Raw genomic sequence first — 56,035 nt, 5'->3', positions numbered from 1 at the left:
TCTGAAGCTGTGGCAGGATCTGGCACACAGGCTTTCTTAATCCGCTGTGGCTTGTGCCACCATTCAAACTTTTACAAATCTGTAACAATCACTTTTTAGTGGCTGATAATTGCCATTTAAATCTGTAGCTGTGTGGCTGCAGCAACGGGCAGTTGCGTACCACATGGCATCCTGGTGAATCTCCACTTACATAACACTGTCCTGTAGGAGAATTAAAACATAACTCTAAAACTAACTTTTAAACTCCCAAAATGTTTTATTTTTATAGAGAACATTGGAGAATAGAATAGTGATTTTACTTGGTCCCCCCCAAAATGAGTCTATTTTAAATGTTTATATTTTGGTTCCCCCTATGACGTAAGAAAGTCTTATCTCAGAGCGCAGGAGCTCAGGACAAAAGGAAGATTTATTCCCCAGCGTGCAGAGCAAAGCAGTGCCGCAGACATGAGCTGCCATTTCTCCCACTGAGCACTTGACACAAAAAAAACAAAGGGTGTGCTGTAAATAAGTTGTTCTCCATGACAACATTTGTTTTATTAGTTTCAAGTTGTATTACCAAACAAAGGAGACAAAGTGAGATCATGAGGGTTAAAATGGCAACGTTTTTTAATTATTATTGTGCATTTGCGTTATAATGTACTATTTAGTAAATGTAATATCAGCACTTTCAATTATAATTGCTTTTAAAGGATTCAAAAGTAAAATTATTTTAATAAGAATCAACTTTATAAGGTTAAAAATTGCTTGCTTGGCATGCAGTTCCATTTTTAGGTTGCTTTGTAAAAATCACAGGTTTTTCCATCATAATTATCTTTTGTTATAGAAGATAATAAAGAACAAGAGAAATGCTTTTTCATACAAAATAGTTTTATTATTTGATCAAAAACTATAATTCAACAAAATAGAGGTCTGTGTGTGAAAAATAACAAATTTTTCATTCCTACAAACGTACTTACACTTTGACAAAAATAGTTACACGTTGACTTTAAGAATGCAACTAAGACCACAATGATTTTCTCAGAATCCATTTTACATTGCACAACATTTTAGGACCATATCAAAATAACTTAAAAATAATCCACCAAAATACAACATATAAAATACATTATTGCCTGTATCTTCAGTACAATCTAGTGGTCATCATAATGACACTACATTTTGACATTGCTATACTTTGAACAAAAAAAATGCTCAACATTGCTGGGTTTCCTTGCAAAAAGTGAAAAATAATGAAGAAGAAAAATAATGCAATACAAATGTATTTACTTTCTCCTGGACTGGAGGAGAAATATTCACATTGTCACTCACATCCAACAACATGACTGATTATCTACCACACGGCAGCAGTTTATGCGTGGACCTGATGGCCATCGAACTCATATGAGAACGACGAGTGGATGTAGTCCTGATCAGTGGGGGAGTCGTACCTCATGAGGCAGGGGTAGTTTTCAGGCTGCACGCAGTCAAACTGCAGGTCCAGCCACTGCCTGTGAGGAGCGTTGTGTCTCCTGGCGTCTGTCAGGATCCGGTTGAGGGCCAAGATGTAGCTGAGGGCCATCTGCAGGGTCTCATACTTGGACAGTTTTTTGTCCTCGCCCCACTGGGGGACCACTTTACGCAAGCAATCGAAGGCTGTGTTCAGACCCTCCATCCTCTTCCTCTCTCTGGCATTGGCAGCCATCCGTCGCCTCGTGACGGTCTCGTACTTCTCCGGGCTCTTGGAGTCTGGTTCCGAGGACTCTGATCCAGAGTCAGTGCAGCTGGGTCGCCGGGACTTCATGATATTTGATTGGAGAATGTAACCGCTGTATGTCCTCTGGTCAGAAAAAACTCAGCTACCAATTTGGGCCTCAGGGTTCCTCAGAGGTCTCCTCGGTGTTATCGCCTGGCTGATGTCCAAGACGTGTGTCCTTTGTGTCAGATATTTGTATCTCCAGATAGTGGACAGCCTGAAGAGTCCAAGGTGTCTGTGATCCCGCAGACAGTGAGGGAGCAGCTTTTATAAGACGGAGCAGATGAACAGGTGGCAGCAGGTGGAGTCCCTGCCCCCCCCCCCCCCAACCACACCCCCGATCTTCAATATTGCATATAGAGAAACACACGCATGCAGACTCATAAACACACACACACACACTCACACACACACACACACACACACACACACACACACACACACACACACACACACACACACACACACACACACACACACACACACACACAAACACACAGACAGTATATACACACACTCAGCACGCACACACACACACACACACACAAACAAAACCTTAATGAATTTCCAATTATCTTGGGCTGGGCTATCTGGCCGTGGCTTCACTCAGAGCCATGTGTCACAAACACCAAAAGTCCACCATCTGGTAGCACAACTCACCACAACTGATGGTGCAAACAAACTTTAAGAGATTGTGGATATTTACCAAGTCAATAGAAACTTGACAATTATCATTTAAGGTCTGAATTTTAATTGAGATATAAATACAAAAAACTAAATTTTGACAAATTATGGTTATTACTGTCAGGTAATGTCAGGTATCAGCAAATATATTTAACTACCCAAATGTTTCTAAAATGCAAATAAAAGCACCAGTGTAATTTTTATCTAATTAAAAATGTACTATACTTAAATTTTACTTTTACGTATATGCAAACATAGAGTACCTGAGCTCCTTGTATAAATAATAGTTTTCTAATTCTTACAGAATCAGTATTTTATAAGTTAAAATATTTTCTGCTTCTAAAATGTAAGATTTTTCTAAGTAAATGTTTAATTACTTTGTTACTAAATCATTGGTATATTTAGCTGCCATGTGTCTTTATTTATAAAACTAGATTTGGAAGCATCTGTGCCAGAAGTCCATCAGGTTTTAATAAGCCACCGATAAGTGCCCTTTCACTTCTCATGTAACTGGTGTGCATGTGATAATAACCATAATCTGAGATTAGCCCGAGGCAACAGAAGTGGAAGTGTGGCCCATAACCTGAGGGATTTTAACAGCACATCAGGGGATTATGGCTCCCAAACAATATGGGCCAAGATGGTGTACAGATTACTGCACCATCTGAGATTTAGAGAGCACTTTGGGAACAAGTAAAATACCAGAATGTTCTTCTACTTTATATATATAAAGGACATCAGTCAGAAAGTGTGTTTATCAGTGCTGTGCTCTTAATGAATCACAGTATGTGGGATGCATTAATGTTCCTTTAAAATTTGGGACCACATGTGAAATAAATAATTGATCTGTGTGATGGTCCGAGAGAAATTAGACAGACAGAATAATTTGTCTGTCTGTCCTTTCCCATCTGCCAACATTGAATTGTGTAATTCAGGAGGATGGATCTGAATATCTTCCTCTGTTCCACACACACAAACACACTGCTGACTGTCAGCACACACAATCACACAAAAAACACTTTAATCATACTCAGCTTTTATTGTACATTCAATTCTTATAACAATCTCTCAGTTTCGCTTTGAATCGCATTTATTTGTGTGTTTACCTGAGAGAAGGTGCATAGATTGTGCAGATTGTCTTTACTTATAAAATAATGAGCTAGTAGTTGTTATAAAATACACAACAATATAGAACTCGATTCCGATTAGTTTGATCTTTACCAACTACAACATTTATTTACACATTATTGCATCAATATTAGTAATATGTGACAATTTTGCGCTGTAAAAAGGAGACATTCTGCATGAGCACTTTTGATTCTAAATACATTTTGTAATATTTCTTTACTTGTAAGTAAGAGAAATGAAAAGGCAGGAATTTAACTTATAATGGAGTACTTAAACACCCTATTATTGGTACTTTTACTTAAGTAAAGGATCTGAATTCTGCTTTATTTTCTGGTGCCAGCCTTTGTGGGCTCCTGTCACTGTGCTGGCAAACTCAAAGCTTGGGTGTAGAGGCAGGTTATGAATGATTAATCACTGTCGGAGGCCTAGAATAATGCCTGTCTCTGGTATTGGGTCATGGACACAAGCTGATGCTGTCTGGTCATTTTGGGATGGACTGGTTAGCTGTGCAATTAGGCATATAATCCCATCTACCAGTTGGTTCATTGATTACAGATTGATGTAGTTTGCCAGCTGCTGCTTGTCTTGTCTGAGGGCCTCGTCTCAGACGTGGCCCGGCCCTTCCGTGTCTTCCACCCTTTTTTTTTTTTTTTTTTTTACAACCACTCACATGATTGGCTTGTCTGAGCACTGGTGGCTGAGCCATGCTCTCTGTCAAAAGCCATATGTCACAACTGAGGAGTGACCCGTCTGCTCTGACAGAAGCATGTACCCTCGTAAATCCAGCTCTCCTTATGGATAAATGGAGATTAAGGCACAAAGCTTATGTTTTAGTACAGGAGAAAGTGTAGGAAAGGATTCCCTCTGCATATGTGTGGTTTGACTTGATAAATCTCATTATCAGCACAGGATTAGCTGAAAAGAGCAGTGGTAATAAGCTCATGCTTCATTTTAAAGAGCAGAGAGAAACACATCGCAAGTGTGTCACTACTATTGGTTTCCAATGTGGGAACTTTTATTGCTGTTTTTTTAAACAAACTCAAAAGATAACTGTAATTATTGTGTCAAAACTGCAGTAATTGAGTGAGTTAATTTAGAAAAATGTATAACAGTATTTGAAACACCGGGCAAGGTTCAGTATAAGTGAGCTATGTAATTAATGAAATAAAATAAACCTAATTATTACGTTTTCAAAACCCAACTCATTCAAAGCCCAGAGATATTTACTCCTTAGCAACACACACAGCTCTCAGTTAACAAGTAGGCCTGGCAGCTGGTCGGATGAGGCTCGGGGTATAATTAGGTCACATAAGGTGAATGTAATTTTATGCCTATTTGAACTCTCTTCCCCTATAATTGGACTGATTAGCAATGCTTAATTGGCTTCAGAGCATTCCTATTTGTTTTGAATTTGGCATCAGTTTAAGCTAATAGTGCTCCGGTTGCCGCATAGTCATAACAAGCTCTCATTAAAGACAGCAGAAATTTTGATTTTAACCCACAGTAATGTCAGAGCAAACTATCCATTATACCAAGGGTGTAAATTACTGTGGAGGACACAGGGGGTATGTCCCCCCTACTTTTTCAGAAGGCAGTTTCGGACCCCTCCACTTAATACAGTCTGAGAAACCTAACGTTACATTAAAGAACAAGACAAACATACAATAGCACCAAGCAGAAACAGCTCAAGCTCCCCGTCCCCTCTCATGCCGTCATTCAAACCAATTCAAGCAACCAGCAGCTCAGCAGAAGTGTTATGTTAGCAATGTCCAAACCCTCCCAAGCTACAGAAGACAAAAGACATTTCTTTAAAAATATAAATGTGAGTGTGGTCTTCAGACAATCTATAATAGGTTAACTAACATAAAGTTATAAATATTCATAGTGGGATCATGTTGGAATATCAATATCACCCACTAAACGTCTTCAAATTAGCTAGCCATAGAAAAGGGCATTGTTGAATTGCTGTTATTGGAAACACTTTATTATGTATGTAACTCAGCAGAAAGAGTCCTAGGTAATAGCAAAGGTTCGTTTTTTGTGACAAAGCACCTCCTCCCCCATCTTTGAAATAAAAAATCTGTCCTTGCATTAACCTCTATCTAAAAGAAGAGACATTATAAACTTCTTTAGTTAATATTTCAGGTGCTGTCCAAGCAGCATGCATAATTATACCCACCTGTTCAAGCAAAGTAAACATATCAATCATTTGAATAAATATAACTTTATTCTGAGAGGGACAAAACTATTTTACAAAGTGCAACTTTACATCAGTTGAGTATGTGCTTTCCAGCTTTTCTTAAATTTATTTTTAAACTGACTTTTATCAAAGGTCAATGATAACCTCTGTTGACTTGTTGGTGTCGTTTCAAAGCAAAGCTAACAGTCTGTCTTACCACAAAACAAAGAGCTTTTAGTTTTATCTGACTCATTCCTCTGGTAATGCATCTTGAACTTTAGATATGATCGATATAAATCGTTGTCAATACAAAGATGAATTAAATCACCTGAAAGCAAAACATATTTGAAGAAATCTTTTGTGCTTCAACTAGTAACCATGAATGAGACCTAACAGCATATTATTATAACCATGACTGCAGACACAGCAGTCACGTGTCTTGCATCATCATAAAACCTTGGCATGCATGCACATGAAAACACATTGTGCAAAAATATGAACCAGTGATGAACGTCAAGAAATTCAAATGTCTATTAATATACTCTAAACAACCTGTGATTATAAATAAATAAGTTTATATTCATAGAAATTTCATCTAAAATTTAAAAGAACCTATTACTAGCAGTTCAATAAGCAGTGCTTGTTGCACTTTGAGAAGAGGACTAACAATTAAGAACCGATGATGTCACCAACATTCAGCAACACCCTCACAATCATAGCTAAATATGATATAAAAAAAACAAACGTGAGTCATTCAAACCTGTCAGAGAACACTGTTCAACCCCAATGAAGGCTCATGAGCTAAGACTTTGCAAAACTGTTTTTCTGCATGTGAAACACGTTTCATATGACTTGAGTAAATAGGAATGGTGACAAACCCACTATCAGTGCTGATAGCTTTAACACAATAATTCATTGCCATTCATTGTACCACATCAAATGCATCACACAAATCACATGGCAATCTGCTTGTCATTCTCCTTTTAGTCCTCCATGGTTTTGACCTCAGTGTGTGCTGGGAGAACTCTGAGGGTCGCCGGGCTGCAGTTTCACAGCTCCTCACTCTCCAGCATGGCCTCGGGGGGCGAGCTGGAGAACAGGATGGGGTAGTTCTCCGACGTATTGAAAGCTGACGTGATGTCGAGCCCCTGGCCCGTCAGAGCTGCGTAGCGGCTGCCCGTACGCGGAGCCTTTTTCATGGGTGCAGGGATGCTCTGATGCCACTGTGCTAAAGGCGCAGCAGACAGCTAGTATTACTACCAAATATAAGGCATATTTGTTAATAAAGCTGTTAGTCACACAGCTGTACAGAATATTCACCGTAGATATCAAGCCTGCAGGTGCAGGATACAATTCCCGCCTCGTTTTTTGCTGACACTGTGTACCAACCAGCATCGTCTTTTGTTGTTGGCTGGATGAGGAGACACACGTATCCGGTTGCATCCTGGGTCATGCTGAAATAAAACAGATCATGGAGAATTCATTCCAGTTCCAATAGAGATCTTTGAAACTATTACGTTGCAGTACACGGTATTAAAACAGCTACACAAAGAGGCTCAGAACTCCTACTGACCTGATCCTGTCCTTAGTTTTAGGAATGGTGTCATTGTCTTTCTTCCAGAAGATGACTGGAGGGGGCATGCCCACCACCCGACACTCCAACCTGACTGGAGTCCCATCAGGAATACCCATGTTCTGCAACTTCTCCACAAACTGGGGAGGGTGCTTCATCTCTTTCTCTGAAGTGGACATGACTTAGATTACATGAACTTCCAAACAGGGCATGGGACATCACACTATATTCAACTGATTTGTGTATGAACAATTCATTCCTTTTCATTGACCATGTCCAGTCCTTACCCACAACTTTAAGCTCTAGACTAAAGGAGCTCTGCCCGGCTTTGTTGCTGGCGATGCACGTGTATGTGCCGGCGTCATTCTGTGTCAGGGGATCAATGACCAGAGAATGGATGCCATTCTCCCGCACCAACATCTTGTGGTAAATGTCTGGATAGATTGGCCTCCCGTTGACCAACCACATGAGTTCTGGGTTGGGGAGGCCACTCACCTGTAGGAAAAAAACGTTGAAAATAAAGTGAGGCAAAAATTCAATATCTTTCTAGTGCTACACACCAAGACCTGCTGCCTACCTTACAGTCTAGTCTACATAGCCTTCCTTCATGAGCCAGCATGTCCCCCGGAGCCTGGAGGAAGTGAGGCCGAAAAAATTGTTCCTGGGTTTGCTCACTTTCGACTTCCTGTATGCGGGCTCGCACCCTGAAAAACATGAGCAGAGCATGTTTTGGGGCACAAAGGCACGCTTTGAGGTTAACCCACGTTGGTATTTATCGTGGTGTATGTTAGCATTTTAGTTTAGATACACATGCTCACAAAATATCACTATTGTCAGGGAGGATAATCAATAATTGGCTGGTTCCTCATGCTGCAGAGGGCTTCTTCTTACCTCTGCAGATCACACTGCACACTCAGTTCCTGCTCACCTCTGAGAGTGAATAGGTGTCATTCGGTTTCGGGGAGGTCCCGTTTGGACTATCAAATGACCCGAGCAGCTTATTCGTCCCTGATGGTCATTAAATATCAAATATTAAATTTTGCAGCTGCTGAGAAGACGTTGGCAGTATAAACAGGAAGTGTGAGGTATCACCTGTGGATTAGCTGCCATGATGGTGTAGTTGCCGTCGTCGTCATTGGTCGTTGACTCTATATGTAAAGCACAGGTCCCATCCCCCTCTCTGATCTTCTTGTATTGGGTGTTCTTCCTCAAGACCTGCTTACCGTCCTTGAACCAGTAAACCTGATGAGAGAACACATGTGGAGGATAAATAGATAGATAGATTACAGAATAACAGGTTGCTTCACCACACAAAACATTCTGCCTTTTCTCCAAGGCCTGGCAAATAAAATACAGCTGCAGTGGATCCACATCTCATCAAGTCACATTTGATTACAGAATAACAGGTTGCTTCACCACACAAAACATTCTGCCTTTTCTCCATCTGCTACAAAGAAGGTTCCTTTCCTGAAACACTACTCAAGTTTTTCATAGTCATCCAGCCAAAAGAATTCAACATAAATGGAAGTCATTTTACTAAAGAGGACATCCTTTATGTCCTCGTAGACAGGACAGTAAAACAAAAAGTGCATCTCATTCTCAATTTCCCCGAGCTCACGCAACAAACAGATTCTGTCCTCCTCTGGAGTGGAATGAAACCTACCGGTCTCTAGGGCTAATGGTAATGTTCCTGAGCGTAACTGTGCACATAAGGATCTTTGTCTTTTGTTTAAGTTGTACTTAAGATAAAGTTCTGCATTATAGTTATTCTTTATGAGACAATAACTTCGTAACCTTGGTTTACACCAAATGTCAACAGACCATATTTTCTTTATGCATAAGAAACAGTTTGGTCCTAATCTCCTGAATATTACAAAGTAACCTGTTCTGAAAAATGAAAGACAAGTCGGTCATATTAAACAGAGATTTCAAACCCTTAGCCCAGGGATGGCCATGCAAAATGTCCCAATGAAATATCTTTTTTGTAAGTCTCTGATCAGACATCTTCACCAGTCTATTCCAAAGTCGAAGCATTTGACATTTATGTCGGATGTTTGGTGGTTCCCAACCCATATCCCCAGGAATGGCCAAAACTGATGTTGATTTTTGAACTCCCAAGAATGATCTAATAGCTCTGTGGTGCACAGTGTTGCATCTTGTGTGCTCACGGAAACCCCAAACACCAGAAACATAGTCAGACACAGGACATACCCATGAGTTATATAGTTGTGTATAAGTATGAAATCCTAAATTACCACAATGTTTAACTTTGTTCAGTACAGATCCTATTGCTCTTCCCACTGACTGAGCTAGAACATTGACAGCTTCTTTAAATATCATGTGCTCGTCGAGGGTAATGCCAAGATATTTATACTGTTCAGTGTAAGATAGCACTGTTGAACCAAAGTTAAAAACAACGGAACTTCTCTGTAATGATTTGTGTCTAAAATGAACTATTCGTGTTTTGTCTTGATTTACCACTAGCCTCCATTTCCATGCCCACTGTCTGATCATCTGTTTTGACCCCCAAATTAGAAGCTTTAATTTGTAGAGCTAAATCATTAATATAAATGGAAAACAATGTTGGAGACAAAACATCTCCTTGCTTCACACCAAATTGTTGGAAAAACCATCCAGTTGTGCATTCATTCACTTGAACATGAGCAACAGGTGCTTGATAACGGGACTTTAAGGCAAAATAAAACTTCCCGTTTATACCAGAATTTAATAACCTATATTCAAGAAGTTCCCTATTAATCCAGTCAAATGCCTTCTGGAAATCAATAAAACAAACAAATGTAGACCCATTCTCCTTAATCCTTGCACGTATAATGGAAGTGACTATACATATATGATCAACACATGCTCTGGCTTTTCTAAATCCATTTTGCTCGTCTGCAAGAAAACCTGTCCTGTCAAGGTGATTTACAAGTCTGCCATGTAAAAGTGAAGAATATAATTTATATACACAACTGATAAGGCTTAAACCCCTATAGCTGAGAGGAAGCTTTGGGTCATTTTTTGAAGATTTAAGAATAGGTTTAATCACTGTGTAGGAATAATGCTACTGTCAAAACAATACGGAAACAGGATAAATGTAAGGGATAAAAGTGACAAGAGCATGCTGTCATTTGTGTGACATAGTTGATGACCTCTCACCTTTGGAAAAGGGATTCCCACTACTTTACATGACAAAGTGACAGGCACTCCTTCCATGGCTCTGAAGTTCTTCAGTTTCTTGTCAAATATGGGCGCGATGCATCTTCCTGTAGGGACGTCATCGTGCTGCACCTCATCATCGGACTCCTCCACCGGCGTCCGCTCCAAACGGAATTCGATCTCGCTCATTAGTCTCTGCTCGAAATTGGACACTTTGTACTCCTGGAAAAGGAAATCCACCACATAAAAGTAATCACCACGATCAACGTTTGCATTACATTTGTTTTGAGACAAGCAACAAATGCTCTCAGAAAGGCATGAAATAATCAGGAACATGAAACAACGTGCATCTATTTATCAGGTATCAATTGTGGTATTAAAGTAACAATCTATAACTCATGTCACTTTAAACCACTATTTGATGATTATCATGCAGTGGCATGGCATCTGTCAGGCGGTATCATTCCTGGTTGGTAAAACATTTTGCTCATCCAACCAAACAAAATTTCTGGGCTGAAGGTTAAACAGAGAACAGAGGAAGATGAAGTCTAGAGGTGAACTGCAGAGTTGAAAGACAAAACTAGCAGGATATTGTTAAAGAGTGTGAAATGAAACAGCAATATGCAGGTTTGTGAGTTGAGGTTGTTTTTTGGTTTCAGAAAAGTTGTGATGCCGGCCTTTTGGGAAAATCTGAAATGCAAACAGAAGAAACGGGCTGCAAGCTTCAGTGGGGAAAATGTAAAATTGGTTAACTGAAAACTGGAGAATACAGCACTACACAACAGTAGAGTGAAAGCAAAGCTTCACTCTAAAATAAGTTGAATTACAGCAAAGCTACCGGGTTTACTAAACCGGGACTAAGAAAAAGTAGTTAATAAAAAAGATCAAATTGACAGTGTACATATTTAATTATAACTAAATATTGTTAAAAAAATCACATGCAAGCACTTGTTCACAGGTCATACATAAATATTTAACCTTTTTTGAACATTTGACTGTCTTTAGCGCTGGTCTTAAAAAATGGCTTGTTGTCTTACTCGTCAGTTTAGTAACATCATACAACTAAAACGTCTTTCAAATTGCTGTAAATAATGAACGCTTGCACTTGCAGGCAGGCACTACACAGAGATGTAGTTCAATACTCCCCAACACTAAATGCAGGTTATATATTAGTACAAAAGCTGGAATGCTTGATTAGAGATATTAACCATGGTTTTTAGGCAATTAAGTTTTTTAAATCTCGTTCTGAAACATTCTAATAACCCATACGGCTCGAGCAAATCAGTGCTTTGGACGGGAAGATCCTTGTACCTCATCATAGTTAATGACAGTAGCAGGAATGTTTGGTCCAAGGGGTCTGCTCGCTGTTTTCCCCTCATTACTCAGCTTCTATGAGAGGATAGGGATGGATGAAGACACACATACTCTACACACAAACACATAGGCCTACTGATGGAATAACACACAAGCTAATTGTTAATAGCATGCGCATGTTGTTATGCTACAAGGACATACAACAATGAATAGCTGTGGAGGGAATGATGGCTGATGCTCTGCTGAATGGAGTTGTTCCTCATTGCCTCTGAGTCAATCTGAACGATTTACCATCCCTTTATCATTTTACGTTTTGAAATATCTGTCCTTTATTATCTTTTTTAATATATTATTCAAAATGAATTCATAACTAGAAACCTGGAGACAAGTGAGAATACAGCACAGTCATTGGTTAATAATCAGTAACTACATAACTTCATTCTTAAAAGCTTAAAACTGTTGCCCAGTTACAATGTTCCGATCACATACCTACATGTCAACAAACAGATCATTTATTGACATTTATGAGCAAGGATGTGATGAGGGTGAAATCCACTTTATATTCATAGAATTCAGTGATTTTTTTTTATTTTTTTTGTAGTAGTTTGCATTATAATACATATTCACCACCACATCACTGCAATTGAAGAAATCAAGCAGAGGTGGAAACTACTTTCTACCTGTTGATGGGGGAAATGATGAGCATCTTCTTTAAATCTAAGCTTTTTCTCAATATCGTGGAGAAGAATTTCCTTGCTTCCGTGAATGTCTTCAATCGACGGGAGGCGCACCTTTGGTACGTTCCTTTTCATCCTGAAAAGACAGAAGGGAAAAAGGTGTTGTGTACATGTGACAGTCCACCAATATCATGAGCATTGAAGTCCATCAGAAAGTGCGTACCCTAAAGGAGCTCCCTTGGGCAGGCCCATTGAGTTGGTGGGCTGACTCGGCGTCAGGGACGGCAGGACGGAGCTCAGGAACGCCACAGGGTTTTGAATGGGGCTGGGGGTGGAGCTGCTGGACGTGGGAGAGGAGGCCTGGGGAGGCGACTGGGCTCTTATGGCGTTCAGGAATGCCGCCGACACCGTTGTGGGTGACGACACGAGGGAGGGAGGGCTGTTGGGAGACCTGAGCACCCGTGTGGGGAAGATCCTTGGTGGCGGGGAGAATGGTGGGAGAGTAGGGGAGCTGGCTGCGGAGGAGTTGAGCTCAGCGGCCAATTCTTGCAGCAGAGGGACCGGGGATTCTGTCGGAGAAGGACTCCTGACTGGTGAGAAGGTCTGAGCAGCTATGAACTCTTTAGGCCGGGCGTAGTTGAAGGTGTGGGAGGTGGCGGTGAGGTTCATGAGGGAGGCGTGGGTGCTTCTCAACAGCGGAGCAGGAGATGTGATCTGCTGTAAGGCCGTGGTTGGACCTGTAAAGGCTGTACTTAGCTTTGGTGCAGGCGGAGGGTAAAATTGGGGTGAAGGGGCAGTTCTGGCAAGAGCTGCAGGGGACAGGTTTAGGTGGGAGGCATGGATGGTGTTCATCTGGGTTACAGGACCTATACTGAAAGGGGGAGCTGTTTTCAGCTGTGGAGGTGGAGGAAAGGTCACCAGGGAGGAAGTCTTTAGCTGAGGAATTGAAGGAGGGGTGCTCAAAGCAGAAGTGTTGAGAAGAGGTGAATAGGTGGTGTTGACTGTTGGAGCTGAGCTCAGAGAGGGAGCAGGGGGAGTGGTGGTCAGCGGAGGTGCAGAGTGGGGCGTCTGTTGGGGGGGCAGCGTGGTTTTAAGGAGGGGCTGGAAAGGTGGCGGATGCGGTTCACGGTGCATTCTGGGTGACCACAGCAGATCTTCATTGGGGCCTTGGACCTCGGGCTGGATCTGGATCTGTAATTGTCTCTGGGACTGAAGCTGGGTGTGGGTTGGGGTCTGAGGTTCGGTCTCCTGCTGTTGCTCCATGAGGACCTGGTTGTGCAGGAGCTGGAGTTGGACTGGGTCCCTGTTGATCAAAGAAAAAAGAAAAGAAAAAGAAAAGCCAATAAATGACACTATACATGGTGAAAATGAGAGCAGCTCAGTGCACTGCCTCATAAATTAAGTCCACGCTATAAACCCCAGCAGGAATGAGCCAAGGTCAGCATGAAGAATACTCTGCCCTTTTATGGGCTACCAACAAGTAGCCTACAAACAAAACACCGTGCAAGCTCGAGACACTTGCAGCTTTCATTCTAAACAGGGGGCTCTCATTTATGTGTCATCAAATCACTGCAAATATTGATTAACGAAACGATGCAGGACAAATTGTCATTTTGTATTTTAAGCCTACAATGTATAAAACAGCAGTAAACAGCTCATCATAGCATAAAATATTTCTATATATATCTTCTATCTATATCTATAGCATTATCAGAAATATGAGATGAACATAAATGCATAGAGGTTCACTTACAAATAGAAAATGCCATCCCTGGTTTTAGAAAGCTGGAAGGTCCACATTGGAAGTCTGCATGCATTCAGTTATGAATTGCAACTGAATGCAGCTGCTAGTTGAGCACGAGGGTGAGGAACCTCCCACCTCTCTAAACAGCCCATCTAATTCACTTTTAATAAAGTTTCAGCACAGTTGTGAAAGGAGACTCATGTGCTTCTATGTGTTTTTTTTATTTTATTTGCTCTACTCACAGTTTGGGTTTAGTCAGCACTGGTGGTGGTCCTTTGTTGACTGAATTGGTTGCGTCCTCATCCAACTGACTGGATGCATCACTTTGTTCATCCTCCTCATCCTCAGGCAGTTTGAAGTGTACACGCAGGCCAACTCTGGCGCCGGAGCGTGAGTCTTTGTGGTTTGTCTGGGCGCCTGTCTTTAGGCAGGAGTTAGGAGGGGGATCAGGGAGGGGCACCACAATGAGGCTCCCATTCTGATGGTTTGGGGTCCCCTTGACTTTGGGGCTCGTATCAGGCGATGTCACCGAAGGTGGGGACACTTCCTGCTCAGCTGAAGTCTCAACTGCAAACTGAGAAGTGAAGGGTTTTGGGTATGAGAGAACCTGTCTGCAGCTCTGTGGTTCTGGATGTGGTCCACTGGATCCAGGGAGGTTCTGGTGGATTGAGGAAGGATCTAGGTTTGGGGTGCTGGTGCTGCGAGAGGAGCAGGAGCCGCTGCTCAGGCTGGAGGGTTCCAGACTGGGTAGACTGGTACGGAAGGGGTCTGGACGCAACATGCTGAAGCCATGGGGGTCAAGACGGAGGGTGCTGGTGCTCAAGGGGTCCAGACGTATGGTGGTAGAGACCAACGGGTCTAGGCGAATGGTGCTGGAGTGGGGCTTGATGCTGTTGGTCACAGTAACCTCCGGTTGAGGGTTTACGGTGGGAGCTGATGATGGTTCTTGGATTTGATTGGACTTCACTGTCAAACTGCTGAAAGGTCTCACGTGGTTGCTGTTGCTGCCATTGCCTGATGAGAATCAGACAGACACATATCAGTATTTTCCATGCTCTTTTATAAGAATAAATCATAGCTGAAAGTAAAACAGGAGCGTTACCTTTGACCCTTAGTGTTGCAGCGCTGGACACGGTTCCATAGTTGTTGCTTGCTGTGCAAGTAAACATTCCCGAATCTTCAGGAAAGACCTCAGCAATGACCAGGGTGCATATTCCCTCTTGAGGAAAAAATGAAAAAGACATGATACTCACATACTCACGTTGGTTTGTATGACTGAATTATATTTACTTCTGAACTACATATCATGAGGAAAGATGCGCAGTGAGGTTTCTCTGTGTCACTGAGAGTCTATCTGCAGCTAAAGCAGGTTGAAGTGATCTGCCATGGTGGTTTGACACAGGATGAGAGACTACCTTATATGGTCCAGGGACAAGCAGCTCTGGCTTATGTACAGAAGAATAGCAGCAGCCTTTGCCAATGACTATAAACATCTGAGCAGATTAATATGTACACACTGCAGCATCATATACAGACCGCAGCTTCTATGTCGCAGTCAACACTTTAATTCAATATGTACCTGATTCGGCTGGAGATCTGGGCTCTGAAACGGAAAAAAGCACCAAAATCATTATGAAACTGTGATAAACGTTATGGTTTAAGAATATGTGGCACTTCTCTGAGAGTCATTATTATCACTCATCACATTCCACAATCAGTTGATGCAAGATGACCTTTATTTGTCAATTATTTACACTTCTCTGAGAAATATATTTAGTATATTTATGCTGCTGAATTCCAGACTTCAACACTGTATTATGAGATGTTATTATTATTATGTACACCACATTTCTGCATGTAAACACATTTGTAACCTGAAAATATTTTACAGTAATATCAATATTTTTCAGCATTTTAGGCTCATTAATAATATTCCTCAACCCGCATTGGACAGGACTTTATTTAAATTATTAAGGACTCTAGGTTTTTATGTCTCGCTACATTATGAATACTCAATGGACATACAGTACACTAACAAAGTGTAATTATTCAAAAGTTATTTATTTTACTTAATCAGGCAATTTGGAGACTTGTGTTTTTATTGTAGCATCATTGTTTCTTTTTCATTTTCTTGACGGCATGTCAAGGTTTCTAAGAAATACTAAACTGAGATTGCAGAAATATATTGAATTTAACTCAATTGCAAATCAGCAAGTCCAATATTACGGCAGTAGTGGAGCAGCAGCTTAACTTACTTTTCTCCAGGATCCTGAAGTCAGGAGAGTCCTCTATAATTTTCCCCTCTCTGTACCAGTCCACTTGAGGGGATGGTGCCCCTTTCACACGGCACTCCAGCACCACCAGCTGGCCTTCTGACGCAAGGAGGTCCTGCAGGCTCTGGTGGGACATGACAGTGAGTATGTTACGTCAATAAATGCATTACAGAATGCAGTGATGTAAATTCTGCTAAGAATGATTTTACCTTTGTGAATACAGGGGCAGCCATGATGGGATGGGCGTTCAACCCTTGTAGATAGTTGTGGTTGGAGGTTTGACTCTGAATATAAAAAAACACACGTGTTAAATAAAATATACAAAAACAATCAGTGGACAACAATTAAAAGAGGAAGGAATCGTTTAAGCTCTTCTACCTCAGGTTGGGGTGTTTGTGTTGGAGCCGATAGGACAGGCAGCGCAGGCGAGAACGTTGCGTTCAAAGGCAGTGATGTAGCTATCGATGCAGCCGTCTGGAATGGTGGCACTGTGGCTGTGACAGATGTTGACACCTCCTGGGCTCCTGAAAGTTCTGTATCACCAGGTGGCAAAGTAGGAAACACCTGCACAGGTGACACTGTTGCCTCCTCCGGAGCAGGGTGTGCTGTGGATGCCACAGATGGCTTAGAAGGCTCTGCGACTGGAAGTATGGTAGCCAATGTTCGGACTGGTAGAAGAGGTTCTGGGAGTATTGGGTTAGTTGGTGGAGAGGAGATCTGCTCCTCTGGCTCCTCAGTGGCTGCTGCAGGTTGGGATGATGGAGGGTCTTCCTCTTCTGCAGAGAGAGTTTGGCTCGATGAGGGAGGTGAAGACTTCTTCTGCAGCCTTTGAAAATCACAGAGGGAGGAAAGGAACAGTCTCATTTAGGAAAAATCCACATCAGTTATTTTTATCAGAGGGTCTCAATGACAATGTGGTTAAACTCACTGGGCTACATGTTCAAAGTGCTGCTCCCCCTCAGAGTCCGTAGAGGAGGCACCTGTAGGTTTTAACAAACAAGCGCACACAACTCTATCACAGACCGTGTTTAACTGAACCGTAAAAGTGTCAGTGACAAAGAACCATGAGAATCACCTTCGACATAGATCTCCGCCGACGTTGAGTCAGTGCCATAGAAATTAGATGCAAAGCAAGAGTAACGTCCAGTGTCTTCCTCGAAGGCCTCTGCGATGATCAGAGAGTGCAGCTCGCCGTCGGTGATGATCTGAATGTCAGGGCTGTTGTCCAGCTCCTTGCCCTCACAAAACCACCTGAAATTAAACATATACACCACAATGCTCAGTGCAATTCTACATTATTTTACTTCTTGTATTTTAGATATTTTTTATTTTTTTAAAGCATGTCGGATATGCAAATGTGTTGGAGAAAATCACCTTTGTGTAAATTGCATCCTACAATTAGCTTTAAAGGTACCCTTTGGAGTTTTTGTTAGTGTATCTCTCTTTTGTTTGATTTGTGCATGAGCGGCAGTGCAGAAGAAGACTGATAGATAAACATGGATGTAAAAAAAGTCAGCTTTGCAAATGTTTTATGAGGAAGGAATTGCTTGTTAGACCTCGAGGTTACACGCACCGTGTTTGGGTGAGAAACACTGAATGTAAACATTAAACTTTCACAGGTTGTCATTAATATGGTGATCAATATAACTTTAAATAGATATTGGAACCACTACATACATGTTGGTCAGAATTGACGTGAGTTGGTGGGTAGAGTATATTTTAATGAAATAGTTACTGACATGTTCACCTTGACTATATGTACAATCTGTAATGTAACTTTACTTGAGCTGTTTTCAACACGTAATCCACTTCTTTTCCACTTCAGTGATATTGTTATATGAATTAACTATTAATCCAGTAGGATATTCCTACTCTTGCTTTTCTATTTTAAAACCCTATCTTTACACAGTTCCCTTTTTCCTTCTGTTAACCCTCTGACACCATTTGGTGTCAGAGGGTGCAGTGTCTTTCCCAGTTCCCTAATAGTGCCCCTGGCTCTGTGCCATCCAGCAGAGTTATGCAGACCAAGAGCAAAATGTTTTGATGAGCAAGCTGTATCCCTTTCCCTGTAAGACAAGAAGCAGATTTAGAGGCTGCTTCAATGAACAAATGTTGATGTTATGAAGATGAGATGATTTAATGAAAGTTTAGGTAATTAATTGTCAAATCTTGTGTTTTCTTAAGTTTTATTTATTGCCTTTATTAATGTGGGGAGGGACAAAGGATGACATGAAACAAAAATCTCTGGCTGGACACAAGTTCAGGAGCTTATGTCAGGTCAGCGTCCTATAGCCAAAAATCAGTGTTGTAATCTATAATTTTATGCTTTCAAACATGAATAAATGGGTAGAAATTCTTATTACAAGAATAATATCGTTCTACATGGCTAACATTACGTACCAGTCATTAGTCCTACTAAGTAGAGTCCAGTACATTGGAGATGCAGTTGTCAATAGTCTATTTATTCATTGTAAAACTATAATAGTACATCTATAATTTCCCCAGTCCTGACCGGCAACATAATGCAACGGGCCTCTACGTCAAAGCACATCTATTTTGAGTAGATGAGGTCCTGGTGCTTTATAAAACCCAGCCAATAAACAAAGAGGAATGAGCTGATGTGTTACTCTCTGGCAAGATGTCATCGTACAATCATAAATCATATCCAGATCCTCACAGATCACATGCAGTATATGAAACCATTTTTTCAAATAACTATGCAGGCCATTACACAACTATACTAGACACCCTGGGGTGGTATGTCAATGTTCTGTCTGAGGCGAGCTATGTCATTTCTAATGAGTAAGGGACTAAATTGAAAGCATGAGTAGTAGAGGAGATGGCAGAGACCCCGTTTGCTGCACCTGTCGGGGCTATTTTCCCTCTGGACTTCAGAACCAGGGAGGAGATTCCCCGCTGGAGCCTGGGGGCTCTGACTGGCTGACCCAATCACATATGCATAATGCTAAACATAGACTCAGTAAACACACAATGCTATACCCTGACACACCAGAGAGAGTACACCACTGCAAACTGATGGGAAATATGAACCTGACAACTCTATTTGGAACTTGTTTAAGTCATAGTTACTAACCCAGCAGCTGCAGGGGGCAGGAGGAACAAGCACAAAGATCTTTATCTTAACAGAATATATCAAATAAGAGCCAAGCTTGAACACAATGCTAAGGACATAACAATTTGTAAAGTAAAAACCACTAAAACAGAACTCAAATCTTCAGACTTGTATCTTTGTAAGACACTGAAACCAAAAACAAACCGTATAAATATGTGGTTAAGCAATAACAGTATAAATCATCCTCTCACCAAACTCCTCATGCTTCTGTCAAGAGCTCAGACGTTCCATTATCAGACGTGACTACAGCTCGCAGTGCCAGCCCAGTCTAAAAATGGCAGAGAGCTACATTCTCCCTGGACACATATATGTTGGTGGCTCAACAATGTTCAGTACGACTAACAAGCCTTTGGCCCCTATATTCTGAAGCCTCAGCTTCACTTCAGTTGAAGGCTTTGTTTTCCTGGGAGTACAGGCCAAGCCAGGGTTTCTAAACATATCTGCCAAAACTGCCATAAAATAGCATATGACAAGCATTGACAAGAGTGTAAATTTGTGCATAACGTCATGTTAGTCTTCAAAATGTACTCTGCTTTACCCTACCATCTGAATACAATGAGAGCTGTAAATGTATCTCCTATTTTTCACATTCTCCTTGTCCCAGACATAACCCTGACCACCAACGAACACACACACAAACACACACTCACACCATTCAGCATCAGCTGTTGGTTATCGTCACACGTCACTTCGGTCTGGATCTCCCCCAAGAGAGAAACATCATTCATCTTTACTCACAGTTCACAAAACACTTTGTAATAGTAATTCAGCATTGTTGAGGACGCACACATTGCTCCATCTTTAACACAATGTAGACACTAGTCTGACTGATATATATATATAGATAGATAGATAGATACATATAGATATTTGAGAGTTAAAAACTCTGAACGCAATAAATTGACCATTACATTTTTAAAAACATAACTTCTTAATTCTTAAATAAACTGAGCATTTATCCCTTAAATGATTAACTCATCAATGGCAGCAATAAAGTAGCAATACTGGGTAAAAAAAACTATAGATGGAGTATATGTAAGTCCTCCATTATTATATTATTAGTTAAAGTCCTGTGTTTAAAATATTACTGAAGTAAAAGTATGTTAGTATTATTAGCAAAATTTACTTTAATGATCAAAAGAAAAATGGCCCCTGTGAGTGTTAAACTATTAGATATTATATGATTTAATTACTTTTATTGATGCATTAATGTATTAATATATTACTTGTTTACTCCTGAAGTTATGGATAGTTAGTTAACCTTTTATATACCTACGGTTGGAAAGTTAAAGCTATAATTATGCATGATATAGTTTTTTATGAAAAATGTTAATCACTAAAGTAACTAGAAACTTAAGTGATACATGTAGTGGAGTAAAAAGTTCATTAATTCTAGTACAAAGTAGCATTAAAAGAAATTACTTTTATACTGAAGTACAGTACTTAAAACTTATATCATGACACCTTACCCTGAACTCTTGTAACATCTTCTCCAGACAAAAAGGTAATTTAAACGATCCAGATCCTCTATGACAATGCGTCATCTCCAATGACACTTTTCAGTGAGACTCATTTTGAAAGAGCATGGAAGCAGAAAGTCTCACTGTATCGTCTGCTAACTGAGAAATAAACCAATATCATATAGTCATTGTTTGACTTACCGGACTTCAGGCACAGGGAGTCCTCTAACAATGCAGTCCAACTGGACCTTGCTGCCCTCGGGAACCTCCCTGCTTTTCAGTTTCTGGATGAAGAAGGGAGGCTCACATGCCGTCTCCTCTGCGTATGGACTTTCTGTCAGGACACAGTTTTTAGCCTCCTCCTCCACCTCCTGGGAAACATGGTCGTACTGCAGCTCCTCGGTAATCCTGCTATCCTGAAAGTCCACATGCCCGATCCTAGAGTCCAGCTGGGCCTCTGGTTGGTGGCTAACAGCGGGGCTGGGTCTCTCCTTCTCCACCTCCACGGGCATGACGGAGCGGTCCCTGATGTCAGGGCCGAGGGGATAGACTGTCCCGTCGTTCTGGCTCTTGTTCTGGTTCCTGCTCCTGTGGGATTTGCTCGCTCTCGGTCGTACCCGTTTGGAGCTATTGGCCTTGAAGAGCGAGGAGAGCTCCTCGATGAAATCTGCTGCCTTGTTGAGGAACTCCTTCTTGGACTGGGTCTCCGGACCATACGGGGCGTTCCTCCCCGCCCTGTCAAAGTCGTTGAATCCCTCACCGGTGTCCCTTGTGTTCCTGATCATGTTTTCCTGCTGTGCGGACGCTTTGTGCATCTTTCTGTCTGATGTGAATGTTGTGTGTGTTGCTGGCAGTTCTTTAGGTTCAGAGGCTGGCTGGGTGAAGGGCACAGCGGAGGGGGCAGGAGAGGCGTTAGCAACATGTAGGGGTTCAGAGAAAGAGGCTGAGGAGATGTTGGAGGGGGTCAATGGTGTGACAGAGGCCTTGACCTCTGCCCTCTCCTGACGGGGCTCATGTCCGATGGCCTGGCGGGCCAGGTTCACACTCTTATCCAGCTCCTCTTGGCTGAGGAAGGCTGAGAGGTCAGGTAATTGGGGATCATTGTGGCCCACAGAGTCCTCGGCCTTGCCTTTGAGTGACGCGTAGATCTGAAGGCGCGAGGAGGAAGCATCTGAGCGATTCATCTCACTGTGGCGCTGGTGGGTTCTGGCCTCCGCTAGGTAGCTCTCTCTTAAGAGCTGAGACAGCGAGGGTGGCTGGTCAATGTTGTTCTCCTCCATGCTGTGGAAATAATGAAAAAGATATTCAATTACATTCCACACACAATTCAAAGCACAACTTCTGTTGGAAAAATATTTATTTTCCAACACATACCGTAGGTTTAGTTATGAATGTAACTGACAAAAATGAAGTTAATTAAATGTTCACCATGATGGATGAATGGATGTCTACAAGTTCATTTAAATACTGCACCGAAAATGACTGAAACCATCAATCCACCAATCGACTACTGGATCAAATTCCACCTTCTTAAATGTGCTGCTTCTCTTTATTTGCTTTGATAGGAAACTAAAATATTTGGGGTTTGGACTGTTTATCAGACCAAGAAGCAAACAGGCAAAACGTCCACTTGGGCTCTGGGAGATAGTGATTGACGTTTTTCACTATGTTCTCTTATGTTATTGAACAAACAATTGATCAGTTATTTGAGAATCTAATTTGCAGACCAATTGCAAGTGGACGCCCTACTAAGCAGTAATGTAAAGTATATGCAAATTGCAGACAAAAGGATGATTTTTTTTTGCATTTTAATTGACTGACATGTCTACCAGCCATTTAAACGACTACAGTAACTTGAGGAGGAAGGGCTAATGGTCAGACGTCAGCTAAATAAATAACGATAAATAATGTATCTTATACATATAGTAGAGCGCTAATATGAACAAAGACTAATATGTACTGAAATATTATAACTCACATTAATATGACACTGAATTATTTGACTGCAGTTAAAAGCGGGGGATATATGGTAAAAATAGTTTTTTATTTTAGCCTAATTTCAGCCTTCCTCTTGCCTTGACAGAGTATCAGGTTCATGCACTGAAACCAGAACTGAAGGCATACAGGCAGGCTTCCACCTCAGGCCGACACTTATGTGAAGTTTAATCTTTGCACAACTTTTTGACACTAGGCATGAGCAAGTTATTGAATACAGACACAAGATAGGGTACACATATGCCACTGACACTCAAATCAGCGCAATCGGGAGAGGCAGCGATGCCCTTCCAACGGACCTGAAGCTGCAGCTGTTGTGTACATTCATCCTTTGCAAACAGGCTCCAAGCCCACAGAGTCATATCTAATAATAGTGTGGAGTCGGTTTACATGAAGAAAAATCAACACACAAAAAAAGCAATCCTACTCATCCCCGGTGTCCTTGTTAATCGTGATTTTGATCAGCCACAACAATCACTGATCAAATGACACAAACAGAACTATAATTATCATATATGGGACACTGCCGGATGAGATAGCACACAGTCACGGCCCACTCAGATGAGCGGGGCCCCTGGCTAAACATCCAGGCAGGTTCAGATAATTCAATTTACCATTCAAACAGAAATAGGCTCAAACCTGTCTGAGGCTCAATGTCAGAGATTTTCTGAGTCTAAACACAGCATATGAGGCTAATGCCAGAAGACAGTCCACAGCACACTGTGAACAATTTAATTAGGGGGTGGTGTGTTTTACCTTCAGAATGAACCCAGCTGGCCCCTGTGAAGGACTGGTAAATCCTCAGAGTGCACCTGTGCTCAAAGAGGGGAGATTCCGGTCTTCTTGCGTCCGCCACCTAAGGAAATCTTGGACACAAGCAGCTGCCCAGCCTTCCCGGCTTTCAACACACAGAGTTCACCTTGGAGTTTACGGGAAAGTATGGAGCTGAACAGCTACGGTAAACTGTTACCAGTACAAGTAGCAACATTTGTCAGTGCAGTAGTCGCAGGTTATTTTGGGGAGGCCTGGCCCATGTGTCGGGGTGGCGTCCCAGCTCATTGGCCGGGGGGGTAATGCTGTAAAGGGATTCCTCCTCCAGCAGTCCGTCACAGACCTCCATCCCACAGATTTAGAAGCCCCTTGTTGAGCCTCCCAGACACTAATGTTAACACAGCAGATTAACAGTCCATAAAGCACTAATGTTGCATATAAAAATGCAGACGGTAATGTGAGTCAGTCAAGTTTGACTGGATTCAAGAATTTCATGGGTTTTAGAGTAAAGATTTGGTTGCAACTTATTTCTCAAACTGCATTTCAGCCAAGTGGAAGTTTATTCACAGTTGTTCAGTTGGTTCAACATGGATATTTGTTGCAGCATGTTAGAGAGAAAGTGAATAAGTAACATAGTACATCAATAACAACAATGTTTGGCATCGGCAACGAGTCGGACTTTCTTCTATTTCTTATCATAATGTCTTCCTATTTATTAGAACATTTGTCAAGACCCAGATTTAAAATCTTGTACTGTGAAAAACAAAACCATCTGTGTACCAATCATTAATGAAATTAGTTTATTTGAAAGACAATGAGAACCATTGCCAAAACCCACAGACGGAAACCAAAAGCAAGCCTGAGCATCTATTTACACTTAAAACAGTGTAAGACCTTGTATCAAATATTTCCATTCAAGTGAATCATTTAACACAAATGCATGTGTGACAGAAGCTAGTTTACACTGACTACTATGCAAAGCACAAAAAATATTTACATCATGAACAGGCTATACATGTTAGGAACATTTAATGCACAAGCACGCCAGACTCGGGCCAAACAATATTTGCATATCATTATTTCTATAAATTCCATGCATCCGAGCAACAGGTTTGATATATTTACAGTTTAGGGACGATTTAGGCAAGTTGTCAAACAAACTGAAGTGAAATTAAAAAAATGTCAAACACCACTCTGTGGTTGTGTAAGCTGTCTGGCAAACAGTGTAATGTCCTACATGGCAATCCCTGCCAATCCTACATGCAAGGCTAAAACAGACAAGTGACATCTCAATTTGATATTTGATTCAAGTCTAACAAACAAACTGGTCAACCAAAGTCAAAACGTGCTAGTTTTTAAAAAAAATGATATGGCTCAGTGGCTCAGCATGAATTTAATGCTTTTTATATATATATATATAAAAGAAAACTGCAAATCCTCTTTGGCGTAACAGGAAAATACAATCCGGTTTACCAACACAGTAAAGGCATCATGAAGAAGAGAACCATAGTTCAGGGTCGATGACTTGACTTCCCCTTGTTCTTATGTCTCTTCACACTCTTTTGTGTATTGAGTGAATCCACTGGGTTACGGTCACAGTGGGTGAAACTGAGGGAGTTGTAGTATTATCACACGGACAGTATTGTTAGCAGCAATAGAACGTTTGATTAGCCCAGTATATCAAAAAGACACTTCCATGTTAAAGGTTAGGAATGAAATACCCATCACCAGTTTATCCAGCGTTAGGATATCCGATCAGAAGGCACCACGAAGGCACTCTTCAAACGAGGAGAACATGAAGACACCCATCTCAGCGCACACAGCAGCATCCCACAAATACTGAAGCTGGATGCATCAGGATCACAGAGGAAAGCACCACCATGGAAGTCTATGTGCTTTTTCTTCAGTGCAGTAAGATTAAGCTTCTGCCATACAACCCAACACCATGTTTTTTTTTTTTGGTTCACAGTGTTTTGTAGCCTTGAGTCGAGAGATGAAACTGACACATTGTCAACCTTGTAGCCAACTTGTGATAAAAGATGTAGGAGGCACAGTAAAAGTTCTGCAACAAATCTAGAGACGGCGGCTCTGCTATCAGGAGTCATCGCTGGCCCTTTTGCGAGACTGGTCACCTCTGGAAAACAAAAAAAAACACAGCACATCAGTGATTTAAAGCAAATTGCATTATCAAAAGCTGTGTTTTACATATAGACTGTAAAAGACTGACGCTTCAGAAAACAGACCGAGGAAATCCGTTCATGGAGAGCTCCAGCTGTAACTTCTGGTCATGAGCGGCGTAGTCCGGCAGCAGAGACTCTACAGCAGGAGGGTTTATTTGGGGGATGAACCCACAGAAGAGAGCCGGGGCTAACTGGGCCCAGTCTGAAAGAGAAACACCAAATGAAACAGAGGGACATGTAAAGTGGAGCTCATTCGAAAAGGTGGAAGAAATAAACCTATACGTCGGTTTGTCTTGCTCCGTCACAATGACCATAGCTCACCTGGTCGGAGGCTGTGGAGGCCTTTAACCACGCTGGCCATTGTAGATGGCTGCACTTGAAACGGCATGGAATGGGCTTTGATGAGGAGAGCTGAACAGGAAAAGAAGAAAGACATTGTTCCCAAGTCCTGAGTCAAAAATCCTGTGCTTTCCAGGATCAGAAACAACAGCACAATAGGCTGAGACAAATATCTGCCCTTGATTTAAAACAACCGTAGATGGTAAGATTAGTTCAACACACTCACGCATCAGTGTGTTCACGTGTATTTCTGCGACGTGATCGGCAAACAGCTTCATCAGATCTTCTCTTAGGTCTCTGTTCAGCTTGGACTCGATGTAGAACTTGTTCTGAAAACAATGAAGATGGAAAAACAATTGAGAAGAAGATTGATACCGTAGCACAGGGGTATACTTGGTTGCATGGAATGTGCCAGAAACTTCACTTGATAGTCCAAGTATTATGTTGTCTTTAGAACAGATATTTGACAGAAAAAATAGATGCCTACCAAGTACATAAATACAGGAACTATACATTGAAGAGACGCTGTGTATTGTGTCAACGCAACATTAAAGTTCTCAATGAAGTCCTCTGGTAGGCTGGCCTGGAAAACAATAATGAAAGTTTTAGTCAATATCTTAGTTTCTGGATGTGCTGATAATAATAAGTCTCTAGTATTTGGATTTTCTTACTTGTAGATGGGTGGAAACCTGTTGTAGATGATTTGTTATTTTCAATGTCAAATCGTTGTAGAGCAGCTCAGAGTGCTGCTGACACACACACTTGTAGACATAACTAGGAAACAAAACAAGGGGGGGGGGGGAACTCAGACCCAGCATTTCAGTTTTACCAATATTACCAGTGATGCTCATGGCAACTTTATGGGGTTCGTCGAGGCAACAGAAATCACATACTGTAGGGAAACCTTGCCCAGCTCAGGTGTGTGTGTGTGTGTGTGTGTGTGTGTGTGTGTGTGTGTGTGTGTACCTGTATTTGGCTTACCTGTATATCTGTGCATAAGAGACAGAGATGTGGTCTGTAGGATTTTGAATCAGCAGACGGTCAATAGCCTTCTCCAGGTTTGGCCAGTGGTTTTTGCGGTAGTCCTCTACAGCCATTGCATTAAGAACTGAGTGAAAGGAGGAGATCTGGTCAGGTGTGAAACGACCTGTTTATATCAGGCAAATGATTCTGGCCAAAGCCATCAGGCCTAACAGAGCAAATGATGTTGTGTGAGGAGCATCAGTCTGAACAGTAGTAACACTGCAGCAGGCCGAGCCGCTGACTGACCACAGGATCTCGGGCCCTGTTGGGACAGTGCCTGCTTCATGTGTACTTACGGAACTTGGAAGTAGAATCAAGGCTGAATTTCCCCTCAACAGCAGCTGGCGGAGCCGTGCAGTCAGTCTCGCTGACTTCGCTGCTCTCACTGCCTGAATCCGAGTCCATGAACTTTGACCCGGTGCTACCGGACCACAGTTTCCCTCGTCTGTTCCCAGGTTCTGCTCCCGGCACAGGCGGACAAGCGGACTGTGCGACCGTACTTACACCCGAGAGCTGGCTCCTCAGATACGTGCGGACTTTACTACTGCTGCTGCTTGCACAATAGTTGTGGTTATGGTCGTCTTTTGTGTCCAGACTGTCGTCTTCCATGGCCTCCATTTTAACCAAAACCGGCCCCAGTGTGCTGAAACCTGGCGCCACTACATGACCATTTTTAGATAACAATTAAAGGATAAAGACAAAACACTGTCAGTCGTCTTTGGCGGTGTCCATCTCGGTTTAGCTGTTAACAGGAGTTTTACGACATGTCGTAAAGCGGAGCAGCTGAGGGAAACAAAACTGGGAAATGTAGTTCCAAAGACTTGAAATCGAGTAAAGTTCTTAAGCTGTATTTATGGTAACGTGTATAAAGACTAAATATGTTAACATATTGACTAGCCAGATATTACAGGTTGAAATGACACTTCATATTACCATACCACGCATGCGCAAACTAGGAGTGTTTGACAATGGTATTCCACTAACTACACTTCAGCCCTCCTCTACTAAAGTTAAAACCTTGCATGTATTGCGCTGTAATGCTGTTATAGCAATGTTGAAATGTAACTCAGTCGTTGTCTCTTAGAACGCTGCATGAAGTGAAACCAGGAACTAGACGCTAGGTGGCGCACTTTCCTCGCCTGTGCCTTCAATTTGAAGATAATAATGTGAATTGATTGGAGTGTGTTGTGCACGAAATAACAAAGAAATTGTCAGTGTTTTTCATTCTTTTTTTTTTTTTACTGCGAACCCAAGAAGAGATAACCACTAAAAAAAAGTAAAAAAAAAAAACGTATTTCCTTATACTGTAAACAAAACATTACCTTGTAAATGGTATATTAGTTGTGTTGGTGTAGAGTATACCTTTATCCAATACATTGGCTCAAAATATGTCCATCTACCAACACTTTATCTTTACAGGCAGTAGGCTCCTCAGTATAACGAATGTTTTAACTTTATATTCTATGAAAATTGACATGGGCATTAAAACCACTTTTATGAGATTGAAAAAAAAGTGCCATTTTTCAATGTGGACTCATTGAATATATTCCTACAGTTTAATAATCCCACTTAGTATAACTTTGTACACATATAAACTAGCATATACTCTTGGATGAGTATGTCTCACATCAGAGTATAAAAATAAGAGGCTTGACCATAAAAAGTAGCTGCCACATGTCGGAAGGAACACCTTTTCAATAGTTGTATATTTTTTTCAACGATTTAAATGACAGGTTAAACATACAAAGCTTATGACAACGTAGGAGCAGGGTGATAAAGCGTTCTTTGGTCTAAAATGAAAAAGTACTGTTCTTAATTCTAGCATTTACCCTTGTGAAAGGGCAGTGCTGAACTTTCATATTGCAAGGTAGACAATGTGTTCAAGTAAACCATCTGAAGATTTATGCATGTGTCTGAAACTCATAGTACCCCCTATTTTGCAGGCAGTAGGCTAACATATTTACATGTTTTCCAATTGGAACATGAACAAACTTTAAATCACATCATTATACCACAGCTGAATTCACGCTATGGACTGAGACATTTGAAGCTTTTCCCTGTAATGACTGCAATTTAGGAATCAAAGCTTAATCTAGTGTTGCATTAGCGGCATGCTCAGAAGAATTTCTCAAAATATGAATGAAAATGAGATGAGCACATGAAAAGAAATCTGAACAAAAAACAAAGACTGCTGCATTCTATTCAGTAAGAAGTATACAGTATGATGTTTCAGACACAATGTTTGTGACCAAACTGGGCACAGAAGAAAAACTTGTCGTTGTCAACATAGTTGTCAAGCAATTTCAACTTTATGAAAAATAATAGTACGGTTGATGAGTCGAAAAATATACGAAACTATATATATATATATATATATATATATATATATATATATATATATATATATATATATATATAATATATATATATATAAAGACAATTAGTGCTTATCGACTGGGTACTTTACATTTAAAGGTGTGTGGTGCTTTGAGTCTTTTCAGAAGTACTGTCTGTCTGCACACTTGACGCGGCCTCGTTGGCTAAAGTAAGTTGTAATGTGTCTCTGAGACATGTCTCTCCATCCGCTGCTAGTGTGTCGGCATCTTCCAAGTCGCTGTCGTCTTCCAGCCCGTCTGCACTGCATTCAGACTCGTCACTGTCGCTGCCACAGGAGCTCGACGTCTCATCTTCAGAGTCAGAGTAAACCTCGGCCCCGTGGAAGATGTAGTGATTTGGTGCTTGGAACAGGTACTGGCCTGCTGTGGGACAAATACAAACAATGTACAGTGCTGAAATCAATATCAGGAGAAGATTTTAAAGAATATATGATTATTCGGGTTGACACATATTTTCCAGCTGCATGAAGGGGAAAAAAGCTCCAATTAATGGCATGACGGGTTAGCAACTGTTTTTGCTCATCGATGTCTCACTTTCAAATACATACAAATATATAATAGTCATAATGTATAAAAATCAAATAATATATACAGACACATTTTTTTTTTATTATAGTAAAGGGTGTTGTTTGCTCTACCATAGTCTAAAGCTTACTCTCAAGGCGTTTGCTGATTGGACTTCTGTTGATTCGACTCATCCAGCAGCGTCTACGAAACTCAAGGTTGGAGGTTTGGCTCTTCACTTCAGCGGCCTCCTCTTTTGGTGCGTCTTCTGCTGGTAACTCTGAAGGCTCAGCTGTCTCCTCACTGGGACACTGAGCATTTGGACAAGGCTCTGGAGGTGGAACATCATTACCAGCAGCGTCTGTGACATTCAGACTCTCCGTCTCCGTCTCCTCTGAAGGCTCAGTTACAGAGTCTGTGCTGTGCTGCTTCTGCTCCTCCTGAGCTGCATCAATGGCAGCAGGCAAGGCCTCACTTGGTGGCTGTTCTGGTAGCCGCGGGGGTTTCTCTGTGGTCTCGGTGAGTCTTACAAAGTTGTAGCAGAGCTGCTCAAAGTCTCCAGCCAACCGATGACAGAGCTCATTGACAATGACATCACAGTCGCCAAGTAGCTCCACGTCAAAGTTGAGATGAGGCAGCTGCTCCCTATTGATCAGGATCTGAGGCACTTCATGTGGAATGGAGTCTGAATGGGATGAAGGGGAACATTTTATGAATTGGATGTTTGGGTTAAATGCTAGAACAATAGAAACATACTGGTTATTGCGTAGATCTTACAGAACACATTTATCCATTTATCTGACAAACATACTTGGGATGAGGGCAACTGGTCGGACTTTAAGTGAAGAGCCGATGACAATCAAGAGGTCCACCTCATCTTTGTCCTGTTTCATGGCTCTGTGGAACATTTCTGGAAGATTCTCTCCGAAGAAGACGATGTCAGGTTTCATGATTGCCAGGGGAATATCTGGACAACGTGGACAACGAGGGACAACCTACAGAAGGATATCACGTTATTAGCATTATGACAAAATATTGTTAAAAGGCGTGCCCTGCCAAGTTATATCTTGCATTGATTCAACTTTTTGAGTCTCGATACTAATAGACACCTGGGCTTCGATTAACAGACAATACCCAGTACCGATCCAATACCGGTGTTAATTATTAAGCTGTACGCCTCACTGTGTGGAAGTGACTTGGATCAGTATTTAAGTCTAGGGCAACATCATCAAATCTGATCTCTCTCACATTTCAAAAGTTTAGTTTTTTTCTAATTTCATTAAAATATCTTGACAGCCTTGCCAATGGCTAGTAAAATTCAAAGGCCCTTTTGACTGCAGAGAATTGCAGATGGAGCTCATAACATTAATAATTTCTACTTTCAAGCAAATAATGCAACGCAATGCAGCAATTCCTGATGGTTATTTGTTGCACCGGTTTGACAAATAAGATGTCTGCGGTGAAAGGGATCCATTTATCTTATTTATTTATCCAAATTGCTGCTCCTGGTTTGCTCTTGTGGAGTTGGTACTGCTCCAGTTTTGTACCTAGTCCTGGCACAAAGTGTTCAAGATCTCGAACACTGCAAATGTAACAGCTTTCTTGGGCCCTGCAAGAGTCAACGCTGGAAGACGCTTGTTTCATGCAATAACCATGAAATAATTGTGGCGATTTGTGCATTTTTCATTTACATCCAATAGTGTCAAGCAGTGCATGTGAATGTGTTATCTTGGAACAGTTTGTAATGAATAATTACCTGGTTAAAGATGTCTTCCCTTATAGCTTCACAATCCACTTTGTGTTTACAGACGAGACAGGAAGCAGTTGCAAACGACCCTGAAATAAAATGTAATGATGAATTTCACAATCCCAATGGACTGAAATGCATAAAAAAAAAAAGCAAGATCCATCTATAGGCTGTATCACTCACCATGACACTGGATAATCCGCTTGACTCCAGACACTTGTTCTAATGTATCGATGTTTTGTGTGTAATTGCGCAGCAGCTTTCCCTGCTTATCCAGCATAGATATGAATTTGTGACAGGGTGAAGGCTGGAACTGACCGGGGTAAATCTCCTGTAACAAAAAGGATGCATTCAACTCTTGTGGACTGACTCCAAGGCTTGCTATGATCATGAATATCACCACTGTACTCTGCACCCTTCATCTGGAAAACTTGAACTTGTTTTAAGTCTTTGTTATTGTCTCACAAGCTGGATCTTTTAACATCAAATGAATACAAATGCATTCCAATGGCCTAAGGCAAAATAAATCCTCATGACTGCAGGTGACTGAGTTTAAAGAAGCCTCAAATATGTCGCCGCATTATTAAAAAGTCAAAGAGAGTCCTCTTTTAAAAACACAAAATAAACACCAAAGACATGTTCTGCACACAAGGGTCTTAGGATCATATTAGAGCAAAGGACATGCATCTCCTCTCTGTGCTCAAGGGTAAACAATTTATGATATTAATACTATCTGTGTGAAATACAAAAACAGAAGCAAAGGGATACAATGTAAAAGATATGATGTGCACTCTAAAGTGTATGTCTTTACAGTCATTTCCCCTGGCTTTTCTTCCCCGTGTGACCAAAACCATGTTAGATAACGTGGTTATGCAGATCCATGTGTGAAAAACTTTTGTATCTATGAATGTTATCATCAAACCTTGCTAAAGCATGTTGTTTTGAATACATCATTTTAATAAAATATATTATCTTATTACATCATACATCTGGGTCTAAGTTGGAGGGCGATTAAATCTGTCGTTTGTATATATTGTTATCAAATTTGATTTGAAGTGGACACAACGAACAAACCTTAGCAAACTTGAAAAAGGGTCTTGGGTCCCGTCTGAAGTACTCAATGTCGAACATAGCTTGAGGGTCTGGAAGATCAGGGAAATCTACAGCAAGCCGTGCATAAATTCCATCTCTGGAGCGAAAATCTGGTATTCCACATGAAACTGACACCTAAAAAAAGAAAATACAGGCATACTGAATTAATAGCATTAACATTGGTACTATGTATTCACTCAGAGACATAGAAATGTAAACAGTACCACTGTTTAACATTAAAGTAAATGCATACCCCAGCACCAGTCAGCACAAGGATCCTTTTACTTTCATGGAGTAGCCTGACGACATCTTCTAAGGTGTTGATATCCTTCCGCTTCTTTCTTTTTGGAGGTTCCGAGATGTTGATGATAATCTGCCACAATGTCATGTCGTCTAAATCTGGTGGGAGCACAGTCTCGGGCAGCAATTCCCTCAGAATGGTCCTCGGATCCGTCTCTCTGATGTGTTGCTGGATGAAACTGTAGGAGCCTGGCAGAGAACATTACATTACATTACATTACATTACAGTCATTTAGCAGACGCTTTTATCCAAAGCGACTTACAGGAAGTGTATTCAACATAGGTATTCAAGAGAACTACTAGTCACCAGAAGTCATAAGTGCATCTCCTTTCTTAAACAAGCATCTTAAAGCATAAACCAGAGCAAAAGTATAGTGCAGAGGCAAATTACTACGAAAACAATAATTGCAACAGACTAATACGAATATAGTAAGTGCAACAAACTAATACGAATAGGATAAGTGCAGTAAACAAATACAAATTCAATAAGTGCAGCGAACTGATACGAATACAGTAAGTGCAACAACTAATACGAGTGCAATAAGTGCTACGAGGAAGGCTCAGGGTAGTACTTCTTGAAGAGGTGAGAACAATTTAACTCAGTATTCTACAATGTACATGTTGTGCCACTGGATGCAATAAAAGCAGCTTCAGATGTTACCTATCTGCGGCTGTGGTGTCCAGTCGCTGGAGCTTGCATGTGAGGACCTGTCGTCGTCCTCGTCTATCTGGTCCGGCGTGACAGCCAGACCGTTGGAGGGAAGATCTTCATGTGCCAGGAAATCTGAGAACAGAGAAGTTTCTCAAATGAATAAGATAAGTGGAGCCTATCACTAATTATCACAATGCTCATTTACAACCGATATGCATGGTTATGGGAAAGAGATAATGCCAAGTGTCAATCAAAGTTTAGCTCCGTGAAGGAATGAAACAGCGTCGTTAAATCCCCACAAGATGCGTCACGGACAGTCTCGTCTTCCACGTTTAGCCTTCACTAAGGAACTAAGTTAAAGTTGCAGTCTTGAGTGGTAATGTTAACTCGGACACCCACACGTCTCCACTGTTTGACGTCAGCGAGGATAGATGTAAACTTAACTTACACACTGTTTCAAACTCGCCGGTTAAACAAGCATTGCCCACAATCAGTCGTGGGTCTCCTCGCATACCTGCGCTCTCCTCCGTTGCTCCCAGTACGGCGCTGTCGTCTAGTCTCACGACTGGTTTGTGCGGCTCAGAGACCAGCAGTCCCAGTCCATTGTTGTCTCCGCCTAGCGCCGCCGGGGCCTGCTCCACCGCCATCACCGGCGTCGCTTCCTTCCCCGCTGGTTGCGTACAATTCACCGCCGCCTCCCAGCTCTCTTTGGCCCCAGAGACACATGAGAGTTGATCTTCTTGAGCAACTTTGAATCCGTAGTTCGTCTCCGGACTGATTTTCGACCTTTTCGCGGCAGGTTCCTCCATGTCGGATGCGCCTGAATAGGCCATTCCGAGACTAGTCTCTCCGTCCGCCATCTTCAGCCCGCAGAGCCGCTGAGCAGAGCCTTCCTCTCGGACAGCTGTCTCATTTGCATATCACACGTGACTTATTCTCCTCCAATAGACGCGTCTGGAGCGTCCCCCTTTACGTCGATGACGTAAAACCATAACAAAATATTGCTGCCTTCAGGCACGGTCGGAGTCATTTTTATCAAAGTTAAAGTAGTCCTGACTGCAAACATTTGTGAATAAAACGTAGACGTCAGACGTACTGATGATAGCATATTAGCTATGTCTAAATATTTCATAGCTTTCCTGTTACAGAAATATGTTTATGTTTTAATAACAACCTCAACGCCTCCTGCAAACGTATCAATTTCATTTGGCCACGTACTTTATACCACATGATAAGTAGCCGAGTCGTCAAAAACTGAAAAAGATTTCATGACAGAGTTCAATGTTACGTTTTTTTTTCTAATTTTGAAGGCTACTTTTGCCGTAACTCCATGAATTGTCTAAACTCCGAGCTTTAGCTTGGACACCTGAAGGCAGCATACGTCATATTGTAAAAACGGACCGCTGGATTTTCTCCACAACCCAGGAGAGGTCTCCCTCGACAATTCTAACTATTAGGCAGTTTCCCCATTACTTACTCAAAGCTAGCTGGTAAAATAATGAAAAAAGACTTTAACTTTAAAAATCCAGTGTTAGTGAGTGAAGCACAGCTGCCTGTCAGCCGCCCTTGAACCGAACATCTGTGAACAGCAGATATTAAAGCCTCTCAGTGAGAAGAAACCATACACACTTCATAGAAGATTTTTTTATGGAGACTATTTTGAACTGCAAACCAGAGGACTTGGAGGATTACTACGGGTTATTAGGATGTGATGAACTGTCGTCGGTAAGTTATTGCCATTGGGTTGAGGATAAGCCTATTTGCTGGGTGAAATAGTTGTTGTTTGCATCTACAAACCAATACATAGGCTACTGATTGAATAACTCAGAAGTTAAAACGTAGAATGATGGATGTAAGTAACATATCAGCCACATGTAAACCAAAAGCTTATTGAATCATGCATGGTCCAGAGGTTAGTCTGATCCGACAGAGACCTGTTGGAGCTTCAGCAAAACATGTCAGAGGAACTAGTCGTGCGTCATAAAGTGTCTGTGTCGGTTGTGCCACAGGATTTGTCTTTAATAATCAATTCTTCAACATGGGGACATGATGGAAACATCAGAATTACCAGTCGAGGAGGCTGACTATAATGGAAACAGCACGTCACATATGAATAATGTCACCTTGCCCGTAGCAGCATGCGTCATACGAATGATAAGCTAATACATCTGACCGTTTCTAAACATGGATCCATATGATTTCCAAAGCAATATAAAAAATACAAGGGTCAGAAAATCAGTGTCTATATTCCCTGACATATATTGAATTGCATATGTCAGGGAAATCTAGAAACCTCACAGATATACAGATACACTTTAATGTGAGTGATGTCCCAAGAAAACAAAATAAGTGACTGATTCCTGAATTTCAAATATTTATTTTGGCAAAGGCAATTTTTATATGTTACCTTTTCCCTTGCAGACTGAACAGATTCTCAGTGAATACAAGATCCGAGCCTTAGCATGTCATCCAGACAAACACCTGAACAGTCCAAGAGCAGGTACATATGTGAACCATTGATGTGACAAGTTTGTATTTAAAAGGATTTTAAACAGTTAATGCCTCCTTCCGATATCTTGACTTCAAAGCAAATTATGTTAATGTAGAGCTTCAACTTCATGCAAATAATAGGACATTTATTTCTCCTAATTTGGGAAGCATAATGATCCATCTTACACCCTGATATGTTCTTTCATTTTGACAGTGGCAGATTTCCAAAAGCTGCAGGAAGCCAAAGAGGTTTTATGCAATGAAACCAAAAGAAAGAACTACGACCATTGGATAAGAAGTGGAGTTACTATTTCTTTTCATGACTGGCAAGCCTTGGAAGACTCCGTTAAAACTGTATGTAATGTCTTGACTTTGGTATTGATTGTGAAAACAAAAACTTGAAAATATTGTGTCATCTGTTAAAGTTAGATATCCTTCTGATGTATGTGGTCATCTGTTTTCAGTCAATGCACTGGGCTGTGAGAAATAAGAAGGAACCAATGTTGGAGGCTTCAAATGCAGGAGTCCCAGTCAATCCCCAAGCAGAGGACCTTCATTCTGACCAAGAAGCTCAGAGGATCCCTTCACATGATGCCATGCCTTCTGCAAGTAAGCAAATTACTAAATATTCTCAAAGGTGGGAAAGTACAGAGACTTGATTTATTTGCTTCTTAAGTGCAAACAAGTACAGGCATTTCCATAGTAACTCTTTATCTAACCAGTGCACTATGATTGTTTTTAAAAAGAACATTCTCACCTTGACATATGTAAAGCTGATCACCAACAAAATGCACTATAATGTTGCCTGCATCCAATGTGCAAAGTTAGAAATCAGTTGTTACCTCAGTGACAAGCAGGATAAGGTTTCTAACCATTTCAAACCGTTTCTATCCTATTCATTATTTACTGAGTACCACCCAGGAGTATGTATTGTTCTCACAGTATTAAATCCTATAAGACTAACTGACTTTTCTCTTCTTTGCTTAGGTGATTACTGCCATCGACGTTTCCGTTGGGCCGCTGATTCCCCGTCTAGTCTGCTGCAGAAATTTAGAAATTATGAAATATAAATATATCAACACTTTCATTTAGTTAAAATGTTTGTGTTTTGTTTGTTGTTGTCCTTAGTCAGTTGCAGCTCTGTTTATTATTGTATACATTTTTTGTGAATATGGTCTGGCTGTAACCCACTAAACTTGTTGTTATTGTGAGCTCTAAATGTGTCTGTTGCAAGTGTCAAATCCTTTATCAAGCTAAAATCAGCATATGAGATTATGTGAATAATTTATTTAGTCATTAGTTTAGCTCATTTGTTAATTGTGTTCACTAACACACACAATGTAGATATGATCATAGAACTGATACTGGAGCATCCTTAACTCTGTTATGGTTTTTTTTTGTGTTGCTGTCAAGTCTATAATGTTGAAAACATCAAACTGAAGCATTTTTATGTCTATTATTCAGTGTCTTTAACACCATTGTTGCTTAAGTGGGATGGGGTTTTATCAGGCGTTATTCAAAACGTTGTGCCAAAGATGTAATGTAAATGGTCTTAAATGTATTAAAGTGGGCTCCATACTTCAAATGTTACTCAGTCTCTTATCATTAGTCATCCATGTCTTTAAATATTAACTACAAGAGATAAGACAAGGACTGGATCAAAAACCATGAAAGAAAACAAGGGCAAATAAAAAAAAGTATATAAGTAGTTTAGATCTCAATTTTTTTTTCTCAATTAACCTAGTTAATCTGCATTTAAAGGTTAAAGTAATTCCAGTTCAGCTGTTTAATGAATAACAGAGCAGTACCTGCAGTAAAAGCCCTGCAACCAGTTTAAAGTATCAAAGGTAAATGTATTAATTAAGCAGAGGGATTTTTTCCTACACACTATAACATGTGGTATAGTTTAATCAATAAAAAGGTATAATATTTTATTCAGGGATCATAGAAATTAATTCAAATCTTAAAGGTCTTCTACAACCATCTGTTGTTTACTAGCATCTCTCTCACTCCATTTTATCCCTGTTGAGGCAATTCATCACCCTTAAAGCTCAGGGTTAGGTAAAAAAAAACAACACTCACTGGTAAAAAGCCACCTGTCAAGTTAACAATAAAAGGTCAAAAGTGCACTGTATTTCTCTATAAAGTAGTGTAAAGTAAATGTATATGTATATATATTTGAGTAAGGTAGCCTACAAATAGGCCTCAGACCGTTAAGTACAGTAACGTTCAGAGTTTGACTCACACTGTGCTTCTATCTGACGGCCCCAAAGGAACATTTACCCCTTAGTGAATGAACTTAAGGAACCTGTTCAAATACGACGCAGTTTTAGTGGTTTTAGCAGGTTTCCATGAATCGTTGTGGTACCTGGACCGTAGTCGTATCCTGCTGTGAGCCGACTGACACCCACTGCTACTTCAATTATTATTAATCACATTACTATCCCTATTTTCATGGCTATAATTCTACTGTAATAATTGCTGCTGTTATTATAAGTAGTCTTATTATATGAATCATTTATGTCATATACATTGAATGTGTTGTAACTCTGTTATGCTGTTCGTTCTGTACACATGACATCTATTGCATTCTGTCCATCCTGGGAGAAGGATCCCTCCTCTGTCGTTCTCCCAGAGGTTTCTTCCTTTTTTCTCCCTGTTAAAGGGGTTTTTTAGGGGAGTTTTTCCTGTGAATGTGAGGGAAGGACAGAGGATGTGAGGGTGTAAGGACAGAGGATGTGAGGGTGTAAGGACAGAGGATGTGAGGGTCTAAGGACAGAGGATGTGAGGGTCTAAGGACAGAGGATGTGAGGGTCTAAGGACATTTGAGGTCTGGTCTAAGGACAGAGGATGTGAGGGTCTAAGACAGAGGATGTGAGGGTGTAAGGACAGAGGATGTGAGGGTGTAAGGACAGAGGATGTGAGGGTCTAAGACAGAGGAGGTAGGGTGGACAGAGGATGTGAGGGAAGGACAGAGGATGAGGGAAGGACAGAGGATGTCTCATTGCACAGATGTAAACCGGGAGGCTGAGGCAAATTTGTAATTTGTGATTCTGGTATACAAAATAAACTGAGCCCGGGATTGAGGAATTGAATTGATACTGAATATAAACAAACAAACCCCCGCGTGAATAAACACAATAGTGCAGCATAACACTTATTGGTAAAACTCATTTTTCAACTCTTTACAGACTTCAGTTAGCAAACATTGTATTTGAGCATTTTAATCTGTAATAACAAAGTGAAAGAGCCATAACTCAACTACATGTTGGCAGCTTCACACTTTAAGCTTTTCATTTCAATAGTGTCTTGTTATTGAGCGTCAACAAAACATTCACAAACCACTTGTGTGAGCTGTTTGTCCCATAATTAAGAGAATAATCCACCTGGAGGAGAGGAGCAATGAGCATCAATCACAGCAGTCAGTGCAGCAGCACAGATACAGCAAACTAACGGGGGATTAGCTTGCTGTATATATGTGTATATGGGGATAATTGTAGGACATCAAGATGGAGAAACGTATACGCTGCCTCAGTTGCAACGCAGTCGAGTGTACACTCGATAAGTCGAACACAATCCCCGTGTTCATCGAAAAGAATCTCCCTGACGAGCTGTTATAGCCCACAGTGGTACTCACTACTGTGGACATTACACAGCTTATGTGCGGGAGGATGACAGGTAGTATCTTGCAGACGTGACCTGGGAGGATGTCAAGAGAACATACGAAGCAGGATCTAACATATATGATGGGGTAGCTTACATGCACATGTACCGCAGGAAACAGCTCTGATTGAATCCCTTGTGACATGAAGGCTCTGTACATATGTGATACTACTGTTGGTGTACCATGTGTTTCGTATTTCATATGTTTTCTGTCTGTCTGAAGTAATAAAGGCTTGAGACATGTACCATTGTATAGGCTCATTATTATCTCTTATAAGGATGATGAGTACATACATTCAGGTATAGGATTCCGGAGAAAAAGACAGAGAGAATCAAAGACATCTTGATACATGTACCGGTATTTCACGTGATTTTATTATGTCAAACAAGGATGAGTTCCAGGCAGTCACGCAGGGTGTAAAACATTTCGCTAAGTTAGATATCAAACTAAGCAATCCGTATCACTTCTTAACAAAATAACTATCCAGAGTATTAAGAACAACCTTCGGTTCCTCTGCTCTATAATCTAGATTGAAATACGTATATGACAGTACAACAGAGGAGCAAGGTTCTTCTAACTGAGACACACACACACACTGTTAGCCAGCCCCTCTAAATATCGGATCATACAAGCACTTTGGGGCCCAGGTACAGGCTGCTTCCTTTTCGCCACATGGGAAGACACGATAAGAGATCTCACATAGAAACAAGATACTCGTTCTCGCCAGAGTCCGTTTCAGGCTCGTTACAACCTGTCCTTTCAGGTCTGTTGTCTAGTCTATCATTAAAGTCCGATTCGAGATCGGAATCCTCCTCCTCGAACGATTCTGCAGCAGATGTAGGATCGGTAGGATAGTTCGAGTGACACTCTCTGTCTATCCGTTCCTCTTCACCGTCCCACTCCCCGTCTCCCTCTTGATCGGATGACTCTTGTTGAAGGGTGTCAGTAGGCCGTACAGCTTGATCGGTCAACTTCGCCACTTTTGCAGCCTCTCCACTTAACCTACGCCCCTGGGACTGTGAAACACCAGGACTCCGATGTGAAGATGTACCCCCGGGCTGGTTGTTGAGTTGTTGCTTTTCGAGCCTCCTGCTGCTCGAGGGACCTCCCGGGCTCTGTCTTTTCGAGTTTCTGACTGAGCGTATTGTCAGGCCTGTCCTTTTGAGTCTTCTTATTACGTGTTCCCTACTCCTGATCGGAATCGGTGTCACTGACGGGAGAGCGCCTTTATCTTCGAAGGAGTGACGGAGCAGATCAAAACCTCCGTGGCGCTCAGTGGTGGGATCAAACCTGTGAATAGACGAAACACGTTCTCACCCCCAACTCATCAAATACTGATGCTTGGTCAGCAGTCCTGAGCTTCAAACTATGACGCTCTAGGTTCCCCTCTAGCGTTAGCTTTGGACGTGGCTGGGACAGCGTGTCAGTGTCTACTCGTTACATGCATGGTGTTTTTTCAAAATAAAATTCCATCTTCACAGGAAGTCAGGATTAGGCAACAAAACCACTTGGTCAGGTTTAGAAAAATAGCCTGGTGAACGTTAACAACTCGCGTCACTACCAAGTGACTATCAACTCACATGACTAGCAGGACAAACCAGTCACATGACTAGTTAGTGTCTAATGTCTCATATAACTAATAGTAGTTAGTTTTACAACGAGTCATCAGGTCTGCAGATATGAATGTTAGTAGGACATTAAAGGGTTCTTCCACTGAAATCCTTCATCAAAGTAGGTTTGTATCTGCTCTCAATCCTCTTGTGATGTGATTTTACTTCAACTCTTCTCTCCCTGACATGTCTGGTACTGCTTACGCCCTCAGGTGGTGGAGGTCTGCTACGACGTCCTGAAGGAGCACAGCTTCTCCAAATAGTGTTCATAATGAGGGAAACAAGGGGAGGTGACCTTTGTTGACTGATTTAAATGTCATTAATACAGCAGGATTTCCTCTTTGCTCTATCTCTCTAAGATATCCAGTTTACAGATGTTCTCTGTCATAACATCTGTATGAAGCTCATGCAGTCAAATGAACCTGATGAGAGCAGGAGTTTACTGCTGGACTCCGACTCATGACCCCCTCTCCCCGTCCTCTCTGCAGGATTATGAACCCCATCAAGTACAGAGCACACAGTCCACTATACATGGTAGCTTCATCAGTCGCCCTCACATCAAGGAACCAACCAGGACTCCAGGACTAATCTGGCTCCAGGTCACTTTGATTACGAACAACTTTATTTAGAAATATGCACCAGGAGGCTGATAGAAACTCAAATAACAGAAATCATAAAACAGGGCTTTTCTAAAAGACAACAAAGTCCACAATATTAGGTATTAGTGGAGGGCCCGCTCAGGTGTTTTGCTCAATATTAATCAACCATCACATGCACGACATAACACTTTAAATCCATCCTTAGCATTATAAGAGTAAAGTGTAAAGACTTCAAGTTGAGTTACTGTGGGACACTTGTTTTGAATATGATTCATGAATATAAATGAATATCTGACTCCTGCATGATTATAGAGTGCTATGGGACTCATACAAGCTCCTATATTTAACTATGAGGATGCTTTAATTAGAATAATAAAGATTTCAGTCCGCATGTCAGATGCATGCAAAAAAATATATAATTATATTATATGATTAGCACTGCAGCCTCACAGAGACACCTCCACCTGTCTGTCTGTGTGGAGTTTGTATATTCTCCCTGTGTCTGCGTGGGTTTCCTCCTGGTGCTCAGGTTTCCTCCCACAATCCAAAGATATGCACTTTAGGCTAATTGGAAACTTTAAATTATCCAAAGAACAAACATTAATAAAATAATAGTCAAATTAAAAACAAGAATAATACAAATAGAAAGAAATAACAGAAATAAAGTAAATACAAATGAAATAAAACTCGTTCAAATAAAATAAACAGTCAAATAAAAATGAAATGTGTCTGCCTCTGAATAGATATATACATTATAAATAACACTGTATGACATTGTTCTAGCTATAACCTGTAAGTACTGGTATATTTTTTAAGTTATGATATTAACAATACATGCATGCAAAAAATGATCGATGCATTTATGGATTTTGCTGCTGTGTGATGACTACGAGTATTTAATGAACTTATAATTCAAATAAATAATATTAGGCTACATAATAATAGTGAACAGTGAAAAAATAGAACATCAATAGAAACACGGATTACAGACCCAGTGATGTGAATTTATTCTGACATGTTACACACTTTGATGAGCATTTTAATCTGTAATAGACGTGAATATGTTTTATTGCTGATGTCTGTGTGTTTGCGCGTCCGTCAGTTAAAGCTACAAACGAGCCGTCTGTAATAAAGGAGCTCGTCATTTCTTCCTAGTCAGATGTGGACTTGATCTCAGGGCTTTAGCAGGCTGAGTGGATGAAACTTTACATTACAGAGGTGAGATGTGACTGTAAGAACGCTCGTAACAAAATGGCCGTCAAGGATTCCATCGTTGCTATGGTTTCATCTTCAGGTGCAGCATTTACAGAAGTTCATCATTTGAACGAAAACAAAACCTCAGACGGTCCAGAAAAGTTTGTTCACGAGTTTCACTCAACGTTTCTCAAATATCATCTCCTCTACTGAAGACTTTTTGCTTCCCGACTAAACTAAAGACTCACAGAGACTGAAGAAAGAGACACAACTGACTTCCATCATGGAGAATGTGAGATTTGAACTCTTTAAAGTCCACCTTGTTTTCTCTGTGTTTCACCGTTGAGGCGTTCAGGGCCTCATAGTTCACTGATACTTTGTTAACAGACTCATGAACACTGAACCCACCCCGGGGTCACATGGAGCAGATATTAATATTAATATTGAAGCAGAAATCATGATTAGTTCATTGTTATAAACAATGTAGAAAGTCATTAGTTTACTGTCAGAACTGGACTGAACCGGATCAATTCATCTAATCACTAAAAAAGACCAAACTAATCATAATAATGGCTGCCTTACTGATATTAATGTTATCTTAATATATATATTATAACACAATTAATATCACAAATATGTATCAGCAGCTCCCAGCTGGGATACACAGTGATACTGTGAATTTAAGTGTAGTCACAAGTACTTCAACTATAGAGGCCTTTAATTCCCAGCAGATTTGTGACCTTATATTTCCAAACAAAACTTATTGTTTGGTGTTCATTGAATTGATTATTTTGTATGAATATGAAGCATTAAAACATAACACACACTGATATTATAAGGGCCTTAAGGTGGGTTCTGCTTTATGACCTGACTTTGTCCTGAAGACGACCCCTGTGTCTCTTTTTATTTCACTGACGTGTTGCATATTCCTAAATTAATATGTTGATTAGCTGATCTGAGTCCAGGTGATATTTCAGCACAAATAAACTGCACACATTGATCAGAGTGTGTGAGGATCAGGAGTTAATAGAGGACCAGTAGCATGTTTTTGTCTCCGGGCTACATGGTTGTAAAACTAATGTCATCTTTCAGGAGAAATTTTTAATTTTACTGCAGAACATTGTGTTATGAAGTTCACATTCTTCAGTGCTGTTTGTTGCGTTTCCTGTTCTTGTGAAGCCTCGTTCTAACATGTGAGTGTTTTGTAGCCGATCCACCTGCGAGACCACGACTACTGGAGACAAAGGAGAGTCAGTGCACGCCGGCCAGAGAGAGACAGGAAGCCTGCAGCCTGCAGACAGTGTCCATGCTGCAGGGACAACCAGGTCAGACATTTGACTTTCATATTCTGGATTTAAATAAAGTTTATGTCCCAGATTGTTCACAATGTGATCCTCAAGAACCAGAGAATTACAAAGTTAACATGGCAGAACATATTGAATATTTAGGGACACAGTCTACTGTTAACTGTTAGTAATCTGGAGCTTGACGTCCTCTCGTGTGTTGCTCACCTTCCCCAGGTGCTGAATTCAACCCCAAACCAGCAGCACTCTGCTCCCACTGCCAACCGTCCCCAGAAGAGGACGCGGACCTCCGCGGCTCGTCCTTCCAAACCTTCTGCTCAAACTCCAGAGGTGGTAAACAGTGTGTCTCCTCAGTCCTCCACTCCAGCTGCTGACATGCCGTTGTCTTTGTCCCCAAGGCCTCTGTCCACCATCCCACCTGCTGAGCTGCCAGTGGTCTCCAACGTGGCCCCCGGCCCCCAGTCCTCCTCTGCTCCACTGCACCACGACGGCCCTCTGACGATCCTCAACCACTCTGTGGAAGAGTACCGGCAGATCTACCATCATGTGGTGGATGATATGCTGACGTATGTTTGACTCTTTCATTCAGAATATTATTATATTATTCAATAATTGCTACTTAAAAATCTTTCACTGATTTATTTTCCAGTTTAAATGACTCATTATGATTTATTTCTGTTTCTTCCTCCTCTCACAGGTTCCAGACTGGCCGGGTTCGTCCGTACAGTTTGGAGCGTGGACGTTGTATCAAGCAGAAGCTGTGGGAGAGACTGGACCGTCCCTCGTTTACGTCATCAGCTGATGAAGACGGACGTGTCCACATGGAAGTCTCATACGGGGTTGGAGTCCATCCTCCGCTTTATCATGTCGACACTTCTGGAGAACCAAAGCCGACGACACCTCCATCAAAAAGAGCTAAGAGATAGAGTTCAGATGAAAACATCTGAATAGCTCAATAAGATGAAATGTGATAATAGTATTTGTAGTTTAAGTTAAGAATGATAAGTTTAAGTTAAGTATTATTAAGTTAAGTATTTGTAGTTTAAGTTAAGTTATTGTAGTATAAGTTAAGTATTTTTAGTTTAAGTTAAGTATTTGTAGTTTAAGTTAAGTATTATTATGTTAAGTATTTTTAGTTAAAGGTAAGTACTTCTATAGTTTAAGTTAAGTATTTCTATACTTTAAGTCTTCTTAATCAGTCACACAACTCAAATCAAAAGCAGGATTGATTCATAATTCTCCTTTTTGAATCAGTAAATGCAGCACACTCTTGTTCCATGCTCCACCTACAGCCTCCACCATCCACCTGAAAACATCCACCTTAAATGTACAGCCTCTGCCAACCTCCAACTATGGCCTTTTTCAGTAAGCTGCTGATCCAACCTCTGCCTCCAGCCTACAGACAGCACCTGCAACCTCCAAACCTCCACCTACAGCCTTTGCCAGCAATCTGCAGGTGCCGCCTCCACCTGCAGATTCTGGCAGACAGCTACATGCTGAACCTCCACCTACAGCCTCCACCAACAGCCTCTGCCAGTAGACTGCAGGTGCCGCCTCCACCTGCAGATTGTGGTAGACAGCTGCAAGTCCAACCTCCACCTAAAGCCTTCGCCAGCAACCTGAAACCACCGGAGGTTGCAGCCTTCTGACAGAATCGGCAGCCGCCGCCTCCACCTGCAGATTCTGGTAGAAAGCTGCAACCAGAACCTCCACCTACAGCCTTGCCAGCAACCTGAAGCCACTGCCTCCACTTGCAGATTCTGGCAGACAGCTGCATGCTGAGCCTCCGCCTACAGCCTCCACCTACAGCCTCTGCCAATAGACTGCAGGTGCCGCCTCGACCTGCAGATTTTGGTAGACAGCTGCAAGTCCAACCTCCACCTAAAGCCTTCGCCAGCAACCTGAAACCACCGCCTCCAACTACGGTTCAGGTTGCAGCCTTCTGACAGAATCGGCAGCTGCCGCCTCCACCTGCACATTCTGGTAGAAAGCTGCAACCAGAACCTCCACCTACAGCCTCTGCCAGCAACCTAAAGCCAATGCCTCCACCTGTAGATTGCTGGCAGACAGCTGCAAACCAGATCTCCACCTCCAGCATCCTCCAGCAACATGAAGCCACTGCCTCCACCTGCAGATTCTGGCAGTCAGCTGCATGCTCAACCTCCACCTACATCCTCTGCTAGTAAACTGCAGATGCTGCCTCCACCTGCCGATTGTGGCAGACAGCGGCAACCAGAACCTCCGCCTACAGCCTCTGCCAGCAACCTGCAGGTGCCGCCTCCACCTGCAGATTCTAGCATACCGCTGCAGCTCGGACCTCCACCAACAACCTCTGCCAGCAACCTAAAGCCAATGCCTCCACCTGTAGATTGCTGGCAGACAGCTACAAACCAGATCTCCACCTCCAGCAACATGAAGCCATGAACTGCCTCCAACTGCGGTTCAGGTTGCAGCCCTCTGCCAGACTCAAGAGCTTTGCCTCCACCTGCACATTCTGGCAAAAGGCTGCAGCTCGGATCTTGAACCACAGCCTCCTCCATCCTTACCCAGCAGTCTAAAGCCCTGGCCTCCACCTGTTGATTCTGGTAGACAGCTCCAGACTCCTGCTCCACCTCCAGCCTTTTCCAGTTCAAATATGCAGCCTTGCAACCTGCAGTTGCTGCCTCCACCTGCAGATTCTGGCAGTTTGCTGTAACCAGTATCTCCACCTACAGCCTCCACCAGCAACCTCCAGCCACTGTCCCACCTAGGGCTCAGGTTGCAGCCTTCTACCAGATTCTGCAGGCGCCTCCACCTGTCCTATTGCCATGTGAAGACCTCAGTGGAGGAGCAGAGGGACACACTCAGTCTGGTAAACAGAAGCTTCTAGAGAACAAACAGATCAGTGTGTAATAACAGTCTGCTGGGCTGATGGAGTAAAGCTCCCTCCATGTTTAGTGTTGGTGTCTCAGTGTCTTTCAATGTATTTTCAGTTCATCAGATGTTTTAATGTTAGAAATGATCAAGTCTGTAGAAGTCATGAAGAGAAAACATGATGTTTAACATATTTGTGATAGAACATCTTAGAATAATATCTGAGGTGTGAACTGTTTGAAGCTCTGATTCTCTTCTGAATGTAAATATTTGTAATAGAGGTTTGGTGCTGTATGATATATTCATACCAGACATGTTCTCTGTGGTTTTCTCCAGGCCCTGGTGGACTTCACAGACTTCCAGATCTACCGGGAGCTGATGGAGGGCGGCACAGTGGCTGAGTGATTAGCACTGCAGCCTCACAGAGACACCTCCACCTGTCTGTCTGTGTGGAGTTTGTATGTTCTCCCTGTGTCTGCGTGGGTTTTCTCCTGGTGCTCAGGTTTCCTCCCACAATCCAAAGATATGCACTTTAGGCTAATTGGAAACTTTAAATTATCCAAAGAAAAAACATTAATAAAATAATAGTCAAATTAAAAACAAGAATAATACAAATAGAAAGAAATAACAGAAATAAAGTAAATACAAATGAAATAAAACTCGTTCAAATAAAATAAACAGTCAAATAAAAATGAAATGTGTCTGCCTCTGAATAGATATATACATTATAAATAACACTGTATGACATTATTCTAGCTATAACCTTTATGTTATCTCATAAAAATGTTCCAAATTGTATCTAAAGGTGCTGGTTAACAACAGGAGCTGGTTCTGTAATAATCTATTTTATTCTATAGTAAAAAAAACATGTGACCTTCATCACTGAGGGGCTCATGATTATTTTAGATATTAGATATTAATATATTTTGACTTGATGAACCTTTTTGTGAATAACAAAATGAGTGATGTCTCACTGGGTCACTTGAACGCAACACAGCCATGTTGATGTTCTCAGTAACCACTCAACATGTCTGCTGTGAAAAAGCTCTTTGGCTCTTTAGAAAGTGAATTAAGTAGATCATTAAAAAGAATCACCAGTCTCTAGTTTTACAACGAGCCATCAGGTCTGCAGATATGAATGTTAGTAGGTCATTAAAGGGTTCTTCCACTGAAATCCTTCATCAAGGTAGGAATCCTTCTGCTCTCAATCCTCTTGTGATGTGATTTTACTTCAACTCTTCTCTCCCTGACATGTCTGGTACTGCTTACGCCCTCAGGTGGTGGAGGTCTGCTACGACGTCCTGAAGGAGGCCAGCTTCTTTAAATAGTGTTCATAATGAGGGAAACAAGGGGAGGTGACCTTTGTTGACTGATTTAAATGTCATTAATACAATAAGAGACTTCAGCTGGGTTTACACTTTGCTCTATCTCTCTAAGATATCCAGTTTACAGATGTTCTCTGTCATAACATCTGTATGAAGCTCATGCAGTCAAATGAACCTGATGAGAGCAGGAGTTTACTGCTGGACTCCGACTCATGACCCCCTCTCCCCGTCCTCTCTGCAGGATTATGAACCCCATCAAGTACAGAGCACACAGTGAAATAAATGATAAATAATGAAGTTACCATGTATAGTGATAGATGGTAGCTTCATTATTTGTCCACAAAACACAAAAATCTGCTGATCTAAACAGCTGATATCATGATTGAGTCCCGGAACAATGAAAAAGAGAAAATCATGAGTGAGCATGCGTGAGGAGAGAATGGCAGATGTATGAGAAATAAACTACGAGACTAAGCATACAAGAGTATTGTCCTCCTGACTGAACTTACACTAGAGCTTCATTTGTCTGGGCTCATCAGGGCCGGTGTGAAATACTATGCTATTATCATCTTTATGACATTTTGATGGCAGTACTATACTGCCTTATAATGCTGTTATTATTACATTTTAATTGTATCGTATGATACGAGATGTTAAAGTCATTTTTATATGACATATCATATTATCATTTTATGAAAAACATCATACTATGACATTTTTAAGGCATACTAAACTATGAAATATATTTATTTTTAATTACATACTATTATGACATTTTATGACATTTTTATGGCCTACTAAACTCATTGTTATGATATACTTTATTTATTTTTTTGGGGGGGGTTACTATACTATGCCATGTTATTACATTTAATGGCAAACTATGTTATGAGATGTTTTATATCTCATAACATAGTGATATACTAGCAGTGATATACTATAGTATGCCTTTTTTGTTTGCACACAGATATTAGCATTTAGCTCCAAGCCCTGCTGTGCATTTTATTATAATACATTTTGAGTGAATAATTCAGTCAAAGTCAATGAAGTATAGAATAAAGTCGGCGCATTTTGAGCATTTCAAGAGGAATAAAATTGATGCAGCAGAACACTTTTCATTCAGTTTGTTAGGTCACTCTTTATTTTTGCAGTGTTAACATTAAGGACTTCCAGTCTGTAGCTTAAAAAGTTGAACTCGAGGCACTAAAGTATATATACACATACAGCAGCTCTCTTTATTTTTTTATCCCGGAGAACTTATCTGAAGCCAACTGGCCTTTATCACAGCAGCTCAGAGAATATCCCGCCTGCTATCACCCAGGCTGAATGTAAACATCAAGAGAGTACAAAATCAATTCATAAAAGATTCCCCCTTGTATTGCACTAAATATTCAGCCCACGGCAGATTCATCAAGAGAACTGTGATGCTGAAATAATCTATGTTAATATTATTATCGATAAAAACGTCTATGGTTTTGTTCATATAAAATCTATGGAATGAAATTCAGAGTTATGTCCATCGTAGGAAAAAAAATCACTTCAATACGTTTATGTTAAAAGAAATAGTAAAACAGAAAGGTCACTTCCTCCACAGGAATTCATATCAAAGAGAAAGATGGTGGGAGAAGAAGAAGAGGCACAAGGAAGTGATTGTCTTCCTGGTTTCAGCTTATGCAGGGTTGTTCTGTGGGCTTCTGGTGCTGAACTCAGTGCTGTTTGGGACGCTCGGGGTCGTACTTGAGGAGCAGACCGAGGGAGGCGAAGCCGAACACAAAGGTCTGGACAAACCACAGGCAGCGAGTGGCCGTGTCACTGATGCCTTTGTTACTGCAGAGAAGAAAACAATGAACCAAAGTCAAAACAGCAGCCGTTTCATTGTGTCCAAACTTCTAACCTAACCTTTTGTTTGGTTGTTTGATAATTGATAATTTGATCTTAAACCTCAATTTCTATGGACAAATGGGTCGATAAATTATGAAGAAAAATGAATACATAACTAAAATGTGAGGAATACTGGTCATGGCCGCTTACCTGATGTGTTTCTAAAGATCAAAATTGGACAAATTACATTCAATATTACCTTGTTTTTTGCTGTAAAATAAATAATGATGACAAGTTGAAGCATGAGGTGGAAACGTGTGTGAAAGTCCGGTTTTGAAATTTGTATTTATTCTGACATTTAGAGCGTTTAAGGTGAGTTTTGGGGGTTTTGTGGGACATGAAACTTTCATAATAGAAGGTTTGTAAAAAATGTGATTACATCATCATCTAGTGGACAAATCTAGTGGGTTCTTGTCATTCTTACCTGCACATCCTCAATGCAACGAAGGCCTCATAAACGTGGATCGCCCAGGCGGCCCACCATCTGTAACAGAAAGACGTGTGTAATATTTAACAGACTTAATATTCTAACTTTTTTTATTTCTATTTTTCTGGATAAATATTCTGTAGAGGTCACAATTTTTAAGTTCAAATTCAGGAGCGCGAGCAGAGACCATGGTAATACATGATGTCTCGTCTTCCCTCATGCAAAAATGAGTCACACCCGGCCGCCATGACATCACAGAGCGGAGAGGAGTCACATGACAACCTAAAATCAGATTAACAACTTCACCAAACATCAAACCACCAAAGACTGAATGGAGCACTCAGGCTTAACCGCTGTCCTGCATGTCACATGTCTCAAACGACAACAAAACATTAATCTGTCGATTGCAGTCTTAATACTCTGTTTGTGCTACAGCAGTCATGTGACTTAAAGGCCTAATTAGCAAAGTGCCCCACCAATGGAAGTGTAAATGGGGGTGAAAAAACACTAATGCTGTTGCTGATTGTATTTCAGCTCTGTGAGGGTACTTTGCACATCGTTTGATCACCGGTGCTGCTCTGCTGTAAAGAAAACCTGCTGATTGCCTTTCATTCAAATTAGACAACATCTATTGGAGCATGTGATTTTAGCATTTTAGCTTTACTTCCACCCTGAAGCCCTTTTGCTTTCTCGTTCTGCAGGTTTCCATGAATCGTTGTGGTACCTGGACCGTAGTCGTGCCTCCTGCTGTGAGCCGACTGACACCCACTGCTACTTCCATTATTATTATTAGTCACATTACTATCCCTATTTTCATGGCTATAATTCTACTGTAATAATTGCTGCTGTTATTATAAGTAGTCTTATTATATGAATCATTTATGTCATATACATTGAATGTGTTGTATCTCTGTTATGCTGCTCATTCTGTACACATGACATCTATTGCATTCTGTCCATCCTGGGAGAAGGATCCCTCCTCTGTCGTTCTCCCAGAGGTTTCTTCCTTTTTTCTCCCTGTTAAAGGGGTTTTTTTTTTCCTGTGGTGAGGGAAGGACAGAGGATTTTCCTGTGGACAGATGTGAGGGAAGGACAGAGGATGTGAGGGTAAGGACAGAGGATGTGAAGGACAGAGGATGTGAGGGTCTAAGGACAGAGGATGTGAGGGTCTAAGGACAGAGGATGTAAGGGTGTGGACAGAGGATGTGAGGGTCTAAGGACAGAGGATGTCTAAGGACAGAGGATGTAAGGAAGGACAGAGGATGTCGCATGTGCACAGATTGTAAAGCCCTCTGAGGCAAATTTGTAATTTGTGATTCTGGGCTATACAAAATAAACTGAATTGAATTGAATTGAATGTGAGAGCTGTCAAGGAACAGTAATTCAATTTCAGTGTATTTACTCTGAGGAAGTGATCGACAAAAATACATGCCTCGTACTAACAGGAGGATCACTTACCCTTTGTACATTATGCCAGCATAGTTGTCCACAAGGTGTCTGCAGAAGCTGCCAAACAGACCCAGGTGCTCAAATGGGATTATCTCCGGCTTGAACACGATGCACTGCAAAACACAGCAGGAGTAGCGCAACGTTAACCCTTACAACCTATGCTGTAGATTTTGAGAGAAACTGTACTTTATGTGTTTATGCTATTTGACACCAAAAGATAAGCTCTGTGAAATATGCGAGCTAAATATTGACAATTTTTTGCCCCTTGGAATTTTGTCATTTTTAGGGTTCAATATCTTCAGAGCTATAACTCCTAGAGCCAATACATTTGGTAGAAGCACAGGTACAACGGCATTCAACAGATCCAAATGATTGAAAAGCACAAGCAGATGCCATATTATTCATTTCTGGTCCTTGAAAATGGGTAAAAATAAAATAGCGCATACTTTGGGCCACAAGCAGACCCATGAAGTATGAACATATGGATGTTTCCATACTTCAAGGTAAAAAAAACAGTCTGATTTGTGTTATACCAAATTTCAGGGGCTCTAACATACACATATGGCAAAGATGGCTATGTGGACTCATTCCTAGGACCTTGAAGTTTTGTTTGGAAAGGTGTGAAAAAAAAAATGTGTGAAAATATTTTCACTGAAATTAGCATTATACGAGTCTGAACAAAATCTCAAACTTGAACAAAAACCTCTATCTGATTTGACACTGAATTACCCTATGATAACCTATTTAATACTCTGACACATAACCTATTCATAACAAGTCCAAACTCATTTAGTCAGAATTTCAGGGATCCTTAAACATGACATTTAAGTCAAAGGACTGTTTGTGCTGATAATCACTGTGCAACAATCTGGCACACATTCCATGGCATACAGTTAACCAAGAAGTCCAATGCTGTTTGACTCTAAGTATCATCTGTCTGCTCTAAGGCTTGCTGTTTCAGATATACAGTGACAATATTGAGCTGTATACTACTGTGATTCCTGTTTGTGCAATATGACATCATAACCACAAAGGGCAGCCTGATTGAGAGATCTGCTACCAAAATTAAATTTAACACAGTTCTGGAGAATCAGTTCTGCACCATGTTGGATTTATTTTGGTGGGTTGGTATTTAAGTTTTGTCATGTGATAGCGAATGAGTAGACGTGTTGTTAGGCTCCGAATCTCAATACATATCTTCTATGTTACTGTCAGAATCAATTTTAGAAAATTTACACTGAAAAAAAGAAAATTACAACCAGTTAATCTGACAGCATCTGTAGAGATAGAAATCACTTTTTGAGTAGGGATTGGGGAGCAATCAAATTTTAACACTACATCCCATTTATGCCATCATTTTGCCAATAATTCTTTGTTTTGATAAGTTATTAATTTCAAAATAATTGACCCCAATTATATCAGTGAATACAACATTATAATGAATTTGAAGATATTCCAAAGTGCGAAAACCAATTCAACAGTAATGCACCTTGTTAGTTGTATATTTTGTCCCATTATATGAATTTATTCTGTGTTTCATGACATACCAGAATTTTAAGCCACACTTGATAGCTATTTTTTTTTATGCCAAATGACATGTCTATACCCCTCCCACAAGGAAACTTTATGAAAAAGTGTAGTACAAAGAAACACACGAGCCTAGTATAAAAATCTCTAAGTGTGAAAATCCCAGTGAAATCTAAATTACATAATGTAGCATTGTGTCACTCTGCTTTTGTCCTCTTCTGTCCACCTGGGACATTTCAGCTATGTGTCCATATGGACTCTGACGGCTGCATGGAAAGCACAAAGGGACGTTGTTGGATGGGCCCCTGAACCCAGAGGCTGCAGTTCATTTATGGTTTGGACGGCAGAGACCGTTTGTCTTATGCATTACTGATTATTAAATGACTTATAAACAATGAACCTTGTTGAATATCTGTCATATTACTACAGCAAAGCCCCTGTTTACTTGGCAAGTGGTGCTAAATATAGCCTAAATGAATACAGCAAACTTGTACTTATAATTGTATAAGTTTGTACCAAATTTCATTTAAAAGGTTACATGTTGATTCATGTTACCTTTCTGCCCAGCACAACAATTAATAACTCTATATACAATTTACATTTTGCCAATATTTATTGTCTAATGGTCAATTAGGCACATATTACATTGACAAAAGACTACTACATTAGCTACAACGAAACTAAAATACCTACAGACTACCCAGCTTCATTGTGGTGAATTTCGCAAGGGAGTATGTTAGTTGGCAGAGAGACGACGTTATCTCATTCTGAATGGAGTTTGGCACGGTGCTGTTTGTTTTTAAAGCACAACGGATGGTGGCAAACATTAGGTAGAGTTAGACAGCCAACTTGTCCACTGGACTTTGGACAAAAAGTTAGTTTGAACTCTGATCGTAGAGAGGACTGATCTCATCCCGATAAGATTAGATATAAATTGATATATGACTTGACAGTGACCTCGAAGGCTACTTTGGCAACATAACAACATTTTCACAAAATGTCAAGTGTTAAACGGTAGCATAACATTTTTTTCATAGCGTTTTTTTATTTTGAAAATAGTACACGACCCGGAGGACATTTTACGCAACACAACACGGTAGCATTTACAGTGCTACGATGATTTACACGTTTTATGTATTGTTTTGATTATAACTCGTAGCTTAATGAACTTACAGTGTAATATCCCATCCCCAGTATCACGAACACGATCCAAAACAGGCTGGTTCTTTTAAAGTAATCGCATCCATCACTTTTAGCCATAGCTGCTGTCCTGCCGTGCTGCGCTGGTCCCGCTGTCAAATACGACCGGGTAGAAACAGCGATGAGAAGAGAGCCGACGGGAGGTTTTTTGTTTTTTTTCATTTTCATGGGGGGTATTACAACAATGATAAAGTGTTATTAAAAAAAAAACCTTTGATGTTAAACTGTCATGTTAATCACTCTGGAGTTTTCTTATTGCTTTATATAAATATAAAATGTAGGCCTATATTAAACTGTGGATTAATAACAACATGTCACTGCAATGTGGCCCCCCTGTGGCTTCTTTGTTGTTTTCACCATGCAGGCCCTATCTGTGCTTGTACAAAGGCACTTTAGAGACGATAAGGCCAAATGTATTAAATATGCATGTTTGCAAGAGATGTAAATATATTAAGGG

At 41.0% G+C, this 56,035-nt stretch overlaps 6 protein-coding genes across 7 annotated transcripts; 1 reads left to right on the top strand and 5 right to left on the bottom strand.

Moving 5' to 3' along the window:
* Positions 1–1,348: 1,348 nt before the first annotated feature.
* atoh7 (atonal bHLH transcription factor 7) lies at positions 1,349–1,780 on the bottom strand. Its single transcript, XM_054600830.1, has one exon. The coding sequence runs from the start codon at positions 1,778–1,780 to the stop codon at positions 1,349–1,351; it is 432 nt and encodes a 143-aa protein (XP_054456805.1).
* A 4,984-nt stretch (positions 1,781–6,764) lies between these two features.
* On the bottom strand, positions 6,765–22,336 carry mypn (myopalladin). 2 transcript variants are annotated; one of them, XM_054600478.1, is made up of 20 exons: positions 21,258–22,336; positions 17,539–17,714; positions 17,392–17,443; positions 16,842–17,289; positions 16,673–16,747; positions 16,446–16,587; positions 15,770–15,793; positions 15,293–15,409; positions 14,433–15,204; positions 12,670–13,749; positions 12,450–12,582; positions 11,767–11,844; positions 10,456–10,677; positions 8,389–8,538; positions 8,225–8,304; positions 7,874–8,000; positions 7,584–7,791; positions 7,297–7,462; positions 7,044–7,177; positions 6,765–6,951 (listed from the first exon to the last, which is right to left on the bottom strand). In XM_054600478.1, exons 1-20 carry the CDS (start codon positions 22,334–22,336, stop codon positions 6,773–6,775), a joined length of 5,442 nt encoding a protein of 1,813 aa, XP_054456453.1. In that variant the 3' UTR covers positions 6,765–6,772. The 2 variants fall into 2 exon arrangements, with proteins under 2 accessions (XP_054456453.1, XP_054456454.1); XM_054600479.1 differs by lacking the exon at positions 15,770–15,793.
* A 2,272-nt stretch (positions 22,337–24,608) lies between these two features.
* cacul1 (CDK2 associated cullin domain 1) lies at positions 24,609–28,250 on the bottom strand. Its single transcript, XM_054600342.1, has 8 exons — positions 27,661–28,250; positions 27,323–27,449; positions 27,013–27,115; positions 26,829–26,924; positions 26,568–26,670; positions 26,324–26,413; positions 26,066–26,204; positions 24,609–25,956 (listed from the first exon to the last, which is right to left on the bottom strand). The coding sequence occupies exons 1-8, from the start codon at positions 27,980–27,982 to the stop codon at positions 25,917–25,919; spliced, it is 1,020 nt and encodes a 339-aa protein (XP_054456317.1). The 5' UTR covers positions 27,983–28,250; the 3' UTR covers positions 24,609–25,916.
* A 1,562-nt stretch (positions 28,251–29,812) lies between these two features.
* On the bottom strand, positions 29,813–34,969 carry sirt1 (sirtuin 1). The gene is made up of 9 exons (XM_054600118.1): positions 34,570–34,969; positions 34,065–34,187; positions 33,357–33,592; positions 33,086–33,238; positions 32,195–32,342; positions 32,021–32,100; positions 31,076–31,259; positions 30,416–30,949; positions 29,813–30,123 (listed from the first exon to the last, which is right to left on the bottom strand). The coding sequence occupies exons 1-9, from the start codon at positions 34,913–34,915 to the stop codon at positions 29,834–29,836; spliced, it is 2,094 nt and encodes a 697-aa protein (XP_054456093.1). The 5' UTR covers positions 34,916–34,969; the 3' UTR covers positions 29,813–29,833.
* Positions 34,970–35,426: 457 nt separating this feature from the next.
* On the top strand, positions 35,427–38,135 carry dnajc12 (DnaJ (Hsp40) homolog, subfamily C, member 12). Its single transcript, XM_054600470.1, has 5 exons — positions 35,427–35,780; positions 36,477–36,555; positions 36,760–36,899; positions 37,010–37,154; positions 37,533–38,135. Exons 1-5 carry the CDS (start codon positions 35,703–35,705, stop codon positions 37,613–37,615), a joined length of 525 nt encoding a protein of 174 aa, XP_054456445.1. The 5' UTR covers positions 35,427–35,702; the 3' UTR covers positions 37,616–38,135.
* A 12,071-nt stretch (positions 38,136–50,206) lies between these two features.
* On the bottom strand, positions 50,207–55,685 carry tmem254 (transmembrane protein 254). The gene is made up of 4 exons (XM_054600520.1): positions 55,552–55,685; positions 52,861–52,964; positions 51,400–51,459; positions 50,207–50,921 (listed from the first exon to the last, which is right to left on the bottom strand). Exons 1-4 carry the CDS (start codon positions 55,636–55,638, stop codon positions 50,801–50,803), a joined length of 372 nt encoding a protein of 123 aa, XP_054456495.1. The 5' UTR covers positions 55,639–55,685; the 3' UTR covers positions 50,207–50,800.
* Between the last annotated feature and the right edge of the window lie 350 nt (positions 55,686–56,035).

The sequence above is a fragment of the Anoplopoma fimbria genome, chromosome 6 (genome assembly GCF_027596085.1).
Source record: "Anoplopoma fimbria isolate UVic2021 breed Golden Eagle Sablefish chromosome 6, Afim_UVic_2022, whole genome shotgun sequence".
Lineage (NCBI taxonomy): Eukaryota > Metazoa > Chordata > Actinopteri > Perciformes > Anoplopomatidae > Anoplopoma > Anoplopoma fimbria.
Note: the sequence above shows the minus strand (reverse complement) of the source record. Positions and strands in the feature narration are given on the sequence as shown.

Bases quoted from the DNA above. Each gene is read 5' to 3' on its own strand.
- atoh7 (XM_054600830.1), bottom strand. From the start codon at position 1,780: ATGAAGTCCCGGCGACCCAGCTGCACTGACTCTGGATCAGAGTCCTCG.
- mypn (XM_054600478.1), bottom strand. From the start codon at position 22,336: ATGGAGGAGAACAACATTGACCAGCCACCCTCGCTGTCTCAGCTCTTA. The intron at 17,290-17,391 runs GTGAGTTTAACC...TGATTTTCAAAG, and splicing joins CACTTTGAACATGTAGCCCA to GCTGCAGAAGAAGTCTTCAC. The intron at 15,410-15,769 runs GTACATATTGAA...TTTTTCCTCAAG, and splicing joins CAGATCTCCAGCCGAATCAG to AGGGAATATGCACCCTGGTC.
- cacul1 (XM_054600342.1), bottom strand. From the start codon at position 27,982: ATGGAGGCCATGGAAGACGACAGTCTGGACACAAAAGACGACCATAAC. The intron at 27,116-27,322 runs GTAAGCCAAATA...TTTGTTTCCTAG, and splicing joins TCTTATGCACAGATATACAG to TTATGTCTACAAGTGTGTGT. The intron at 25,957-26,065 runs GTCTGTTTTCTG...TTTGTTTTCCAG, and splicing joins TCCATGAACGGATTTCCTCG to AGGTGACCAGTCTCGCAAAA.
- sirt1 (XM_054600118.1), bottom strand. From the start codon at position 34,915: ATGGCGGACGGAGAGACTAGTCTCGGAATGGCCTATTCAGGCGCATCC. The intron at 31,260-32,020 runs GTAATTATTCAT...ATCCTTCTGTAG, and splicing joins GGGAAGACATCTTTAACCAG to GTTGTCCCTCGTTGTCCACG. The intron at 30,950-31,075 runs GTATGTTTGTCA...CATCCCATTCAG, and splicing joins ACCAGTTGCCCTCATCCCAA to ACTCCATTCCACATGAAGTG.
- dnajc12 (XM_054600470.1), top strand. From the start codon at position 35,703: ATGGAGACTATTTTGAACTGCAAACCAGAGGACTTGGAGGATTACTAC. The intron at 35,781-36,476 runs GTAAGTTATTGC...TTTCCCTTGCAG, and splicing joins GATGTGATGAACTGTCGTCG to ACTGAACAGATTCTCAGTGA. The intron at 36,900-37,009 runs GTATGTAATGTC...ATCTGTTTTCAG, and splicing joins TGGAAGACTCCGTTAAAACT to TCAATGCACTGGGCTGTGAG.
- tmem254 (XM_054600520.1), bottom strand. From the start codon at position 55,638: ATGGCTAAAAGTGATGGATGCGATTACTTTAAAAGAACCAGCCTGTTT. The intron at 52,965-55,551 runs GTAAGTTCATTA...TGTGTTTTGCAG, and splicing joins TGGGGATGGGATATTACACT to TGCATCGTGTTCAAGCCGGA. The intron at 50,922-51,399 runs GTAAGAATGACA...TCTTCTCTGCAG, and splicing joins GTTGCATTGAGGATGTGCAG to TAACAAAGGCATCAGTGACA.